The 71358-nt window shown below is 43.5% G+C and overlaps 3 protein-coding genes across 6 annotated transcripts; 1 reads left to right on the top strand and 2 right to left on the bottom strand.

Moving 5' to 3' along the window:
- Window positions 1–11716: 11716 nt before the first annotated feature.
- Window positions 11717–24858, bottom strand: LOC135547518 (guanylate-binding protein 1-like). 2 transcript variants are annotated; one of them, XM_064976593.1, is made up of 11 exons: window positions 24751–24858; window positions 18929–19144; window positions 15375–15502; window positions 14673–14782; window positions 14303–14493; window positions 13856–14098; window positions 13290–13570; window positions 12787–12999; window positions 12557–12659; window positions 12221–12414; window positions 11717–12086 (listed from the first exon to the last, which is right to left on the bottom strand). In XM_064976593.1, exons 2-11 carry the CDS (start codon window positions 19122–19124, stop codon window positions 11865–11867), a joined length of 1881 nt encoding a protein of 626 aa, XP_064832665.1. In that variant the 5' UTR covers window positions 19125–19144; window positions 24751–24858; the 3' UTR covers window positions 11717–11864. The 2 variants fall into 2 exon arrangements, with proteins under 2 accessions (XP_064832665.1, XP_064832666.1); XM_064976594.1 differs by lacking the exon at window positions 11717–12086 and having other exon boundaries at window positions 12243–12414; window positions 12519–12659.
- A 113-nt stretch (window positions 24859–24971) lies between these two features.
- On the top strand, window positions 24972–34153 carry LOC135546845 (guanylate-binding protein 4-like). The gene is made up of 7 exons (XM_064975416.1): window positions 24972–25350; window positions 25597–25817; window positions 25985–26137; window positions 29005–29119; window positions 31042–31290; window positions 33402–33487; window positions 33801–34153. Exons 2-7 carry the CDS (start codon window positions 25646–25648, stop codon window positions 34082–34084), a joined length of 1059 nt encoding a protein of 352 aa, XP_064831488.1. The 5' UTR covers window positions 24972–25350; window positions 25597–25645; the 3' UTR covers window positions 34085–34153.
- On the bottom strand, window positions 28857–69766 carry LOC135547520 (WD repeat and FYVE domain-containing protein 2). 3 transcript variants are annotated; one of them, XM_064976598.1, is made up of 13 exons: window positions 69492–69766; window positions 66789–66856; window positions 60592–60665; window positions 59972–60026; window positions 59499–59649; window positions 57746–57858; window positions 56859–56985; window positions 56140–56245; window positions 55271–55372; window positions 54517–54647; window positions 54290–54398; window positions 53928–54002; window positions 28857–31237 (listed from the first exon to the last, which is right to left on the bottom strand). In XM_064976598.1, exons 1-12 carry the CDS (start codon window positions 69626–69628, stop codon window positions 53973–53975), a joined length of 1203 nt encoding a protein of 400 aa, XP_064832670.1. In that variant the 5' UTR covers window positions 69629–69766; the 3' UTR covers window positions 28857–31237; window positions 53928–53972. The 3 variants fall into 3 exon arrangements, with proteins under 3 accessions (XP_064832670.1, XP_064832669.1, XP_064832671.1); XM_064976597.1 differs by lacking the exon at window positions 28857–31237 and having other exon boundaries at window positions 51062–54002; XM_064976599.1 differs by lacking the exons at window positions 28857–31237; window positions 69492–69766 and adding an exon at window positions 68226–68271 and having other exon boundaries at window positions 51062–54002.
- Window positions 69767–71358: the final 1592 nt, after the last annotated feature.

Genomic DNA, 71358 nt, shown 5'->3' with positions numbered 1-71358 from the left:
TAAATAAATACTAAACTAAGATTGGTGTGGTACGAACTCATTGGTGAGACCAGGGTCCGTGCAGATTCCCGGATTATGCGATGTTCAGAACGAGACTGTAGAGGTAAACGATTAATTAGCGGCTGTTGTAAAAATCGATATTCTTTGAGTTAATTTGGGAAATAGAAACTCAATAGAACTAATTTCCCATGGTGCCCCAGGTTAATGAGTTAATTATTGCTTGATTCAGTTAATCACGCAATTAGAAACCTTTAATCATTCGATGAGCAACAGTCGTCACATTAACTAATACAACGTCACAACATATTGGCACCCCCTGGTGAGGAATCTAATATAGGACTAGGACACGCTGTTGGATTAATTTCATACCAATTGTGATGCAAGATACATATATACCATTAATATCTATAGGCAGGACTAGTGCGGGAGAGAAGCGTATGTGTGTGACGTTCAATTTCACCCAGATACTGGTCGGGAGAGAACCACCCCTGTGGTATTTCTGACGAAAGCCAAGGGGGGGGGGGGTCTACTGAATGCTACGAGCTAGGGCATAGGTACCAGCCAATGCAGGCATTCTGAGAATAATACTAGTTGGGCCCAACTTAGTGTTATTTCTGTCGATCGCTTTCAGGAGCGACCTGACTCGGTCATAAGCAATTCCTAGAGCAGAGGACATATGAGCCAGCCATTACGGAAATTGGAGTAGATATATTCGTTCGTTTGACCGAAGCGAGGTCATTGCCTCTCTACCTCTCGCGTTAGGTAACGTGAAGAGTATAAGGGTTGAACGTGAGACGTCACCAAGCAAACCCGTTCCTTTGTTGGAGGGAACTTGGAGGGAACTTCCCTTGTGCGGCGAGGTGGAAACCCCGCGCAAGAAAGCATTGCGCCGGATGCTAAGCTAACAAAGGGGAGCAGCCATTTTTGTTTTTCCCTTTGTTCTTAGTGAATTCCCTTGCCAGGCGGGAATACTGTGAGATCTCAGCTTGCGCTATCAGTAACCTCTGGCGACAAATCGCCAGTCATTTTTCGTGAAATAATTCAGGTTACGCTGTAGGATATCAAACCAGTCTCAGCTGGTCTTTCAATTTTATACATACATTAAATTGATACACTACCTTTCCAGGTTGGTTATTGGAATAATACACAAACTAATGTATTCTAACCAATGAGACATGGTTAAACTGTTCCACATTAACTTAGAGAGAGCAACTCTTTCAGGTGAATTAAAGCTAATTCCTGGAGCCTATACGGGGTTGACTAATCATTCAAATTGATTAATATATTAAATCTGTTTTACCAGCTTAATGGTGTTTAGGGAGACCTTTTAACGGCATTGTGAAATTCTACCTTCACTGCTACCTGGTCGATTTTAGCTTATGTTAACAGTGACCTCCGGTGTTGAAGAATCACCAGTAATTATTTTTTAAATAATTCAGGTTATGCTGTACGATACAGTGCCTTGCGAAAGTATTCGGCCCCCTTGAACTTTGCGACCTTTTGCCACATTTCAGGCTTCAAACATAAAGATATAAAACTGCATTTTTTTGTGAAGAATCAACAACAAGTGGGACACAATCATGAAGTGGAACGACATTTATTGGATATTTCAAAATTTAACAAATCAAAAACGGAAAAATTGGGCGTGCAAAATTATTCAGCCCCCTTAAGTTAATACTTTGTAGCGCCACCTTTTGCTGTGATTACAGCTGTAAGTCGCTTGGGGTATGCCTCTATCAGTTTTGCACATCGAGAGACTGACATTTTTTCCCATTCCTCCTTGCCAAACAGCTCGAGCTCAGTGAGGTTGGATGGAGAGCATTTGTGAGCAGCAGTTTTCAGTTCTTTCCACAGATTCTCGATTGGATTCAGGTCTGGACTTTGACTTGGCCATTCTAACACCTGGATATGTTTATTTTAGGGGCGGCAGGGTAGCCTAGTGGTTAGAGCATTGGACTTGTAACCGAAAGGTTGCAAGTTCAAATCCCCGAGCTGACAAGGTACAAATCTGTCGTTCTGCCCCTGAACAGGCAGTTAACCCACTGTTCCTAGGCCGTCATTGAAAATAAGAATTTGTTCTTAACTGACTTGCATAGTAAAATAAAGGTCAAAAAACATTCCATTGTAGATTTTGCTTGTTTTGGATCATTGTCTTGTTAGAAGACAAATCTCCGTCCCAGTCTCAGGTCTTATGCAGACGCCATCAGGTTCTCTCCCAGAATGGTCCTGTATTTGGCTCCATCCATCTTCCCATCAATTTTAACCATCTTCCCTGTCCCTGCTGAAGAAAAGCAGGCCCAAACCATGATGCAGCCACCACCATGTTTGACAGTGGGTATGGTGTGTTCAGGGTGATGAGCTGTGTTGCTTTTACACCAAACATAATGTTTTGCATTGTTGCCAAAAAGTTCAATTTTGTTTTCATCTGACCAGAGCACCTTCTACCACATGTTTGGTGTGTCTCCTAGGTGGCTTGTGGCAAACTTTAAACAACACTTTTTATGCATATCTTTAAGAAATGGCTTTCTTCTTGCCACTCTTCCATAAAGGCCAGATTTCTGCAATATACGACTGATTGTTGTCCTATGGACAGAGTCTCCCACCTCAGCTGTAGATCTCTGCAGTTCATCCAGAGTGATCATGGGCCTCTTGGCTGCATCTCTGATCAGTCTTCTCCTTGTATGAGCTGAAAGTTTAGAGGGACGGCCAGGTCTTGGTAGATTTGCAGTGGTCTGATACTCCTTCCATTTCAATATTATCGTAGTGCTCCTTGGGATGTTTAAAGCTTGGGAAATCTTTTTGTATCCAAATCCGGCTTTAAACTTCTTCACAACAGTATCTCGGACCTGCCTGGTGTGTTCCTTGTTCTTCATGATGCTCTCTGCGCTTTTAACGGACCTCTGAGACTATCACAGTGCAGGTGCATTTATACGGAGACTTGATTACACACAGGTGGATTGTATTTATCATCATTAGTCATTTAGGTCAACATTGGATCATTCAGAGATCCTCACTGAACTTCTGGAGAGAGTTTGCTGCACTGAAAGTAAAGGGTCTGAATAATTTTGCACGCCCAATTTTTCAGTTTTTGATTTGTTAAAAAAGTTTGAAATATCCAATAAATGTCGTTCCACTTCATGATTGTGTCCCACTTGTTGTTGATTCTTCACAAAAAAATACAGTTTTATATCTTTATGTTTGAAGCCTGAAATGTGGCAAAAGGTCGCAAAGTTTAAGGGGGCCGAATACTTTCGCAAGGCACTGTATCTAACCAGTCTCAAATGATGGGATATCATTGGCTCATTCAATTTAATACATACATTAAATTGCTACACTACATTTCCAGGTTGATTATTGGAATAATACGCAAACTAATGTGTTCTAACCAATGAGACATAGTTAAACTTTTCAACGTTAACTTAGAGATAGCAACTCTTTCAGGTGAATTAAGGTTAAAATTCCCAAATAGCCTATGCAGGTTAGATTTATCATTAAAATCAATTAAATCTGTTTTGGTAAGTTCAGTAATAACCAACTCACATTACTGACCCAGTCCTGATGATTCAATGACATTTACAAACTGAGTTAAATCGTGTTACCAGCCTCCAACTCAAAAACCCAAACATGACATAAATTGAAATAACTGATAATCATAACAATGAGCAATCCATCAAATGGGTTTCCACCCATTTCCCCTCTAATCAGTGGACCTTCACCCACGGAAAGATTGATCGCTGACCTAAGCATCGATGCAAATCCTATCTATGCCGAGGGGCTGGAAATGTTAGATTTCAGTGCCATAAGCGAGAAAAATGCAGACATTGCAACAGATGCTCTTCAAAATAGACCATCAGGCGGAAGCCTGGTAAAGGTTCTCTCCAGTTTAGATCTCAACTATGCCCACCAGCAGAGATGGACAGTGCACCAGTACCTCAGTGCCCAGCAGAGGCACGAGCAGGAAGCTGGGAAGTTCAAGGCACAGGTGGAGAGAACCAGGAAGCTGGTGTCGAAAGCCGAAAAGGATAAGCTACTGCTAGCCGAGGAACTGTGTGTGAGGACAGATAAATTGGAAGAACTGTCTAAAACTTATAACAAAGAACGCGAACAAACTCTTGACCAAGTCCGTATTCTAAAGGAACAACTCGTTTTAGCCAAAACTAAATACGATGAAGTCCACGCAAAACTAGATGAATCTGACGAGCTAGCTAGAAACCGGGGCAAGCAACTTGATGCCCTGCAAATGGTTGTGAATGAAACCACTCAAAGCAATAATGCTCTATTCCAAAAGCTGCAGACCAAAGACGAATAAGTTGGAGGACAAAACAGCAGAACTCATTGAAGTCACTGATTTAATGAAGGATGAGAAAGACCAGGTGAGAAAGTTGGAAAAGGTGACCTCTAAACAAAAGGAGGACATCGCATCACTGGATCTCTCACTCTACACTCGAGACCTCTCACTGCAAACCATGACAGATAAGTATGAGGCCGAGCGGAGCAAGGGCGACACCTACGTGTCTAAAATAAACACCCTCAACTCCCAGGTGGACTCTGCGATGCAGCAGAACACCACCCTTAGGTATCATCTGGAGGAACTCCTGAACAGTCACGCGCTATCGCGGGACAAACAAACCAAGCAACCTAGCTCACATCCGGAGCTCAGAGACCGAAGGAATGTAGGAGATTTCAGCCTCTTTCTCTTGGCCATTTGGCCCACAGTGAATTGGGGCCTCCTCGCCAACACAACCACAGCCTGACTTTTCCTCTTGGCCTTTCGGCCTACAATTCCCCACGGGAGAGTGCAGATGCTCCCCGCGCACTTGGCGGGGATCGCCTTGACAAAATCGTCCAAAACTTCTGCTTCTTTGACCCCGTTCCAGGAAAGCCAAACGACACAGACATTCTTAGCAGGCATAGAGGACGCCTTGGATGGCTACCCAAATGCTACGAATGCAGACAGGCTCTACCTTTTGAAGCGAACGTCCAACAGACACGTGACAATTTTCATCCGTCTACAAGAGCAACACGTGCAAAACGACAATGCTAAACTTGCCACGGTTTTGAAAATAGAATTCAGTGGTTCTGCGACTCACAAACACGATAGCTCGTTGGCTAACAATATCAGACAAGCTCGAAATTAACATCCACAAGCCTACTATCACCGGCTTCGTTCAGCTTACTTTGGCATGCTCACTGAAACCGGAATGGAAGATCTATTACCATTTAAACAACTGTTCCTGTCAAACATGTCTCCCAACTTCATTAACTACTTGGGCCCTACTGCCCACGTTGGGTTGCCAATCTCGACACTCCGAGAATTTGCAAGCACCGCTTTCGAAGCATCAAAAGCAAGCCAGGCTAAGATCCCGGACACCTCGACTTTCGAGCTTAGGCGGGAAGCATCACTCGAATTAGAAGGTGCTGCATCGGGGACATGTGCGGTAAAAGATGACGATCAACGGGCGTGGCTACCAAGTAACCACCACCCCGACAACCACCGCCGTAACAATAGCTACGATGAACGTCCCCAATCTAACAGGTCTCGTAGAGATCAACCTAGCCAATATGTCCCTGCACAAAGGGTCAGGACCTAAGGGTAACAAGTGTAACAAGGGAAACAAAGTGTTCAACAATGATCTAAACGCTAACCGAAATGATCTAGAGGCTCTGATAAGAGATGTACTGCATCGTAACAAATCTGAGAAAGAGGACAAGCATAAGTCACCAGGACTAGGCGTAATATCGTTGGAAACCAAGTCCTCCGAAACTCATGCAATTCGAGAAGACGCAAACATTTCCATTACCCCCGCCCCCACTCAAATCCCTGTCCAGGAACCGCTTGTTCTGGACACAAGCCCGCAGGTTTTGTCTACAGACTTGGATACGTATGTGGAGATGCACAAGATAAGCAGCTTTGCAACAGATGATTCCTCTCCCATTCCGATAGAGGACCCACTGGATCACGTAGGTGACTTATCTGTCTTGGAAATCGACACAGATTACAAACCGCTCCGTTTTCCCAACCCACTCCGGTTTGTTGGGGATATGACGAGAAAAAACAACTCGAACAGGCCATACCTTAGAACAGTCCTGGAGGACTGTTTGACCTGTCACAATCTGATAGATTCGGGTTCGACAATTTCCCTCATATCCGAAACCTTGCTGGATGAACTAAAAAGGGCAGTGGACCCTGCAAAACGTTGGTTGAAAACGGAACAGTGCGATACGAATCTTCGAGGCATCACTCAAGCTACCTCGCCCCTAACCAAACGTCTCCTACTTAAACTCAACTTCGAAAGCGTGTCACTGATCCACCCCGTGTATGTGACTAGCATCGAAATTGAACGGATGCTGATTGGGATCGATTTAATTGACCGTTTGGTACCACTAATGGATTGGAAAACCAATCAAATCTGGTCACATACCTATGCCAACTCCGTTGACTTCACCGCATTGTGCAACGACGTGGGTTCGACGTCAGCATCTGACACAAACCCGGTCAACTGGGCCATGAGCACGCCATTGGTGGCAAATGTCAAGGTGAGTTCAACTCGGAACTTAACCGAACATGAGGTTTTCCTGTGTGGCTTGGGTGACTCACCAGCCGACACTTACCGCCCTCCTCTGGTAAGGGCCGTGTGCCTAAACGGCACTATGGTTGAGGATGCCAGACTGGCAACCTGGTCAGAAAATCCGCAATCAGTTTGGAAATGTTCAACGAAATTTCGAAAATGGCTAACTGCCACCCCCTTGTCCCGAAAACGTTTAGATTTCCACTGGGAACGACTCCCCAGACGACGCTCACCGCAATAGGGGTGTGTGCGCTATCGATCCGCATTGGAACCAAGGAAGTATCTCACTACCTACTGGTTGTCGCGGACCTCCCACATACAGTCAATGTGGGATTGGACATTTTGGTAATATTGGGTGTTAAACTCGACACCATACACTAAGTTCTTTGGTCTTTGGCGTGGCCAAACCAACATGCCTCGTCTTTCGACCTGGTGCGAATGGCATCCAAATCACCTGGTGGTCAAAACCAACCCAGCAGGCGTAATCACGAACGGACCCCCTACGGGAATCGTTCTCCGCCCCGACCCAGGACTCCTCATAACCAACTGCAGAGTACACACGCTGAGGGTGTATGTCCGCCTAGATGCAGAGAATGTGTACCGCCAACACATTCCACCTGCGGCGCATTTGATTTGGACCGGGGCTGACTGGACCAGCCAGGCAATTAAGCACACCCAGCTAGACACTGCCCATATGTTGGCTCAACTCCAAAAGTTCACAGTAACCCAGTCAGAACTAGCCGAGCCCAGGCGAGATTAACGATTTGTCGGCGCTACTATCGATAGGGGCAGCTGTAGGGTGACTATTTGCCCTAGGTACCACTGCCGTCAACGCAGTCAGTCTAGCCACAGTCAAGAGGAATGTTAGGGAGATTACTGAAGAGATGCCACTTATCCAGCAGCAGATTAAGGCACAGGCCCTCAGGTTGCAACATGTGGGAAAGTCTCTCCAGGACACTATTCTGGTGGTCAACACACACGCTACTCTCCTGAACAAAACTATCCTGTCTGTAGGAAAGCTAGCAGAGGTCATGAACCATGACTATGCCCATGTCCAATTGGTTTGATTGTTACTGGAGGATTTTCTCCGTGAAGTTAGCTCTTCTATGGACTACTTGGCCATGAATAGAATCCCCTCATATCTAGTGCCCCTCTCAATGGTGCACAACATATTGACCTCAGCTACTTCAACCACGATAAGGCCATTACAGTCACATTTGGTCTGGAGTCCGGCCATCCCAATACACGTTGATCTTGATCGTAATGAAGTGGGATTTCTACTGACGCTGCCGGTTGTTGAACTGGAGAATATCTATAGATTGAAAACAGTTCTCAATGCTGGATTTTGGCGCGATAGTACCCATGTAAAGATTGCCACGCCCCCAGTTGTAGCTTACCAGGAAAACAACCCAGATTTCTCTCTCACCCCTAACCTGTTAATGTGTACTCTAACCAAAGATGTCCACTACCTCTGTCCTAGCAAACCGTTTGTCAGGGATCTTTGTGGTATTAAAGCTATCACCAGCGAAGAACGCTATAGAGCCAAACTAACAGCCAGGGATGGGGCCACCACCACACAAGTGGAGGTGGTAGGGAACCGATGGTTGGTCAACACCGTTCACGTCCGCCACTATGACTTACGAATGCCATGACTCCATCACCCAATTGAACCTCCCCAACCAGACTGTTTTTGTTAAGGTACCAGAGAGGGCGATTATTCACAGACTACCTCGCTCTATACCAACGTCCCGACGACAGGATAGACACAGAGATTGAAATGCCGGACGCTTTTGCTAAACGTTCCCTTGAGTTACCACAAGCCATTCAAAACCAAATCCAGTACGAGGGACCCATGACTGTTGATCTTAGCGTACTGGATGGGGCACTTTTAGTTGACCCGACTGACTACAGACCAAAAGATTGGTCTGTCGCCCGCTCTTGGACGGTGCCGGACAGTATTGACTGTTACCATGATCCTTGGTCTTATTTCCCTTGGCGTGTGCACCTACAACGTACACAGGCGCACACGTGCAATGGAAGACCTAATGAGGTCTTATACAAGGATCACCCGTGGGAAGGAAGCGATCCTGATTTTTGGAAAGTTGGCAATAGATCCTGAAAGCCCCTTAGGGGGCCCAGTCCCAGCCTCCTCTCCCGAACTCGCTAGGTCGATCCAGTAATGTGCCCAATGTAAGCTTTGGCCTTCAGGGGCCAAGTTTTTCCAAGTGCCTTAACTACCCACCTGCAAGTAGGATCACCCTAGACATGACATTAGAGACAATGCCATGATAGAGTCATTTAGCCAAGACCTTTTACATACAGTGGGGAGAACAAGTATTTGACACACTGCTGATTTTGCAGGCTTTCCTACTTACAAAGCATGTAGAGGTCTGTAATTTATCATAGGTACACTTCAACTGTGAGAGATGGAATCAAGTCAGTTGTCTAAAATTGGATTTGAGTAAAATCTAGACCTTGCTTTTTAACTTGGTACGTCCAGAGAATTGCCCTAAAGGCGGTTACGCCCACTTCTGACCCGAGGGTATAAAACCTGTGAGTGAAGAATTTATAGATAAGACTGTCGTGTCTTTGGCTATGCCAGATTAAGTGATATGACATGCTATTCTATAAAATAATTACTCCGTAATTAATATTACCTGATTGAGCTAATCATGTAAATGTAATTAACTAGAGAGTCAGGGCACCACAAAATAATATTTATAGAGCTGTTATCTTCTGAATAAACTCTTAAAGACCTAGTAATATTTTACATCAATAGCAGTCAATATTAATTGTCATCTTAATTCAGTCTCATCTGAAAGTTATACATTCTTGGTTATCTGCACGAACCCTGGCTAACAAGTTGAATCAGCAATACAAAATTGGGTTTAATTATTTATTTACTAAATACCTAACTAATCACACAGAATTACACATACACATGATTACAAATTATGTCATAAAGGAAAACATCCCTAGCGGGCGGAACAGATATGACAGCAGGTTACACAAAAGAAAAGGGGCTGGGTTTGAGTGAAAGAGCGGGAAGACTGAGGGACACAGGGAGAAGCTGTGCTATCATAAATACATTATTTTATGCATTCTAAATTACCGCCCATTTGGAAAAGGAAAATGCAATAAATATTTACTCTGAGCTGCGCTTCGGTAGGTTGGTGGTAGATGGAAGGCCATGTTGCCCAACCGAGTCCTTTGAAGAATGTCTCTGCTAGTAAATTGAATACGTTGTAACGTCGTGTGGTAGACGGGATACTCAGTCTGTTCCTTCCTAACCTGCGTTTGCAGCTGCTGTTGCTAATTCAACGGCTAGGAGGTATCACTTCTGTAGTGAATAAGAGTTCAAAGTTCATACCATTCACAACCAAAGCTCATGCTGATGTTGGCTTAGTTCTGTAGTTATTATCTGAACCATTCTGACATCGGACCGTCGTCCTCACATCCTCGGAACAGGGGGTTATATTGTCGTCAAGTCTTTCTATATAAAGGGAGAGGAGGGCGTGCTTGACAAGTTTAGCCCATGTTCCTTCGCAGGGGCGGGTCACTGATTGAGCAGAGCCCTAACCTTATGAAAACCCAAATCTCACATTTTAGAAGCTAAAATCACATTTCATCCCATCACAAATAATTTCATATTCAAACATTTAAATTGAACAACAATTCCATGTGAATCCGATAACTCTGATGTAATCTTATCATTGATGAGAATGTGTCAGATGACAACCGAACTGACATCATATTCATTAAGTACCATCGCATATGTTCAATTGGTCAGATTACCAGAATATAGTTAATTTCCCCCCACCTTCTGATGTTCCCAGAATCTATGTTAACCAAGGGTTTTGCAAATGTAACATCAGTAGGGTAGAGAGAGCAAAAAGGGGGGGGGAAGAGGTATTTATGACTGTCATAAACCTACCCCCAGGCCAACATCATGACAAGACTAAGTGACCCAAGCTGCAGCCGAGGTCTAAAAAGTCAACGAACCCAAAACGCAACACAAGTTTGAAGACAAAGAAATATTTTTCTACCCAAGCTACGGATGAGTAGCTGTGTCTAAGCGGGTGAATTCAAGTCGAACCACCTAGCCTCCACTCCCCATCGAATCGTGGTATCTACACTGTTTCATTCCTACGCTGTGAGCTCTGAGCTACAGAGCTGTCTGTCCTCAGAAGAGCCCTTCCAGAGCAAGGGCGAGGGAACAGACTCCTAAGCCAAAAGGACACTGACATCGTGAGGAACACCAAAGAGTTGCGCCGGAGAAGTGCGTCATTGAGCAGCCTGAACAGTCCAGAGACCGTGAATCCACAGAGACGTTCCCCACTTAATTACATCATTATATTCTGACCCATAAGAACGGCAGTTTGGGGCAAGGCTCGGGTTAGAATAAGCATAGCTGACAAATTCACCCAAATGTATATTTCTCTCGTGTACTTTCTCTTTTAAATCCCCATTTTGGGTAACACGCGCCATAGTGTGTTGGCCCATTATACTAAGTTCTAATCAATAGCCTAGAATGTGTTTTTGTGTATGTATATCTTTTATCATCATTTTAGCTTTCTAGTAAATAAATACTAAACTAAGATTGGTGTGGTACGAACTCATTGGTGAGACCAGGGTCCGTGCAGATTGGTGTGGTACGAACTCATTGGTGAGACCAGGGTCCGTGCAGATTGGTGTGGTACGAACTCATTGGTGAGACCAGGGTCCGTGCAGATTCCCGGATTATGCGACATTCAGAACGAGACTGTAGAGGTAACCAATTAATTAGCGGCTGTTGTAAAATCGATATTCTGATATTCTTTGAGTTAATTTGGGAAATAGAAACTCAATAAAACAAATTTTCCCATGGTGCCCCAGGTTAATAATTACTTGATTCAGTTCATCACGCAATTAGAAACCTTTAATCATTCAATGAGCAAGATTTTTCGGGTTATTGTAAATGGGATATGACGTTTATATGAGTCAACTCAAGAATAGAATACTTGAGTATCCCGAATAATAACGGGATATTGGTGTGCATATAAACATCAGTGTTAAAAATTAGGCCTATTTGGTAATAGTAACATTAAAAAAACACCTGTGCAAAACCATTTTTAAGTGTGTTTTCTAAAAGCATTAGTTTATCATAATTAGGCATTCAAAATATTTATTAAAAAACAAACTAAAACCTTAACTGAGTGCTAAACCTAAATCCATGAATCAACTATCAATAAATACAGATTCAATCAATCCACGTCTATAAGAATAATAGCTCATCATCCTCCTCGGGAACCTACATCAGAACAACTTAGACAGCCATTTCACAACCATTCCTCCTACTTTGGGAATTATTCCTGGAAGGAACAAGGCAGCTGCAGTCCCAACAGTATCCAGAGCTGTGCTCATAAATGAGGGTTTTTTCTCTTCCTCTTGTGCCTTCGCACCCTTAAGGGCATCTATCTCTCTTTGCATTTGGTGTGCTCTGTCATCAAACCCTTGCCGGAGAAGGTCATTCTGCTCCTGAAATTACAAGGTTTGTTTTTACACATCACGGACTGTGTCATTAAAACAAAACACATACACACAGTTAATCTTACCGCTAGAGTTACTGTAGTTTTAAAGTGTACTTCAATGTTTTTGTTTTTTATTCCTACCTTGAGTCTGGCCTGCAGAACTCTATCGTGCTCTGCTATGGCATTTCTACTGTCTCTCTCCATCCTCTCCATCAGCTGGTTCACATTCTCCTCATATGTCCTTTGCTGGTCCGCTCTCAACCTCTCCTGGACAACCAGCTGCTCCTCCATGGCTCGATTCTCCCGCTCAGATGCCTCCCTTTTTGCTTGCTCCGCTGCAGAGAAAGGTAGACAGGGTATGTGTGAGAGAGTGAGTGAGATAAATATCAAAGAGAACGAGAGGTAAGCCTCCATTTGGAAGTCATTAGAATGTTGTTACCAGGTCATGGAGAGCATATTCATGGTGACCTATATCACCTTCTGCTCTCTGCTCAGCTTCAGTGAGGGACTGGTCTGCTGACAGGATGGCCTCACCAATGCTGGCCTTCCTTCCCAAGTACTCCTTCAGTACCTCTTCAGCCTGGAACCACCACACAAAATATTTAACTTCCAACATCACATCAGTGTATTCATAACTCTTTTGACCAGCATCCACAAAACATGATAATTACATAATATCCTAAAATAGCACCACCTCCCCAACATACCTTCACTCCTCTGCCTCCCTCAGATCTGTATTCGCTGGTGGCCAGTTTCAGGTCATTGCAGTACTCTTTGTATCCTCCAGGGGTCATGTAGGAGCCATCCCTTATTTTCTCCTCCAGGGGGGCAAAGATGCATTGGATTTTGGACTCGCATGCCTTCTGGGACTCCTTGTAGTTCCTCTCACAGATCTTCTCATACTCCTCTTGAACCACTTTCTATAGGAAGAGGTTGGTTCAGAATGTACCAGAACAAACCAGAATGTTTTGGTTCAGTTGAGGTAATAAATGGTGAATAATCTGTCAATGTGCCCTTGAGTAAGGCACTTACCCCTAATTGCTGCTGTAAGTTGCTCTGGATAAGTGAGTCTGCTAAAGGACTAAAATGTACATGCAAATGTAGCATAAAGGGGTAGCTTACCCAAATGACAGATTATCCTCATCTTGTAAATCCATACATCACTGAATTGAATATTGACTCATTGAATATCGAATCTACATTCTCATACCATGAGCTCCAACTGGTACTTCTGGTCCTCGTCTTTGAAGGAGTTGTTGATGAATATGGCCACAGCCTCCTTCTCCATGACTGCATGCACTTCAGACAGCTCCTCTTGGGTCTCTGTGGGGAAGGCCACCCAGTCAGCCATGCCCTTCTGGTATTTGGCCCTGGCCCTCTCGATGGCACCGGAGTTCTCAATTTGGGCCAGCGCCAACACAGCATTGTCCAGGCAGGGGATCTGCCCACTCCGGATGGCAGACACATACGTCTCTGCCAGGTTCCCCAGCACTGCAGGAGAGGGCAGGAAATCAGCATATCTGGTAGATGTGGTAGTGATGGTGGAAGTACTGTGGTGGTCAGTGGTGCTTGTATAGAAGTAAAGTAAGTAGTAGAATTAGTAGTAATTTAAGTACTAATGGTGTTGTTAGTTGTACTGGTCATGGTACTTGAAGTAATTATAATAATAGAGGAAGTGGTAATAGTAGCAGCAGTAGTTTAGTTGTAACATCAAACATCATGACCCACTTTCATAACTGCTTTCCCCATCCTCAATATCAGTGTTGTAATACTCACGTCTGCCGGTAACTTTCAGGCCCTGTTTCAGGGTCTTGGTCTTGGCCTCATTGAAGACGTGGTCACAGAACTCCTTGGCTTGCTCCACAAAGGCAGGCTCCAGGTCAGCGTCGGTCAGCTCCTCCATACGTCTCATTTTGTCTCCGCTGGCTGGCCTCTCAAACACAAAGCACCAGCGAGGAGAGAAATAGTTCCGCAGGCAGCTACGTGGCAGATTATATGCCTGATCTTTCTTACTATGACCTTTGTAAATGAAAGGAAAAGTACATCAATCATTAATTAACTAATTAAATGTTTAACTGTGACATTTTTTGTGGAAGAAAAGCATTTCATATTTTTATATCCAATGTGTCTTTTGTAAAAGTATTGCCAACATTGGTAAATTCAATCTAACCATGGTTTATATTCAGAGATTAAGTTAGCTGTGCTAGCTGGTGTTCTCTTCACCTGTTCTCAGTTTAAGAGCGTTCTCCAGGTACTCATTGGCTGTGATGGGTCTCCCATCAACCTCCAGGGTCAGGGTGAAATCTCTGACTGTCCACACAAAGGAAGGAAAGTAACGCAGGTACTCTGAAGATTCCTCCCCGTCTCGCTGGTTGGACTTCACCTTGATGTGCTCTGTCAGTTCTGTCACATAGCTGTAGGGGTGGGGGTTGAGGACAAAATGAACCCAGATAAACAACACTACACAGTAAACTGCTGGTTGGTTCAAAGAGTAAGAAAGGATTGATTTTTACTCTGATTGTTTTTGTAGATTTCCTCTAACCAAATTAGACTACATCAATCTATATTTCTTTATAGGCCTGCTGAAGGATACTGTAGTTTCTCCAGGGCGTTGTTGTCGATGGTTCCCGTGCTGTTGTACACCAGAGTACTGCTGAGCAGGACAGCCAGGGAAAAGATCCAGTTGTCATTCTTCTCATCACCCTGCAGACACAACAGAAGGAACACATTGGTACTCTGTTCATACCAGAGTGAAATTAAGTCAGTAACTAAATGTCTACTCCATACGCCATTTTATGGGCTCCCTACCTAAATAAAGGTCAAAGCTGGAATCCTTAATTGAAACAATGACAAAGCTGCACCCTAACTCGGTTTTGGTAAAAAAATACAAATAAATTAGGAATGGGCCTGGAGAAATGTAACCACTCAAATTCATAGAGCTATGGGTGCAATGACTCACCATCCGTGACATCATAATTGAAGTTAACCATGATGCTACAGTGTTTAATTACATTTACAAACATTGGAGTAAAACAAACTTATATGTTGGGTTCTGATGGGGTATGACAGTTGAATTAAGCTCATGGGTCATTATTTATTTGTTATACCCTTTAGAATCAATTGGTATACATCATACATTTATAAGTCAGACATTACATACAGATGATGACATCAGCTATCAGTACTAGGCACAGTTCATTGAGATAACATGGGATTTTACCCATAGCAATGTTATATTCTGTCATCTAAACAGCCATAAAAGGTTTTTGACAGAGAGTGAACTTTGACCTCCCACCTTCTCCACATCCCCCAGCCCCTCTGTATCCAGCAGCACCAGGGTGTGGTCTCTTTTTTCAGGGTGAGGCACACACCACATCCAGATGCCCTTAGTTTTGGACTGGATGGTGGCTCCCAGGGCAAAACCTTGAGGACAGAGAATAAAAACGGTTCTTAGGATGGATTCTGTAAAGAGGCAGCAGGATGTAAAGTGTTAACTCAAGGCTGCTGGTTTTCAGATGAACCTGTTTGTCTAGTTACACTGCATACCATACTGACAGACTGAAAGTGAAACTAACAGCCAGTGCAAAACGGCACCCTGATCTACACAACCCACCCAGAACAAATGTGGTCGGAACAAGATGTTTGCTCTGCTGTCTGGTTGTATGTTATGGTGTAAAACAAAGAGAACCTGTAGTTTCCACAATGCAATAACAGTGTCGAATTTCCAATTTTGGAGAGAAAAAAAACATCAAGGCATAATGTGTTTAGAACAGGACAAATCTGTACTTTGGTGCAGCAATCTGTCTCTAACTCTGAATGACAAATGCAGTACATAAGTTAACACTTTCTGTTTCACATTTCTATTACCCTATCTTTATGAGAAATAATTATCTTATACATAATCATTGCTTATCCATATAACAGTGTTGAGGTCATGCATATTGTTATGTACATTGAACAAAAATACATGAAACAATTTCAAAGATTTTACTGAGTTACAGTCCAAAGATGGAAATCAGAAAATTGAAATAAACTATGCCCTAATCTATGGATTTCATATGTATATGTAAGTCACCAATAGCTTTAAAAAAAGTAGGGGCGTAGATCAGAAAACCAGTCAGTATCTGGTGTGACCATCATTTGCCTCATGCAGCGCAACACATCTCCTTCACACAGAGTTCATCAGGCTGTAGACTGTGGCCTGTGGAATGTTGTCCCACTCCTCTTCAATGGCTGTGCAAAGTCGCTGGATATTGGTGGGAACTGGAACACGCTGTAGTACACAGTGATCCAGAGCATCCCAAAAATGCCCAATGAGTGACAAGTCTGGTGACTATGCAGGCCATGAAAGAACTGGGACATTTTCAGCTTCCAGGAATTGTGTACAGATCCTTGCAACATGGGGCCGTGCATTATCATGCTGAAACATGAGGTGATGGCGGTGGATGAATGGCCTGACAAAGGACCTTTGGATCCCGTCACAGTATCACTGTGCATTAAAATTGCCATAGATAAAATGCAATTGTGTTCGTTGTCAGTAGCTTATGTCTGCCCATACCATGACCCCATCAAAGGTGAGAATTTGCCCACTGAAGACTTAAGACGTCGAACTGCAGTCAGGTCAAGACCATGGTGAGGACGATGAGCACGCAGATGAGCTTCCTTGAGATGGTTTCTGACAGTTTGTGCAGAAATTCTTTGGTTGAGTAAACGCATAGTGTCACCTGCTGTCCCGGTGGCTGGTCTCAGATGATCCCGCAGGTGAAGAAGCCGGTTATATAGGTCCTGGCCTGGATTGGTTACGCGTGGTCTGCGTTGTGAGGTCGGTTGGACGTACGGCCAAAATGATGTTGGAGGCGGCTTATGGTAGAGAAGTGAACATTCAATTCTCTGGCAACAGCTCGGGTGGACATTCCCGAAGTCAGCATGCAAATTTTACAGTCCCTCAAGACATCTGTGGCATTGTGTTGTATAACAACTGCACATTTTAAAGTGGCCTTTTATTGTCCCAAGGACAAGGTACAGTTGAAGTCGGAAGTTTACATACACTTAGGTTGGAGTCATTAAAACTTGTTTTTCAACCACCAATTTCTTGTTAACAAACTATAATTTTGTTAAGTTGGTTAGAACATCTACTTTGTGCATGACACAAGTAATTTTTCCTACAATTGTTGACAGACAGATTATTTCACTTATAATTCACTGATTACAATTCCAGTGGGTCAGAAGTTTACATGCACTAAGTTGACTGTGCCTTTAAAAAGCTTGGAAAATTCCAGAAAATTATGTCATGCCTTTAGAAGCTTCTGATAGGCTAATTGACATCACTTGAGTCAACTGAAGGTGTACCTGTGGATGTATTTCAGGGACTACCTTCAAACTCAGTGCCTCTTTGCTTGACATCATGGGAAAATCTAAATAAATTAGCCAAGACCTCAGAAAAACAATGTAGACCTCCACAAGTCTGATTCATACTTGGGAGCAATTTCCAAACGCCTGAAGGTACCACGTTCATCTGTACAAACAATAGTATGCAAGTATAAACACCATGGGACCAAGCAGCCGTCATACCGCTCAGGAAGGAGACTGTTCTGTCTCCTAGAGATGAGCGTACTTTTGTGTGAAAATGCAAATAAATCTCAGAACAAGAGCAAAGGACCTTGAGAAGATGCTGGAGGAAACAGGTACAAAAGTATCCATATCCACAGTAAAATGAGTCCTATATCGACATAACCTGAAAGGCCGCTCAGCAAGGAAGAAGCCACTGCTCCAAAACCACCATCAAAAAGCCAGACTACGGTTTGCAACTGCACATGGGGACAAAGATTGTACTTTTTGGAGAAATGTCCTCTGGTCTGATGAAACAAATATAGAACTGTTTGGCCATAATGACCATTGTTATGTTTGGAGGAAAAAGGGGGAGGCTTGCAATCTGAAGAACAACATCCCAACCGTGAAGCACGGGGGTGGCAGCATCATGTTGTGCGGGTGCTTTGATGCAGGACGGACTGGTGCACTTCACAAAATAGATGGCACCATGAGGAGGGAATATTATGTGGATATATTGAAGCAACATCTCAAGACATCAGTTAAAGCTTGGACGCAAATGGGTCTTCCAAATGGACAATGACCCCAAGCATACTTCCAAATTTGTGGCAAAACGACTTAAGGACAACAAAGTCAAGGTATTGGAGTGGCCATCACAAAGCCCTGACGTCAATCCCATAGAAAATTTGTGGGCAGAACTGAAAAAGCGCATGTGAACAAGGAGGTCTACAAACCTGACTCAGTTACGCCAGCTCTGTCAGGAGGAATGGGCCAAAATTCACCCAACTTATTGTGGGAAGCTTGTGGAAGGCTACCCTAAACGTTTGACCCAAGTTAAATAATTTAAAGGCAATGCTAACAAATACTAATTGAGTGTATGTACACTTCTGACCCACTGGGTATGTGATGAAAGAAATAAAAGCTGAAATAAATCATTCTCTCTACTATTATTCTGACAATTCACATTCTTAAAATAAAGTGGTAATCCTAACTGACCCAATACAGGGAATTTTTACTAGGATTAAATGTCAGGAATTGTGAAAAACTGAGTTTAAATGTATTTGGCTTAGGTGTATGTAAACTTCAGACTTCAACTGTACATTTAATCAGCTTCTTGATATGCCACACCTGTCAAGCAAATTCAAGCACAGCATTTCAGAGAAATAAGCTTTTTGTCTATATGGAAAATTTCAGGGATCTTTTATTTAGGCTCATGAAATATGGGACCAACACTTTACATAGTCTTTATATTTTAGTTTGGACTGGTCGGACCATAGATCAAAAATGCTTGGATGTACTCACCTTTTTTCTTGCCAGCCAGCTTGTTCATGAGGTAGGACTTGCCGGTGCGGTACAGCCCGACCACCGACACCACTACCACATGCTGGTCAATCTGGTCCAGGATGCCCAGTGCACTGCGGACCACACGCAGCTTCCCATCATTGTCGTTCTCTATCAGACATGCTGGTTCCTTCATGGATACTGTCTGGCCTGCCATGATGCTGTCCTATAGAAACACTGGCAAGGACACACATAAGAACTTTTGATTGTGTGTGTGTGTGTGTCAGTCATAAAAGTCCCTCAACTTTTTTTGTGCAATTAAACTTAGTGATAAAAGGTGCCACAGGGGCTGGTGATATGGAGTGAATAAAAGCTTATCATAACAGATTGGGTTTACAGTGACACAAAATAATTATTTCATCTTAAAAAGGTGCATATTTTAAATTGTTACTTGGTTTCATTCAACACATTAGACAAGCCTATATCACATTTTCTAGTTTACAAGAAACGGACAAAAATTGCTCTATGAATTGTCTAAATAGGTGTCGCCCATCTTCCCCATTATCCAAGTGTAAATATACCTGTGTTCCCTGTTTGTCTGTTGCCAGTTTGTTTTGTTTCGTCAAGCCTACCAGCATTTTACCCATGCTCCTGTCTTTCTCTAGTTCCTGTTTTCTAGTATTCCTGACTCTGAGCCTACCTGCCATTCTGTACTTTTTCACACCACCCTGGATTACTGACCTCTGCCTGCCCTTGACCTGTTGGCCTGCCCCCTTGCTTTTGAAATAAACTGTTGTTACTTCGAAACTGTCTACATCTTGGTCATCTCCTGAGTCTTGACAGTACAAACTGGCCATGATGGACCCAGCAGACTCAGACCAGCGCCACAACACCGTCTCCTCCCAAGGAGCCACCATTGGAAGGTACAAGGAGTTTCTTCGTGGGTTCCATACCGTAGCCGAATGCCATGATGGTGCGTTGAACACACTGCTGGAGCAATTTCACAGGTTGTCTGTCAGGCAGCCTACCACAACGGTAACCTCCCAGCCCCTCAGTAACCCGGCTGTTAGCAACGCGGCCTCCCTGGCCACTCCGGTTTCCCAACAACCCCCTTACCTCCCCCGGAATACTTTGTTGGAGAGTCGGGAACCTGTCGGGTATTTCTCGCACAGTGTTCTCTTATCATCAAGCTGCAGGCCTCCTCCTTCGCCTTCTCCCACTCGAAGATAGCATTCCTCATCACGCTGATGTCCGGGAGGGCTCTCGCCTGGGCTACGTCCATGTGGGAACAACAGTCGGCCATATGCTTCAGTCTGGAGGAGTTTGTGGCGGAGGTTTTCAATTCTCAATTGTCCAGGAGAAAGGCTGCCCGTAAGTTACTCCAGCTTTGGCAAGACTCCCGCAGTTTGGCAGACTATGCAGTGGATTTCTGTACATTGGCAGCTGAGAGTGCCTGGAACCGGGAAACACTGTTCGACGCATTCCTGCATGGATTATCGGAGGAAGTGAAGGACGAGGTAGCAGCCTGGGAACTACCGACCGATCGCAACTCGCTCATTCCCTTGACAATCCGGATCGATGGACGGCTACGGGAATGTAGGAAGGAGAGGAGTTCCGATTCCACTCGCTTGCCCAAGGATTCCACTTCGCCTCCGAGTCATCCCGGAAATCCATTACGTGTCCGTGGCCGAGAGGACCCGAGGCTACCCGAAATCCCCCTTGAGTCTCCGAAATCTGCTGATTCACCTTTTCCCGAGCCGATGCAACTAGACGAAGCTAGGCTGTCCCCAGCAGAACATCCCGGTTTCACACGAAGAATTGCCTGTATTGCGGGACTACTGGTCATTTTGTGTCCTCTTGTCCACTGAAAGACCAGGCTCACCGTAAGGGGCGAGTACTCTGGTGGACCATACCGAGAACTTTTCCTCTCCCCTTACTTGCACTCCTTTTCATGCCATCCTGCTGTGGCGGAACCAGTCAAAATCTCTCGGGTGTCTGGAGTAAATCCTTCCCTTCAGACTCGTTGAAGAAGAAGAATTCCTCCAGTACGGCGTGAGTAATCGCTGCCCTGATATCAAGAAGCTATTTTTGGTCATGGTGGCAGAAACATGATGTACAAAATAAGTTACAAATAACGCAACATACACATTATCACAATTGGTTTAAGGGATCGTAAAACGGCGGCCATGTCCTTTGGCGCCATTATCACCAATCACACACCCACTCCACTGAATAGCAGGCTAGAGATTACTTTGCAACGCTTGCAGTCAGCCACTGATTCCTTCCATTCTTGAATTTGCGATTTCAAACTTGTTGTGTAATGTTTATGTCCAATGGCTGATGTGCACCGATACGTTTTATCCATGATTTCTCTTCATATGAAAAGGATTTGCCAGTAGATTAGAAACTGCACACGGCACCGTCGCTCGGAGAAACAGGCGACATCTTCAGGCTTTTCCAGAGTCACCTACTCCAGAGAGACAGCAGCAGAACAACAAAGGAGTCACCCAGTCTACCAGTGAGGACAGCACACAACTGTGAGCCAGCCAACTCCCATCCCCTCACTCAGATCACCACCTCAGCCAGCCTCACCACAACTAGTGAGAATAACCTCGAAGTCAAGAGGTAAAACTACCACTGAGGTTCAGAGACACTTGGAAAAAAAGAAACATGCTCTTCCTTTCTGAAAAGAGCGACAAAATCCTTTTTTGTTTTATTCAGAAAGAGGTATAGGAACAGCAACCGTTTCGGGGCAGAATAATGTTGCTGTGGTCAAAGGGCTGTCTACCCCGATGTCCTAGTTGACAAAGTTAAGTGTGTTGTCGATGTTAAAGAAAAACTAAACTTATGTTACAATTTGTTTTACTGACATTTAAATCAGGCAATTAACATGCAGTCCACAGAGCTATTATCTGCTAGTCGTCATTGCTTGGTTAGTCATATTCGGTTATGACGATGACACGCATAGCCAATCAATTTGGGACAAATCTATTAGACATCACTACATCTCCCCTTTTCTGAGAAAAGACACACTATGTCAACAATAGCCGAATGTAACCGAAGCACGTTTCCTCGCAGTCAGCTGTGGTTCGGTTAGGCTCGGCCATATTGTACAAGTTTTTGTCATGTACAGTGCCTCGCAAAAGTACTCATCCCCCTTGGCGTTTTTCCTATTTTGTTGCATTACAACCTGTAATTTAAATGGATTTGAATTTCATGTAATGGACATAGAAAAAAAAGTCTACATTTGTGAAGTGAAATGAAAAAAATAACTTGTTAAAAAAAGATATATAAAGTTAAAAACGGAAAGTGGTGCGTGCATATGTATTCACCCCCTTTGCTATGAAGCCCCTAAATAAGATCTGGTGCAACCAATTACCCTCAGTCACAATTAGTTAAATAAAATCCACCTGTGTGCAATCTAAGTGTCACATGATCTGTCACATGATCTCAGTATATAAATACACCTGTTCTGAAAGGCCCCAGAGTCTGCAACACCACTAAGCAAGGGGCACCGCGACACGAAGCAAGCGGCACAATGAAGACCAAGGAGCTCTCCAAACAGGTCAGGGACAAAGTTGTGGAGCTGTACAGATCAGGGTTGGGTTATAAAAAAATATCAGAAACTTTGAACATCCCACAGAGCACCGTTAAATCAAAAAAGATTTAATGGAAAGAATATGGCACCACAACAAACCTGCCAAGAGTGGGCCGCCTACCAAAACTCACAGACCAGGTTTGGAAGAAAATGGACATATATGCAGGAGCATAAATAATAAAAGAGATACACTTAGAGTGCATTTGCCATTCTGGTAAAATGCATTGTCTATTGTATAGGAGAGAAGACCAGAGGAGGCCATGAAAGTATGGGACAGCTGAGAACACTAAAAACAGACCACATGAAGAGAAGGACACATAGGTGACAGAATAGCTGGACATACCAAGGCCAGAGGGATATACAAAGGAGGGGGTCAGTCAAATGACTAACTGATGACCAATAGACATAGTTTGCATATTTTTAGGACGTAGAGATGCAGAAGGAATGACAGAGAAGGCACAGTCTGTTGCTCTGAGATAAAGACACACATACAAAGGAACATATTGAGCTAAGTGCAGAGCCAAAGCATAGGGCTGTAAAATAGAGGAATGTATAGTATTTTTAGTATAGCTGGACACGCTAGAAACTGAGGAGACACATAGTCTGCTGATCCTAGATAGTACACAAACAAAAGAATGCATTTAGCTAAGTGCAGGAAAAAGCAAGTGTCTTGTCATCATTATAATCTGACGGAAAGCAGGTATGGGCGTTATTGAGCTGAACAAGCAGGATGCACGGATTGGAATGTAACTTAATTTGCATGTGGGATGGACTCAGATGTTGTATGAGTATAAATCAGAGCGAATGCTCTGAAAAAGGGCTGTGTTCCGCGGGGCACTCCGGCTTGCTATACTTTTGTATTAAAGCCTGATTGATTTCACAAGTTCTGGTATGCGTTGTATTTGATCCGATTTTCCACGACACAGGCAAAGAGGGCATTAATCAGAGGCAACAAAGAGACCAAAGATAACCCTGAAGGAGCTGTTAAACTCCACAGCGGAAATTGGAGTATCTGTCCATAGGACCACTTTAAGCCTTACACTCCACAGAGCTGTGGTTTACGGAAGAGTGGCTAGAAAAAAGACATTGCTTAAAGAAAAACATAAGCAAACACGTTTGGGGTTCACTAAAAGGCATGTGGGAGACTCCCCAAACATATTGAACTAGGTACTCTGGTAAGATGGGACTAAAATTTAGCTTTTTGGCCATCAAGGAAAACGCTATGTATGGCGCAAACCCAAAACCTCTCATCACCCCGAGAATCCCATGGTGGTGGCAGCATCATGCTGTGAGGATGTTTTTCATCGGCAGGGACTGGGAAGCTGGTCAGAATTGAAGGAATGATGGATGGCGCAAAATACAGGGAAATTCTTGAGGGAAACCTGTTTCAGTCTTCCAGAGATTTGAGACTGGGTATGAGGTTCAACTTCAAGCAGGACAATGACCCTAAGCATACTGCTAAAGCAACACTTGAGTAGTTTAAGGGGAAACATTTACATGTCTTGGAATGGCCTTGTCAAAGCCCAGACCTCAATCCAACTGAGAATCTGTGGTATGACTTAGATATTGCTGTACACTAGCAGAACCCATCCAACTTGAATGAGCTGGAGCAGTTTTGCCTTGAATGGGCAAAAATCCCAGTGGCTAGATTGCCAAATTAATAGAGACATACACCAAGAGACTTGCAGCTGTAATTGCTGCAAAAGATGGCTCTACAAAGTATTGACTTTGGGGGGTGGGGGGTGAATAGTTATGCATGCTCAAGTTCTATTTGTCTTATTTCTTGTTTGTTTCACAATAAAACATATATTGCATCTCCAAAGTGATAGTAGACAGATTGAGTAAATCAAATGATACAACCCCCCAAATTATATTTTAATTCCAGGTTCTAAGAACATTTGGAAAAATGCCAAGGGGGTGAATACTTTCGCAAGCCAATGACTACTAATTGCACCAGTGTTGAAAATAAAAACAGAAAAACCAACCATATAGGCCTACAGACCAGCATGCTTAAATCGAGCTAATAAAACATCCTTGTGGATATTGTTTCAGATGACCACTTACATAAGGACAAAACCAGCAGACAACAGGTAAAGTACGTTCAAATAAAGTTAATTCAACAGTCGACGTGTGATGGCTGGTGTTTCACCAGCTTACATTACAACCAGTCAACTTGCAAATCAATACCTATATATCATATAGTAAAAAAGCTAACATTTTGCAGCGCAAGAGAGTTTAGGCTTACCTCTGCGACGTTGTACAGTACGGTTGTTGTTCAGTCTGTAAATGAGATCAGTGATTATATTGAAACTGAAAGTGATTATCTAATGTTTAAAAATCAGGTTTCTGGGAAGGCACGATTTATAAAACAAAATAACCTAGTTATGCCGCGTTCATGTGCTGGTAGATAATAGGAACTCTGACATGAACGACTTACTTATGGCTTAAACGGTCATGTTTCACTGAAGCTGAGTATGGATTTATTTTTTAATAAATGTCGTCCTTTAACCAATTAGCAAGTCCAAATAGCACCTTTATTTAACTAGGCAAGTCAGTTAAGAACAAATTCTTATTTTCAATGACGGCCTAGGAACAATGCCTGTTCAGGGGCAGAACAACCTTGTCAGCTCGGGGATTTGAACTTGCAACCTTCCGGTTACTAGTCCAACGCACTACGCAACACAAACATTTCTAAAAACCTGTTTTTGCTTTGTCATTATTGGGTATTGTATGTAGATTGATGAGAATAAAAGTCAAGGGATCTGACTACTTTCCGAATGCACTGTTGGTATTCTAGTGTGTCATCCACCTGCCATTTTACAGCTGGTTTGGAGAAGTCAATTATGTGAGTAGGCTAGAATCGACAAATGCTTTTCCATAGCAGGAAAACAATTTCATTTTTGAAGACAAATTTCGTAATGAAATTGAAGCTAACATTGGACAATATGTTAACTTCACTTTTAATTGTATATGCATATGGCTAGGCTCAGCTGCTTTAATTATGCATATTTTTTTTTTACATAGCCGATGCAGTAGTTCTAGGCTATATCATATTCACCTGAACTATACTTAATTAATAATTGTATTATAGATTGAATAGTTCTGGGAGCTGTAGGCTAATCATCCTGTGAAGTCACACCATGGATTTCCCAATATGCCTGGTCAAAAACGCAGACGGCGAGCTTCATGTAATTCCTGGGGCCATCAAGTACCTGATGGGACTGAACCAGCAAGTCGTAGTGGTGGCGGTTGTCGGGCTGTACCGCACCGGCAAGTCTTACCTCATGAACAAGCTGTCTGGAAAGAGAAAAGGTGAGAGAGACTGACTGATGCTGAGAGACATATCTAAATTCACAAAGTGGTTTGGGCATCATCTGTGCCTCAATAGTCAATTAATTGAAAATATTTTTTGCATCAGTACATTTGTTTAAAACCTTTTTATTTTTCTTCTTAAAATGGTCTTTGAAATATTGATTTAGGTTTTGCCCTGGGAGCCACTATCCAATCCAAGACTAAAGGAATCTGGATATGGTGTGTGTCTCACCCTGAAAAGAGAGACCACATTCTGGTGCTGCTGGATACAGAGGGGATGGGAGAAGGTGAGAGGTCAAAGTTCAGTCTCTACAATTCACATTACTAATCAGCACAGTGAACAAATATCTAAACACACATACACTACATGACCAAAAGTACGTGGACACCTGCTCATCAAACATCTCATTCTAAAATTATGGGCATTAATATGGAGTTGGTCCTTCCTATGCTGTAAAAACAGCCTCCACTCTTCTGGGAAGGCATTCCAATAGATGTTGGAACATCGCTCGGGGACTTGCTTCCATGCAGCCACAAGATTAGTGAGGCATTAGTGAGGTTGGGCACTGATGTTGGGCGATTAGGCATGGCTTGCAGTCGGCGGTCCATTTCATACCAAAGGTGTTCGGCATGGTTGAGGTCAGGTCTCTGTGCAGGCCAGTCAAGTTCTTCCACACTGAGCTCGACAATCCATTTCTTTATGGACCTCGCTTTGTGCATGGGGGCATTGTCATTCTGAAACAGGAAAGGGCATTTCCCAAACTGTTGCCACAAAGTTGGAAGCATAGAATTGTCAAGCATGTCATTGAATACTGTAGCATTAAGATTTCCCTTCACTGGAATTAAGGGGCCTAGCCCAAACCATGACAAACAGCCCAAGGCCATTATTCCTCCTCCACCAAACTTCACAGTTGTCACTATGCATTCAGGCAGGTAGCGTTCTCCTGGCATCTGCCAAACCCAGATTTCTCTGTCGGACTGCCAGATGGTGAAGTGTGATTCCTAACTCCAGAGAATGCGTTTCCACTGCTCCAGAGTCCAATGGCAGCAAACTTTACACCACCCCACCAGATGCTTGGCATTGCACATGGTGATCTTAGGCTTGTGTGCGGCTGCTCGGCCATGGAAACCCATTTCATGAGCCTCCTGCGAACAGTTCTTGTGCTGACGTTGCTTCCAGAGGCAGTTGGGAACTCGGTAGTGAGTGTTGCAACCGAGAACAAGCGATTTTTAAGCTCTATGCGTTTCAGCACCTGGTGGTTCTGTTCCTTGATCTTGTGTGGCCTACCACTTCACGGCTGAGCCGTTGCGCTTTTGCTCCTAGACGTTTCCACTTCTCAATAACAGCACTTATAGTTCACTGGAGCAGCTCTAGCAGGGCAGAAATTTGACGATGTGACTTGTTGGAAAGTCACTTAGCTCTTCAGTAAGGCCATTCTCAGTCTATGGCGATTGCATGGCTGTGTGCTCAATTTTGTACATGTCAGCAATGGGTGTAACAAATTGCTCAACCCAGTCATTTGAAGGGGTGTCCATATACAGTGCCTTGCGAAAGTATTCGGCCCCCTTGAACTTTGCGACCTTTTGCCACATTTCAGGCTTCAAACATAAAGATATAAAACTGTATTTTTTTGTGAAGAATCAACAACAAGTGGGACACAATCATGAAGGGGAACGACATTTATTGGATATTTCAAACTTTTTTAACAAATCAAAAACTGAAAAATTGGGCGTGCAAAATTATTCAGCCCCCTTAAGTTAATACTTTGTAGCGCCACCTTTTGCTGCGATTACAGCTGTAAGTCACTTGGGGTATGTCTCTATCAGTTTTGCACATCGAGAGACTGACATTTTTTCCCATTCCTCCTTGCAAAACAGCTCGAGCTCAGTGAGGTTGGATGGAGAGCATTTGTGAACAGCAGTTTTCAGTTCTTTCCACAGATTCTCGTTTGGATTCAGGTCTGGACTTTGACTTGGCCATTCTAACACCTGGATATGTTTATTTTTGAACCATTCCATTGTAGATTTTGCTTTATGTTTTGGATCATTGTCTTGTTGGAAGACAAATCTCCGTCCCAGTCTCAGGTCTTTTGCAGACTCCATCAGGTTTTCTTCCAGAATGGTCCTGTATTTGGCTCCATCCATCTTCCCATCAATTTTAACCATCTTCCCGGTCCCTGCTAAAGAAAAGCAGGCCCAAACCATGATGCTGCCACCACCATGTTTGACAGTGGGTATGGTGTGTTCAGGGTGATGAGCTGTGTTGCTTTTACGCCAAACATAACGTTTTGCATTGTTGCCAAAAAGTTCAATTTTGGTTTCATCTGACCAGAGCACCTTCTTCCACATGTTTGGTGTGTCTCCCAGGTGGCTTGTGGCAAACTTTAAACAACACTTTTTATGGATATCTTTAAGAAATGGCTTTCTTCTTGCCACTCTTCCATAAAGGCCAGATTTGTGCAATATACGACTGACTGTTGTCCTATGGACAGAGTCTCCCACCTCAGCTGTAGATCTCTGCAGTTCATCCAGAGTGATCATGGGCCTCTTGGCTGCATCTCTGATCAGTCTTCTCCTTGTATGAGCTGAAAGTTTAGAGGGACGGCCAGGTCTTGGTAGATTTGCAGTGGTCTGATACTCCTTCCATTTCAATATTATCGCTTGCACAGTGCTCCTTGGGATGTTTAAAGCTTGGGAAATCTTTTTGTATCCAAATCCGGCTTTAAACTTCTTCACAACAGTATCTCGGACCTGCCTGGTGTGTTCCTTGTTCTTCATGATGCTCTCTGCGCTTTTAACGGACCTCTGAGACTATCACAGTGCAGGTGCATTTATACGGAGACTAGATTACACACAGGTGGATTGTATTTATCATCATTAGTCATTTAGGTCAACATTGGATCATTCAGAGATCCTCACTGAACTTCTGGAGAGAGTTTGCTGCACTGAAAGTAAAGGGGCTGAATAATTTTGCACGCCCAATTTTTCAGTTTTTGATTTGTTAAAAAAGTTTGAAATATCCAATAAATGTCGTTCCACTTCATGATTGTGTCCCACTTGTTGTTGATTCTTCACAAAAAAAAAACAGTTTTATATCTTTATGTTTGAAGCCTGAAATGTGGCAAAAGGTCGCAAAGTTCAAGGGGGCCGAATACTTTCGCAAGGCACTGAATGTTTGTATATATAGTGTATTTTAAATTATTTAATTTAGCCAGATCACCAATAGGCATGTTGCTGTTAAGCATTACTCTGGTTTACAAAAGCCGAGGGACCATCGACAATCAAGCTGTGGAGAACCTCCAGTATCCTTAACTAATATCAATTTCCCCATGGCAATCCTCCCCCCTTTTCTCTCCTGTTGACTTTAACAGGTGTACAGGTGTACATATCACATGGATAGGAGATTAACTTGGTACGCATTCTCATATTGAAAGTGAGAGTGCTGTACGTTTGTTTATCTATTGGATGCTGAGCTGACAGCGTTAATTACGTGTTTACAGAATGTTCAACACACTGTACAGTCATGGCCAAGAGTTTTGAGAATGACACACATATTAATTTTCACAAAGTTTGCTGCTTCAGTGTCTTTAGATATTTTTTACAGATGTTACTATGGAATACTGAAGTATAATTACAAGCATTTCATAAGTGCCAAAGGCTTTAATTGACAATTACATGAAGTTGATGCAAAGAGTCAATATTTGCAGTGTTGACCCTTCTTTTTCAAGACCTCTGCAATCCACCCTGGCATGCTGTCAATTAACTTCTGGGCCACATCCTGACTGATGGAAGCCCATTCTTGCATAATCAATGCTTGGAGTTTGTCAGAATTTGTGGGTTTTTGATTGTCCACCCGCCTCTTGAGGATTGACCACAAGTTCTCAATGGGATTAAGGTCTGGGGAGTTTCCTAGCCATGGATCCCAAATATTGATGTTTTGTTCCCCGAGCCTCTTAGTTATCACTTTTGCCTTATGGCAAGGTGTTCCATCATGCTGGAAAAGGCAGTGTTCATCACCACACTGTTCCAGGATGGTTGGGAGAAGTTGCTCTCAGAGGATGTGTTGGTACCATTCTTTATTCATGGCTGTGTTCTTAGGCAAAATTGTGAGTGAGCCCACTCCCTTGGCTAAGAAGTAACCCCACACATGAATGGTCTCAGGATGCTTTACTGTTGGCATGACACAGGACTGATGGTAGAGCTCACGTCTTCTCCAGACAAGCTTTTTTTCCAGATGCCCCAATCAATCAGAAAGGGGGTTCATCAGAGAAAATGACTTTACCCCAGTCCTCAGCAGTCCAATCCCTGTACCTTTTGCAGAATATCAGTCTGTCCCTGATGTTTTTCCTGGATAGAAGTGGCTTCTTTGCTACTCTTCTTGACACCAGGTCATCCTCCAAAAGTCTTTGCCTCACTGTGCGTGCAGATGCACTCACACCTGCCTGCTGCCATTCCTGAGCAAGCTCTGTACTGGTGGTGCCCTGATACCGCAGCTGAATCAACTTTAGGAGATTGCTGGACTTTCTTGGGCACGCTGAAGCCTTCTTCACAACAATTGAACCCCTCTCCTTGAAGTTCTTGATGATCCGATAAATGGTTGATTTAGGTGCAATCTTACTGGCAGCAATATCCTTGCCTGTGAAGCCCTTTTTGTGCAAAGCAATGATAACGGCATGTGTTTCCTTGCAGGTAACCATGGTTGACAGAGGAAGAACAATGATTCCAAGCACCACCCTCCTTTTGAAGCTTCCAGTCTTGTTATTTGAACTCAATCAGCATGACAGAGTGATCTCCAGCCTTGTCCTCGTCAACACTCACACCTGTGCTAATGAGAGAATCACTGACATGTCAGCTGGTCCTTTTGTGGCAGGGCTGAAATACAGTGGAAATGTTTTGGGGGGATTTAGTTCATTTGCATGACAAAGATGGACTTTGCAATTAATTTGATCACTCTTTATAACATTCTGGATGATATACAAATTGCCATCATACAAACTTAGGCAGCAGACTTTGTGAAAATGAATGTGTGTCATTCTTAAAACTTTTGGCCACGACTGTACTTTGTTGGATCCATTCCCTTAGGGGTTACTCAGTCCATTAAAAAATAAACTGAAACTGCTCGTATGCTATAACTGTTGTATAGCAAGTCCTTATACAACTGTCACAGGCAGATGCACATTCTTTTTTAGAGCTTTTATCAGTCAATCCTCAACCGGCCCTAAAGACATGTGAGTGAGCTGACAGAGCGGATCAAGGTGAATTCATCCAGTGCAGCTTTATCCTCTCACGATGACGAGGAAGGAGGGGACATCCAGTTTGTGCAGTTCTTTCCGAATTTTGTGTGGGCCATCAGAGATTTCACTCTACTACTCGAGATCGACGGCAGAAACGTCACTGAAGATGAGTATCTGGAGCATTCCCTGAAACTCAGAAAAGATGACATTAGCACTAGCCACCACCCCAATGATCAACTGTGCACAATGTCTCTACATAGAATAGTGCACCATTAACAATTATACAGCTGGAATAATCATTATCTCAAAGAGCATAGGGGTTGTGAAACATGATGATTGATATTGGCTCTGACTGTGTCTAAATTACCTATTATAAAATCATTCCTATGAAAATATGCACTCATAAACAATCAAATCAAATGTATTTAAATAGCCCTTCGTACATCAGATGATATCTCAAAGTGCTGTACAGAAACTCAGCCTAAAACCCCAAACAGCAAGCAATGCAGGTGTAAAAGCACGGTGGCTAGGAAAAACTCCATAGAAAGGCCAAAACCTAGGAAGAAACCTAGAGAGGAACCAGGCTATGAGGGGTGGCCAGTCCTCTTCTGGCTGTGCCGGGTGGAGATTATAACAGAACATGGCCAAGATGTTCAAATGTTCATAAATGGCCAGCATGGTCAAATATTAATAATCACAGGCAGAACAGTTGAAACTGGAGCAGCAGCACAGCCAGGTGGACTGGGGACAGCAAGGAGTCATCATGCCAGGTAGTCCTGAGGCATGGTCCTAGGGCTTAGGTCCTCCGAGAGAGAGAGCATACTTAAATTCACACAGGACACCGGATAAGACAGGAGAAGTACTCCAGATATAACAAACTGACCCGAGCACCGACACAAACTACTGCAGCATAAATACTGGAGGCTGAGACAGGAGGGGTCAGGAGACACTGTGGCTCCATCCAATGATACCCCCAGACAGGGCCAACCAAGTGTCAGCATTATTTTATCCAGTTTATTGGTCATAAAGTATTCTTCTCATGCTTGTCTGTTAATGATTGTGTTTTTGGATGGTGAACTAAGGGCCAGTCTCCCAGACACAGATTTTTTTATTTATTATTATTATTTAGTATTTCACCTTTTTAACCAGGTAAGCTAGTTGAGAACAAGTTCTAATTTACAATTGCAACCTGGCCAAGATAAAGCAAAGCAGTGCGACACAACAGAGTTACACATGGAATAAACAAGTGTACAGTCAATAACACAATAGAAAGAAAAAATGTCTATACAGTGTGCGCAAATGGCGTGAGGTGGTAAGGCAATAAATAGGCCATAGTAGGGAAGTAATTACAGTTTAGCAAATTAACACTGGAGTGATAGATGAGCAGATGATGCGCAAGTAGAAATACTGGTGTGCAAAAGAGCAGAAAAGTAAATAAAAACAATATGGGGATGAGGTAGGTAGATTGGATGGGCTATTTACAGATGGGCTATGTACAGCTGCAGCGATCGGTTAGCTGCTCAGATATGATGTTTAAAGTTAATGAAGGAAATATCAGTCTCCAGCTTCAGCGATTTTCTTTTTGCAATTCGTTCCATTCATTGGCAGCAAAGAACTGGAAGGAAAGGCAGCCAAAGGTGGTGTTGGCTTTGGGTGTGACCAGTGAGATATACCTGCTGGAGCACATGCTACGGGTGGGTGTTGTTATCGTTACCAGTGAGCTGAGATAAGGTGGAGCTTTACCTAGCATAGACTTATTGATGACCTGGAGCCAGTGCGTCAGGCGACGAATATGTAGCGAGGGCCAGCCGACAATAGCATACAGGTCGCAGTGGTGGGTGGTATATGGGGCTTTGGTGACAAAACGGATGGCATGGTGATAGACTGCATCCAGTTTGCTGAGTAGAGTGTTGGAGGCTATTTTGTAAATTACATCGCCAAAGTCAAAGATCGGTAGGATAGTCAGTTTTATGAGGGTGTGTTTGGCGATGTGAGTGGAGGCTTTTTTTTTTTTTTACCTTTATTTTACTAGGCAAGTCAGTTAAGAACAAATTCTTATTTTCAATGACGGCCTAGGAACAGTGGGTTAACTGCCTGTTCAGGGGCAGAACGACAGATTTTGTACCTTGTCAGCTCGGGGATTTGAACTTGCAACCTTTTGGTTGCTAGTCTAATGCTCTAACCACTAGGCTTCACTGCCGCCTCCGCTTTGTTGCGAAATAGGAAGCCGATTCTACATTTAATTTTGGATTGGGGATTTTTAATATGAATCTGGAAGGAGAGTTTACAGTCTCGCCCGACACCTAAGGTATTTGTAGTTGTCCTCATATTCTAATTCAGAACCTTCCAGAGTAGTGATGCTAGTCGGGCGGGCGGGTATGGGCAGCGAACAGTTACTAGCGTTTAAGAGCAGTTGGAGGCCACGGAAGGAGTGTTGTATGGCATTGTTTTTTTTACACAATGTCCAAAGAAGGGCCGGATGTAAACAGAATGGTGTCGTCTGCGTAGAGGTGGATCAGGGAATCACCCGCAGCAGGAGCAACATTGTTGATATATACAGAGAAAACGGTCGGCCCGAGAATTGAACCCCGTGGTACCCCCATAGACACTGCCAGAGGTCCGGACAACAGGCCCTCTGATTTGACACACTGAACTCTTGTCTGCAAAGTAGTTGGTGAACCAGGTGAGGCAGTCATTTGAGAAACCAAGGCTGTTGAGTCTGCCGATAAGAATACGGTGATTGACTGAGTGGAAATCGAAATGGTCAATGATATGTTTATTAACTTGGCTTTCGAGGACTTTAGACAGCCAGGGCAGAATGGATATAGGCCTCTCAGACAAGATTCTCCATTGAACATGATGTACAACCTCCCACGAGAGTGTATCCGGAACTACTTCCCCTCGCGCAAGTGCTTTGTATTCCGCACCCCTACAACTCCTGCCAACATGCCCCATCTGGATTCCGTGGATGAGGCTGAACTCTGTGGAAGCTTCCGAAAGGTTGCAGACACCTTTTGCTGCTTCATTTTCTAGGAGATCCACACAAACTGTCAAAGGGGGCCACATATTTACCGGGATAAGTCAAATATCAGCAAATATTCTGCACAGATGCATTGAATGTAGCCTATGTTATTGTACCCCCAAATATAAACACTTTCCTTCCCGCCTCCATTTGATTGCAGTGCTCGGCCACTTGGTTTAACACCTACAGTTGAAGACGGAAGTTTACATACACTTAGGTTGGAGTCATTAAAACTCATTTTTCAACCACTCCACAAATTTCTTGTTAACAAACTATAGTTTTGGCAAGTCGGATACTGCATCTACTTTGTGCATGACAAGTTATTTTTCAACAATTGTTTAGAAGGGTAATTTCACTTATAATTCACTGTATCACAATTCCAATGGGTCAGAAGTTTACATACAGTGCCTTGCGAAAGTATTCGGCCCCCTTGAACTTTGCGACCTTTTGCCACATTTCAGGCTTCAAACATAAAGATATAAAACTGTATTTTTTTGTGAAGAATCAACAACAAGTGGGACACAATCATGAAGTGGAACGACATTTATTGGATATTTCAAACTTTTTAACAAATCAAAAACTGAAAAATTGGGCGTGCAAAATTATTCAGCCCCTTTACGTTCAGTGCAGCAAACTCTCCAGAAGTTCAGTGAGGATCTCTGAATGATCCAATGTTGACCTAAATGACTATTTTTTCACCTTTTATTTAACCAGGTAGGCAAGTTGAGAACAACTTCTCATTTACAATTGCGACCTGGCCAAGATAAAGCAAAGCAGTTTGACACATACAACGACACAGAGTTACACATGGAGCAAAACAAACATACAGTCAATAATACAGTATAAACAAGTCTATATACGATGTGAGCAAATGAGGTGAGATAAGGGAGGTAAAGGCAAAAAAAGGCCATGGTGGCAAAGTAAATACAATATAGCAAGTAAAACACTGGAATGGTAGATTTGCAATGGAAGAATGTGCAAAGTAGAAATAAAAATAATGGGGTGCAAATGAGCAAAATAAATAAATTTAAATACAGTAGGGAAAGAGGTAGTTGTTTGGGCTAAAGTATAGGTGGGCTATGTACAGGTGCAGTAATCTGTGAGCTGCTCTGACAGTTGGTGCTTAAAGCTAGTGAGGGAGATAAGTGTTTCCAGTTTCAGTGCTTTTTGTAGTTTGTTCCAGTCATTGGCAGCAGAGAACTGGAAGGAGAGGCGGCCAAAGAAAGAATTGGTTTTGGGGGTGACTAGAGAGATATACCTGCTGGAGCGTGTGCTACAGGTGGGAGATGCTATGGTGACCAGCGAGCTGAGATAAGGGGGGACTTTACCTAGCAGGGTCTTGTAGATGACATGGAGCCAGTGGGTTTGGCGACGAGTATGAAGCGAGGGCCAGCCAACGAGAGCGTACAGGTCGCAATGGTGGGTAGTATATGGGGCTTTGGTGACAAAACAAATTGCACTGTGATAGACTGCATCCAATTTGTTGAGTAGGGTATTGGAGGCTATTTTGTAAATGACATCGCCAAAGTCGAGGATTGGTCAGTTTTACAAGGGTATGTTTGGCAGCATGAGTGAAGGATGCTTTGTTGCGAAATAGGAAGCCAATTCTAGATTTAACTTTGGATTGGAGATATTTGATATGGGTCTGGAAGGAGAGTTTACAGTCTAAGCAGACACCTAAGTATTTGTAGTTGTCCACGTATTCTAAATCAGAGCCGGCCAGAGTAGTGATGTTGGACAGGCGGGTAGGAGCGGGTAGCGATCGGTTGAAGAGCATGCATTTAGTTTTACTTGTATTTAAGAGCATTTGGAGGCCACGGAAGGAGAGTTGTATGGCATTGAAGCTTGCCTGGAGGGTTGTTAACAGTGTCCAAAGAAGGGCCAGAAGTATTCAGAATGGTGTCGTCTGCGTAGAGGTGGATCAGAGACTCACCAGCAGCAAGAGCGACCTCATTGATGTATACAGAGAAGAGAGTCGGTCCAAGAATTGAACCCTGTGGTACCCCCATAGAGACTGCCAGAGGTCCGGACAGCAGACCCTCCGATTTGACACACTGAACTCTATCAGAGAAGTAGTTGGTGAACCAGGCGAGGCAATCATTTGAGAAACCAAGGCTGTCGAGTCTGCCGATGAGGATGTGGTGATTGACAGAGTCGAAAGCCTTGGCCAGATCAATGAACACGGCTGCACAGTAATGTTTTTTTTATCGATGGCGGTTAAGATATCGTTTAGGACCTTGAGTGTGGCTGAGGTGCACCCATGACCAGCTCTGAAACCAGATTGCATAGCAGAGAAGGTATGGTGAGATTTTAAATGGTCGGTAATCTGTTTGTTGACTTGGCTTTCGAAGACCTTAGAAAGGCATGGTAGGTTAGATATAGGTCTGTAGCAGTTTGGGTCAAGAGTGTCCCACCCCCTTTGAAGAGGGGGATGATCGCAGCTGCTTTCCAATCTTTGGGGATCTCAGACGACACGAAAGAGAGGTTGAACAGGCTAGTAATAAGGGTGGCAACAATTTCGGCAGATAATTTTAGAAAGAAAGGGTCCAGAATGTCTAGCCCGGCTGATTTGTAGGGGTTCAGATTTTGCAGCTCTTTCAGAACATCAGCTGAACGGATTTGGGAGAAGGAGAAATGGGGAAGGCTTGGGCGAGTTGCTGTGGGGGGTGCAGTGCTGTTGACCGGGGTAGGAGTAGCCAGGTGGAAAGCATGGCCAGCCGTAGAAAAATGCTTATTGAAATTCTCAATTATGGTGGATTTATCAGTGGTGACAGTGTTTCCTATCTTCAGTGCAGTGGGCAGCTGGGAGGAGGTGTTCTTATTCTCCATGGACTTTACAGTGTCCCAGAACTTTTTTGAGTTAGTGTTGCAGGAAGCAAATTTCTGCTTGAAAAAGCTAGCCTTGGCTTTTCTAACTGCCTGTGTATAATGGTTTCTAGCTTCCCTGAACAGCTGCATATCACGGGGGCTGTTCGATGCTAATGCAGAACGCCATAGGATGTTTTTGTGTTGGTTAAGGGCAGTCAGGTCTGGGGAGAACCAAGGGCTATATCTGTTCCTGGCTCTACATTTCTTGAATGGGGCATGTTTATTTAAGATGGTTTGGAAGGTATTTAAAAAAAATATCCAGGCATCCTCTACATTTACATTTACATTTAAGTCATTTAGCAGACGCTCTTATCCAGAGCGACTTACAAATTGGTGAATTCACCTTCTGACATCCAGTGGAACAGCCACTTTACAATAGTGCATCTAAATCATTAAGGGGGGGGGAGAAGGATTACTTATCCTATCCTAGGTATTCCTTGAAGAGGTGGGGTTTCAGGTGTCTCCGGAAGGTGGTGATTGACTCCGCTGTCCTGGCGTCGTGAGGGAGTTTGTTCCACCATTGGGGGGCCAGAGCAGCGAACAGTTTTGACTGGGCTGAGCGGGAACTGTACTTCCTCAATGGTAGGGAGGCGAGCAGGCCAGAGGTGGATGAACGCAGTGCCCTTGCTTGGGTGTAGGGCCTGATCAGAGCCTGGAGGTACTGCGGTGCCGTTCCCCTCACAGCTCCGTAGGCAAGCACCATGGTCTTGTAGCGGATGCGAGCTTCAACTGGAAGCCAGTGGAGAGAGCGGAGGAGCGGGGTGACGTGAGAGAACTTGGGAAGGTTGAACACCAGACGGGCTGCGGCGTTCTGGATGAGTTGTAGGGGTTTAATGGCACAGGCAGGGAGCCCAGCCAACAGCGAGTTGCAGTAATCCAGACGGGAGATGACAAGTGCCTGGATTAGGACCTGCGCCGCTTCCTGTGTGAGGCAGGGTCGTACTCTGCGGATGTTGTAGAGCATGAACCTACAGGAACGGGCCACCGCCATGATGTTGGTTGAGAACGACAGCGTGTTGTCCAGGATCACGCCAAGGTTCTTAGCGCTCTGGGAGGAGGACACAATGGAGTTGTCAACCGTGATGGCGAGATCATGGAACGGGCAGTCCTTCCCCGGGAGGAAGAGCAGCTCCGTCTTGCCGAGGTTCAGCTTGAGGTGGTGATCCGTCATCCACACTGATATGTCTGCCAGACATGCAGAGATGCGATTCGCCACCTGGTCATCAGAAGGGGGAAAGGAGAAGATTAATTGTGTGTCGTCTGCATAGCAATGATAGGAGAGACCATGTGAGGTTATGACAGAGCCAAGTGACTTGGTGTATAGCGAGAATAGGAGAGGGCCTAGAACAGAGCCCTGGGGGACACCAGTGGTGAGAGCGCGTGGCGAAGAGACAGATTCTCGCCACTTCACCTGGTAGGAGCGACCTGTCAGGTAGGACGCAATCCAAGCGTGGGCCGCGCCGGAGATGCCCAACTCGGAGAGGGTGGAGAGGAGGATCTGATGGTTCACAGTATCGAAGGCAGCCGATAGGTCTAGAAGGATGAGAGCAGAGGAGAGAGAGTTAGCTTTAGCAGTGCGGAGCGCCTCCGTGATACAGAGAAGAGCAGTCTCAGTTGAATGACTAGTCTTGAAACCTGACTGATTTGGATCAAGAAGGTCATTCTGAGAGAGATAGCGGGAGAGCTGGCCAAGGACGGCACGTTCAAGAGTTTTGGAGAGAAAAGAAAGAAGGGATACTGGTCTGTAGTTGTTGACATCGGAGGGATCGAGTGTAGGTTTTTTCAGAAGGGGTGCAACTCTCGCTCTCTTGAAGACGGAAGGGACGTAGCCAGCGGTCAGGGATGAGTTGATGAGCGAGGTGAGGTAAGGGAGAAGGTCTCCGGAAATGGTCTGTAGAAGAGAGGAGGGGATAGGGTCAAGCGGGCAGGTTGTTGGGCGGCCGGCCGTCACAAGAAGCGAGATTTCATCTGGAGAGAGAGGGGAGAAAGAGGTCAGAGCACAGGGTAGGGCAGTGTGAGCAGAACCAGCGGTGTCGTTTGACTTAGCAAACGAGGATCAAATGTCGACCTTCTTTTCAAGAAGGTGGCAAAGAGCTTCCTAGGGTTAGAGGCAGATGCTTGGAATTTAGAGTGGTAGAAAGTGGCTTTAGCAGCAGAGACAGAGGAGGAAAATGTAGAGAGGAGGGAGTGAAAGGATGCCAGGTCCGCAGGGAGGCGAGTTTTCCTCCATTTCCGCTCGGCTGCCCGGAGCTCTGTTCTGTGAGCTCGCAATGAGTCATCGAGCCACGGAGCGGGAGGGGAGGACCGAGCCGGCCTGGAGGATAGGGGACATAGAGAGTCAAAGGATGCAGAAAGGGAAGAGAGGAGGGTTGAGGAGGCAGAATCAGGAGATAGGTTGGAGAAGGTATGAGCAGAGGGAAGAGATGATAGGATGGAAGAGGAGAGAGTAGCGGGGGAGAGAGAGCGAAGGTTGGGACGGCGCGATACCATCCGAGTAGGGGCAGTGTGGGAAGTGTTGGATGAGAGCGAGAGGGAAAAGGATACAAGGTAGTGGTCGGAGACTTGGAGGGGAGTTGCAATGAGGTTAGTGGAAGAACAGCATCTAGTAAAGATGAGGTCGGCGTATTGCCTGCCTTGTGAGTAGGGGGGAAGGTGAGAGGGTGAGGTCAAAGAGGAGAGGAGTGGAAAGAAGGAGGCAGAGAGGAATGAGTCAAAGGTAGACGTGGGGAGGTTAAAGTCGCCCAGGACTGTGAGAGGTGAGCCGTCCTCAGGAAAGGAGCTTATCAAGGCATCAAGCTCATTGATGAACTCTCCGAGGGAACCTGGAGGGCGATAAATGATAAGGATGTTAAGCTTGAAAGGGCTGGTAACTGTGACAGCATGGAATTCAAAGGAGGCGATAGACAGATGGGTAAGGGGAGAGAGAGAAATGACCACTTGGGAGAGATGAGGATCCCGGTGCCACCACCCCGCTGACCAGAAGCTCTCGGGGTGTGCGAGAACACGTGGGCGGACGAAGAGAGAGCAGTAGGAGTAGCAGTGTTATCTGTGGTGATCCATGTTTCCGTCAGTGCCAAGAAGTCGAGGGACTGGAGGGAGGCATAGGCTGAGATGAACTCTGCCTTGTTGGCCGCAGATCGGCAGTTCCAGAGGGTACCGGAGACCTGGAACTCCACGTGGGTCGTGCGCGCTGGGACCACCAGATTAGGGTGGCCGCGGCCACGCGGTGTGGAGCGTTTGTATGGTCTGTGCAGAGAGGAGAGAACAGGGATAGATAGACACATAGTTGACAGGCTACAGAAGAGGCTACGCTAATGCAAAGGAGATTGGAATGACAAGTGGACTACGCGTCTCGAATGTTCAGAAAGTTAAGCTTACGTAGCAAGAATCTTATTGACTAAAATGATTGAAATGATACAGTACTGCTGGAGTAGGCTAGCTGGTAGTGGCTGCGATGTTGACACTACACTAATCAAGTCGTTCCGTCGAGTGTAATAGTTTCTACAGTGCTGCTATTCGGGGGCTAGCTGGCTAGCTAGCAGGTTGATTGCGTTACGTTACCTTAAAAGAACGACAATAGCTGGCTAGCTAACCTAGAAAATCGCTCTAGGCTACACAATTGTCTTAGATACAAAGACGGCTATGTAGCTAGCTAGCTACGATCAAACAAATCAAACCGTTGTACTGTAATAGTTTCTACAGTGCTGCTATTCGGGGGCTAGCTGGCTAGCTACGTTAAAAGAACGACAATAGCTGGCCAGCTAACCTAGAAAATCGCTCTAGACTACACAATTGTCTTAGATACAAAGACGGCTATGTAGCTGGCTATCTACGATCAAACAAATCAAACCGTTGTACTGTAATGAAGTGAAATGAAAATGTGATACTACCTGTGGAGCGACGCGGAATGTTGACCGGGTAGTTGAAGTTCAATTCAGTAGAGGTTGGCTAGCTGTTGGCTAGCTAGCTAGCAGCATCTCCTACGTTAAGGACGACAAATAGCTGGCTAGCTAACCTCGGTAAATTAAGATAATCACTCTAAGTCTACACACTCTAAACTACACAATTATCTTGGATACGAAGACAACTATGTAGTTAGCTGACACTACGCTAATCGAGTCGTTCAGTTGAGTGTAATAGTTTCTACAGTGCTGGTGGACAGTGGATGTTAGCTAGCTGCTTAGCTAGCTGCTGGGCAGATACGTTAGGACGACGAAATACGATAATTATGCAATTATCTTTGATACAAAGACGGCTATGTAGCTAGCTAAGAAGAAATTGCTAAGATTAGACAAATCAAACTGTTGTACTATAATGAAATGTAATGAAAATGTAATGAAAAGTTATACTACCTGCGGACCGAAGTGTAGATGCGACCGCTCGCTCCAACCCGGAACCGGGATGAGATCAATATCCTTCCAGGATACCCCGGCCAGGTCAATTAGAAAGGCCTGCTCGCTGAAGTGTTTCAGGGAGTGTTTTACAGTGATGAGCGGGGGTCGTTTGACCGCTGACCCATTACGGATGCAGGCAATGAGGCAGTGATCGCTGAGATCTTGGTTGAAGACAGCAGAGGTGTATTTAGAGGGCAAGTTGGTTAGGATGATATCTATGAGGGTACTGATGATGATAAATACAATCCACCTGTGTGTAATCAAGTCTCCGTATAAATGCACCTGCACTGTGATAGTCTCAGAGGTCCGTTAAAAGCGCAGAGAGCATCATGAAGAACAAGGAACACACCAGGCAGGTCCGAGATACTGTTGTGAAGAAGTTTAAAGCCGGATTTGGATACAAAAAGATTTCCCAAGCTTTAAACATCCCAAGGAGCACTGTGCAAGCGATAATATTGAAATGGAAGGAGTATCAGACCACTGCAAATCTACCAAGACCTGGCCGTCCCTCTAAACTTTCAGCTCATACAAGGAGAAGACTGATCAGAGATGCAGCCAAGAGGCCCATGATCACTCTGGATGAACTGCAGAGATCTACAGCTGAGGTGGGAGACTCTGTCCATAGGACAACAATCAGTCGTATATTGCACAAATCTGGCCTTTATGGAAGTGGCAAGAAGAAAGCCATTTCTTAAAGATATCCATAAAAAGTGTTGTTTAAAGTTTGCCACAAGCCTCCTGGGAGACACACCAAACATGTGGTTGAAGGTGCTCTGGTCAGATGAAACCAAAATTGAACTTTTTGGCAACAATGCAAAACGTTATGTTTGGCGTAAAAGCAACACAGCTCATCACCCTGAACACACCATACCCACTGTCAAACATGGTGGTGGCTGCATCATGGTTTGGGCCTGCTTTTCTTCAGCAGGGACAGGGAAGATGGTTAAAATTGATGGGAAGATGGATGGAGCCAAATACAGGACCATTCTGGGAGATGGCGTCTGCAAAAGACCTGAGACTGGGACGGAGATTTGTCTTCCAACAAGACAATGATCCAAAACAAGCAAAATCTACAATGGAATGTTTTTTGTTTTGTTTTGTTTTTTTACCTTTATTTTACTAGGCAAGTCAGTTAAGAACAAATTCTGATTTTCAATGACGGCCTAGGAACAGTGGGTTAACTGCCTGTTCAGGGGCAGAACAACAGATTTGTACCTTGTCAGCTCTGGGATTCGAACTTGCAACCTTTCGGTTACAAGTCCAATGCTCTAACCACTAGGCTACCCTGCCGCCCCTAAAATAAACATATCCAGGTGTTAGAATGGCCAAGTCAAAGTCCAGACCTGAATCCAATCGAGAATCTGTGGAAAGAACTGAAAACTGCTGTTCACAAATGCTCTCCATCCAACCTCACTGAGCTCGAGCTGTTTTGCAAGGAGGAATGGGAAAAAATTTCAGTCTCTCGATGTGCAAAACTGATAGAGACATACCCCAAGCGACTTACAGCTGTAATCGCAGCAAAAGGTGGCGCTACAAAGTATTAACTTAAGGGGGCTGAATAATTTTGCACGCCCAATTTTTCAGTTTTTGATTTGTTAAAAAAGTTTGAAATATCCAATAAATGTCGTTCCACTTCATGATTGTGTCCCACTTGTTATTGATTCTTCACAAAAAAAATACAGTTTTATATCTTTATGTTTGAAGCCTGAAATGTGGCAAAAGGTCGCAAAGTTCAAGGGGGCCGAATACTTTCGCAAGGCACTGTACACTAAGTTGACTGTTCCTTTCAACAGCTTGGAAAATTCCAGAAAATGATGTCATGGCTTTAGAAGCTTCTGATAGGCTAATTGACATTATTTGAGTTGATTGGAGGTGTACCTGTGGATGTATTTCAAGGCATACCTTCAAACTCAGTGCCTCTTTGCATGACATCACGGGAAATCTAAAGAAATCAGCCAAGACCTCAGGGAAAATAAATGTAGACCTCCACAGGTCTGGTTCATCCTTGGGAGCCTGAAGATACCACATTTATCTGTACAAACAATAGTATGCAAGTATAAACACCATGGGACCACGCAGCTGTCATTACCGCTCAGGAAGGAGACAAGTTCTGTCTCCTAGAGATGAACGTAGTTTGGTGTGGAAAGTGCAAATCAATCCCAGAACAACAGCAAAGGACCCTGTGAAGATGATGAGGAAATCGGTACAAAGGTTTCTATATCCACAGTAAAATTAGTCCTATATTGACATAACCTGAATGGCCGCTCAGCAAGGAAGAAGCCACTGCTCCAAAACCGCCATAAAAAATGCCAGACTACAGTTTGCAGCTGCACATGGGGACAAAGATCGTACTTTTTGGAGAAATGTCCTCTGGTCTGATGAAACAAAAATAGAACTGTTTGGCCATAATGACCATTGTTATGTTTGGAGGAAAAAGGGGGAGGCTTGCAAGCCGAAGAACACCATCCCAACTATTAAGCACGGGGGTGGCAGCATCATGTGGTGGTACTTTGCTGTAGGAGGGACTGGTGCACTTCACAAAATAGATGGCATCATGAGGCTGGAAAATTATGTGTATATATTGATGCAACATCTCAAGACCTCAGTCAGGAAGTTAAAGCTTGGTCGCAAATGGGTCTTCCAAATGGACATTGACCCCAAGCATACTTCCAAAGTTTTGGCAAAATGGCTTAAGGACAACAAAGTCAAGGTATTGGATTGGCCATGATAATGCCCTTACCTCAATCGAACAGATTTGTGGGCAGAACTGAAAAAGTGTGTGAAAGCAAGGAGGCCTACATCCCTGACTCAGTTACATCAGCTCCGTCAGGAGGAATGGGCCAAAATTCACCCAACTTATTGTGGAAAGCTTGTGGAAGGCTACCCGAATGTTTGACCAAAGTTATGCAATTTAAAGGCAATGCTACCAAATACTAATTGAATGTATGTAAACTTCTGACCCACTGGGAATGTGATGAAAGAAATAAAAGCTGAAATAAATCAATCATTCTCTAGTATTATTCTGACATTTCACATTCTTATAATAAAGTGGTGATCCTAACAGACCTAAGCCAGGGAATTTGTACTTGGATTAAATGTCAGGAATTTTGAAAAACTGAGCTTAAATGTATTTGGCTAAGGTGTATGTAAAACTTCTGACTTCAACTGTATGTGGAGACCATATCCAAAGGCTCTTCACCTGGTCTGCGGTTCTGGCCATGACTTAAATTGAGAACCAGGCTGCTATAGATGGGCATGGAGGTGGTAAAGGCCTTATTCCCTGTGGCGCTCATCACCTCCGCTCAGACCACTTGGCCACGCAGGCGTTCATGAACAGATCCTTCAAAGACTAATTTGAATTTCTTGAAGGTGTTGGTGGTAAGGGTTATCATTTGAGATCTGTGCCTGGTACAAACACTGACTTTGTGCTTAACTGTCAAGGAGCACTTTTTACAAACGCTTCCCTAAAAACGTCTTGACTCTTCCAGGTGGCCATGCAAAGCACTACGCTGACCTTCTCTGAGGCATCCTCGTTCTTGATGAGAAGAAGTGTGCGTTTCGCTTCTGGAGAAGCTGTCTGCTCAGATGGCCAAGAAAAGGGGATCTACGAGCTTTACTGCAATCACCATGAGAACATGCTGGCACAGGACCGGGCCAAGCCCGACAAAGGAGTTGGGGTAAGAGCTTTGAGTTGATTCCTTGCTAGAGTTGAAACATTCTTCAAAAACTCCATATTGAACACTGGAGCTGTTCTCCTCTTTCAGGCCAATCCACTTAAGTTTTGTTAGGTAATAATTATCAGAGTAAGAACTCGATGATCCCTGACGGCTAACGATAACATATCCTGACAGAATATAAACTTTATACATTCCTCTCTCTCCCTCAGTGACATAAGTAAATTTATGATTTCATAAGTCAAGAAATCAGAACAGTTTCCATGTCGTAGATGACGTGTTCTTTCTCTCAACCTCTAATGTTACTGTACTGTTATGATTTACAGTGGCTTCCATAATGTATTTTTTAGGCATCATACCAGAAACACATCCAACCGGTTTTAGATTTATCATTGTTTGATGGCAAACATGAAGCCTTTGGGGATATTTTCTGCAGGCTGAGGAGATTCTTGAGCAGTTCCGGAAGGAAAAGAGTATAGAGAATTATTCCATCCTGCAAGCTGACAAAAAAACAGACCGAAAATTAGAAAAAGTACAAAATATGGCATGGGATGTTATTTTCTGATTTAATTCAGGTTTCTGGTTGAAGTGACTTCTCAAAATACATTTTTGATAGTTCTTGCACTAAGTCAACATAGATCTGGGATGTTTAACAGTAGGTATGCAAGCTAAAGTTTAACCTAAAACTTGTGGTCTTCTCCAGAACATGGAAAATGGCAGGAGTTGTCTATTGACTCTGTATGAGAGAGAACATGAAGCTCGAGTGTTTTCCTACCATAATATCTTAATTTGTACCATTCACAGGAGAAGGAGGGATCAGCTGTGCTGGAGCAGGAGAAGAAGGCTGCTGGAGAGAAACGGTTGGAGATGGAGCGCACCATGGAGGACGATCGCAGAAGCAAAGATGAGAAGTTGAAGCAGATGGAAGATGAAGGAGGATTTGAAGCAACAGGAACGGGACTTCCACAGGGCCTTGGAGTGCAAGATAAAGGAACAGAAGGATCTGCTGGAGAAGGGCCACAAGGAGAAGGCTGACATAATGAGACAGGAGATAGGAGTTCAAGAATAGCAACAAACCTGAGAAGGAAGGATGTGGTTGCCTTGAGTCTACAGTCATGCCTGTTCTTCGATTTGGATTGGATGCTGCCAACACTTTCTTTCAATATACGCTCATGAAGGTAGCTTTTATGAAGTAGAAACATTATGTATTACCTGAGCATGTACACATTTGCTAGCTTTATCAATGTAAAGCAGAAAGTCAAGTTGATAGCCACACTTAGAATCAGTATATGCTTTATATGAAAGAGTTAATTATTTTTCTTGTGTGTTGACATATTTTGGTGAAATGCTCTCTACTAGTGTAGCACTTAAAATGTAGAGGCTTTAATTATTTTTTTTAAACATATATTTTTATGGTCTTATATTCTTTGAGAATGTTGCCTAGAGGCAGATAATTCATTTGAATATTATATAATTAGTCTTAAATCAGTTTATGAATAAATGTGTTGTTTTGAATCCACTTTGAGTCTGTTAGTGTTTATGTAAGTATTAGTAGTCGAACTGATTTACATCTGGAAACCCCATTTTGCCGTTGTGGCCTGACGTTCCTCTTACTTCAATCTTTGATAACAGGCCACAATTGTGTTCGAATAGTTTTCAGACCAAAAATCTATCAGTTTGCCTGCAAATCCATAACCATGATGTCTGTGTTGTTCCCCCTCTGTGAATCTAGGCTAAGATGGTCCAGGAGGCGAAGGAGGAGCCACAGGAGTTGGAGCGAGCACTAGATAGCAAGCTCCATGAGCAGGAAAAGCTGATGGTTAATGGCTTCACAGAGAAAGAGGCAGCCATGAATGAGGAGATAGAGCCTGAGAGAGGAGGCCAAGCACGAGGAGAAGGAAGAGCAGTCTCGTAACTTCAGAGCCATAGCACAGGGTGTCATGGAGAGTGTCAGCAATGGCTCAGGTCACTACTTTAACTTCTTCGATATAGGGGGCGCTCTTTTAATTTTTGGATAAAAAACGTTCCCGTTTTAAACAAGATATTTTGTCAAGAAAGGATGCTCGACTATGCATATAATTGACAGCTTTGGAAAGAAAACTGCAAAGATATTGTCTGTGAGTGCCACAGAACTTATGCTACAGGCGGAACCAAGATGAAATTTCATACAGGAAATGCCCCAGATTTTGAATGCCACACCCAAACTCAAAACAGGAGCAGTTGGCAACTCTAAAGACACAACTCTGCCCAAAGTCAACACAGGTACAACTGGCAAAAGCCCTGGCTGAGGTGTATAGGATTCACCAGAGATTGGTCAATGGTCCAAATCAGCAGCCACACCTTTCTCCAGTCTCAACATTAACCAGAAGAGCTACTAGGAAATAGTGCAACAGAAAGACTGCTGTGCAACAACAGTACAATGGGGCCAAACCAGCTGTCATTTCACAGAAGTCAGTTCCTCAGTTTATAACCATTAATTTATTGTTCTGATATAATTAAATATTTAAAAGGTTATTACAGACCATTCTTAGAATTGTAGTTAAGATTTGTGCTTTGTTTTGTTCTTGGATGTAGGGTAAAATAAATTAGCTTAACTTGTCTTGAAGTCAAATTTGGCTAGAATGGAACTGCTCATCTTCAATGCGCTTTTAAATTCAGGGTTGACTTATCATGTTTTGTAATTGTTGTTTAAATAAACCTTGCTTCATCTCTATTTCTGGCGCCATTCTAAAATGGCAGCAGTTTTACGGGCGCCCAACCAATTGTGCTATTATGTGGGGGGTTTTCGCGTTATTTGTAACTTATTTTGTACATAATGTTTCTGCAACCGTATCTTACGCCAGAAAATAGCTTCTGGACAGAGATCACTCACCTCGGATTAGACAAATATTTTTTCAACAACAAGCAAGACTCACATGATATTCTCCAAACATCCGGCAGGGCCGACATCCCAGTTATTCGCAAGAGGAAGCAACGCAGGTACAGAGGACGAAGAGCCGGATGCCTCGTCAGGACCCGCAGAAGGCGAGTAGGAAAGCTGCCGTTACTGTCAATATTACTCGCCAACATGCAATCATTGGACAATAAATTAGACGAGGTACGATCATGAATATCCTACCAACGGGACACCAAAAACTGTAATATCCTATGTTTCAAGGAATCGTGGCTTAATGACGACATGGATATTCAGCTAACGGGACATACGCTGCTCTGGCAGGATAGAACAGCACAAGACGGGGGATGGGGGGGGGTGGGGGCTGTGCATATTTGTAAACAACAGCTGGTGCACGAAATCTAAGGAAGTCTCTAGATTTTGCTCGCCTGAAGTAGAGTATATAGTGATAAATTGCAGGCCACACTACTTGTCTAGAGAGTTCTCAGCTATACTGTTTGTGGCTGTTTATTTACCACCACAATCAGATGTGGGCACTAAGACCACACTCAGTCAGCTGTATAAGGAAATAAGCAAACAGGAAACCACTCACCCAGAGGCGGCGCACCTAGTGGCCGGAGACTTTAATGCAGGGAAACTTAGATCAGTTCTACCAAATCAACATGTTAAATGTGCAACCCAAGGGAAAAAAAATTCTAGATCACCTGTACTCCACACACAGAGACGCGTACAAAGCCCTCCCTTTGGTAAATCCGATCACAACTCTATCCTCCTGATTCCTGCTTACAAGCAAAAATTAAAGCAGGAAGCACCAGTGACAGTGGTCAGATGAAGCAGATGCTAAACTACAGGACTGTTTTGCTATCACAGACTGGAACATGTTCCGGGATTCTTCCGATGGCATTGAGGAATACACCACATCAGTCACTGGCTTTATCAATAAGTGCATTGAGGACGTCGTCCCCAAGGTGACTGTATGTACATACCCCAACCAGAAGCCATGGATTACCGGCAACATTCGCACTGAGCTAAAGGGTAGAGCTGCTGCTTTCAAGGTGCGGGACTCTAACCCGGAAGCTTACAAGAAATCCCGCTATGGCCTGCGTCAAACCATCATACAGGCAAACCATCAATACAGGGCTAAGATTGAATCATACTACACCAGCTCCGACGCTCGTCGGATGTGGCAGGGCTTGAAAACTATTACAGACTACAAAAGGGAAGCACAGCCGCGAGCTGCCCGGTGACACGAGCCTGCCAGACGAGCTAAATCACTTCTATGCTTGCTTCCAGGCAAGCAATACTGAGTCATGCATGAGAGCATCAGCTGTTCCAGACGACCGTGTGGTCACGCTCTCCGTAGCCGACGTGAGTTAAACCTTTAAACAGGTCAACATACACAAGGCTGCGGGGAAACACGGATTACCAGTACGTGTGCTCCGGGCATGTGCTGACCAACTGACAGGTGTCTTCACTGACATTTTCAACATGTTTAAAGCAAACCACCATAGTTCCTGTGCCCAAGAACAAAGGCAACCTGCCTAAATGACTACAGAACCGTAGCACTCACGTCCGTAGCCATGAAGTGCTTTGAAATGCTGGTAATGGCCCACATCAACACCATTATCCCAGAAACCCTAAACCCACCAATTTGCATACCGCCCAAACGGACCCACAAACGATGCAATCTCTACTGCACTTTACACTGCCCTTTCCCACATGGACAAAAGAAACACCTATGCGAGAATGCTATTCATTGACTACAGCTTAGCGTTCAACACCATAGTACCCTCAAAGCTCATCACTAAGCTAAGGACCCTGGGACTAAACACCTCCCTCTGCAACTGGATCCTGGACTTCCTGACGGACTGCCCCCAGGTGGTGAGGGTTGGTTGCAACACATCTGCCACGCTGATCCTCAACACTGGAGCTCCCCAGGGGTGGGTGCTCAGTCCCCTCCTGTACTCCCTGTTCACCCACGACTGTATGGCCAGGCACATCTCCAACACCATCATTAAGTTTGCAGATGACACAACAGTGTTAGGCCTGATCACCGACAACGACGAGACAGCCTATAGGGAGGTCAGAGACCTGGCGGTGCCAGAATAACAACCGATCACTCAACGTAACCAAGACTAAGGAGATGATTGTGGACGTCAGGAGAAGGAGCACAGAGCACGCCCCCATTCTCATCGACGGGGCTGTAGTGGAGCAGGTTGAGAGCTTCAAGTTCCTTGGTGTCCACATAAACAACAAACTAGAAAAGTCCAAACACACCAAGACAGTCGTGAAGAGGGCACGACAAAGCCTATTCCCCCTCATGAAGCTAAAAAGATTTGGCATGGGTCCTGAGATCCTCAAAAGGTTCTGCAGCTGCAACATCGAGAGCATGGTGCACTGCCTGGTACGGCAATTGCTCGGCCTCCGACCACAAGGCACTACAGAAGGTAGTGGGTACGGCCCAGTAAATCACTGGGGCAAAGCTGCCTGCAATGCAGGACCTCTTTTCCAGGCGGTGTCAGAGGAAGGTCCTAAAAATTGTCAAAGATCGCAGCCACCCCAGTCATAGGCTGTTCTCTCTACTACCGCATGGCAAGCGGTACCGGAGTGCCAAGTGTAGGACAAAAAGGCTTCACAGTTTTTACTCCCAAGCCATAAGACTCCTGAACAGGTAACCAAATGGTTAACCGGACTATTTGCATTGTGTGCCACCGCCCCCCCCAACGCATTTTACGCTACTGCTACTCTCTGATCATCATATATGCATAGTCACTTTAACCATACCTACATGTACATACTACCTCAATAAGCCTGATTAACCGGTGTCTGTATACAGCCTTGCTACTGTTATTGTCAAATTTGTGTTTTTACTGTTTTTATTTCTTTACTTACCTACACACTTTTTTCACACTATTGTTTAGAGCCTTTAAGTAAGCATTTCACTGTAAGGTCTACTACACCTGTTGTTTTTGGCGTACATGACAAATAAACTTTGATTTGATAACTTTTCACATTTTCTCTGATAGGGTTAAGGATGACGCTAAACCTGTTTAAATAGAGATATTGATCAATGGGGAGAACTGATGAACTGAACACCACCAGCTGAATCTCTACATGGAAACAAAAGCACAAGCATTCACATGAAAAAGAGACACATCCTGTCTTTCAGTCACCTCATATCAATTTAATCAAATGCAAACATGAGTACATCAGCAGCAGGACAACAAGAGGAACTGTAATTATGGAATGATATGTACACATCTCTACCCACCCCCCCCCCCCCCGGAGTCACACACACACACACACACAGTACAGCCACCTGTGAGCATCACACAACACCACACAGAAGCACGAGCCTGGGAACAAGACCGTTCCTGTATTAACAACACTGTTGCCAATGACAAAACGTTGACATAAGCAGAAAAACAGACTGGTATCCAGGCAACAAAACACACCTAATAATATCATCATCAAGTTATTTCAAATCCTAGGGCAGTCATTCAGATAATGTAAATCAGTATTGCATGGAACTCACATTTTTACCGCCAACAATGATAACAGATATTGTTCTTTACTGTACAGAGGGCATTAAATGAGGACACGAATAGGGATAGTATAATTATTCAATCCAGTGATTGACTCCCTCTGTAAATAGCACTAGTGCCTGAGAGCCATTCTCCACCAGTAGATATGCATTAGCCTAGGCCCAAGATGTGTGGCTTCACAGATTATTAAAACAACATGCTAGTACTTGTGAAAAATGACAATGGGTAATTAGGTTTTATATCCCAAATATCAACATGCAGACAGATTGTTGTTTTACAATCGTGGTTCTGTCTAAAAACAAATCCAAAAGCAAATCCAGTGCATGAACTTAACTTGAACTATATTATATCCATAATAACCATCAATACAATTTGAGAATGAACTTTACACGTGTGGTGTAGTAGGCTACATGAGAGATGTCTAGCTTTGAGGCACCAGTAGCACACAGCAATAAATAAACTCATAACACAAATACATTTGACACACAGCCACTAACATATCACCAGACTGTTATACGTACGCAATAGAAAATCTAATATTTTCAGACTTCAACCATATGTCATTTGTAGATAACAACATATTGTAAGTGTATGCATTGGACAAAAAGTGCTTAGCTATGATTTTGTTCTCTTAGAAATCAAACCGTAACAACTGAAGTGCAAAGAAACTAGAGATGACACGTGGTGAATAATGTTTTGGTCCACCACCAAAGTCCAAAGAGTCATAGGTGACATTTCAATAACTCTACGATAGAGTAAAAATAAATCATAAAAAGATGATTGGAATTAACTTGTTCTTTATGATTTATCATTTCAATTGGCAAGCCTAATCAAGAAATTCAATTAGCAAATCAATATTAATTTGGAAAAAAAAATACTAAAGAAAGAAATGTCTTTCTCCACATCTCCTACATCTGTGGTCGTCAACCGTTACCCGACAGTGAGATACCACATGTAGACTTGTTCACCAGTTGTGTGTATGCATGACTACAGGAGAGCCTATAAGCTAGGTAACTGCCAAAGTAAATGGAAACAATTGAGTAAATGAGGGATACAAAGTATATTGAATGCAGGTGCTTCCACCCAGATGTGGTTCCCAAGTTAATTTGGGGTGGCAGGGTAGCCTAGTGGTTAGAGCGTTGGACTAGTAACCAAAAGTTCAAATCCCCCAGCTGACAAGGTACAAATCTGTCGTTCTGCCCCTGAACATGCAGTTAACCCACCGTTCCTAAACCATCATTGAAAATAAGAATTTAGAATAAAGGTAAAATAAAATAAATGAATAAGAAGCAATTAACATCCCATCATGCTTAGGGTCATGTACAAAAATGCTCATTTGCTCAATTATTTTGGCTAGCATGGTTAGAAGAGATCTTAGTGAATTTGAAAGGTGGGTCTCAAATGAGCATAGGAGGTTTAAACTGTGTGTCTCAGTCACCACATCTCAACCCAATTGAACACTGAAGCGGCGCCTGAGACAGCCTTTTCAACCACCATCAAGAAAACACCAGATTACAGATGTCCTGTGGAAGAATTGTGACACATCCCTCCGAAAGAGTTCCAGAGTCTTAGAATTTACGCCAAGGCGCATTGAAGCTGTTCTGGCAGCTTGTTGACCCAATGCCCTATTAAGACAATGTTGGTGGTTCCTTTATTTTGGCAGTTATCTGTAGGCTATGGACACTTCTGACACCTCAACTGAAACAGGGTCCACCCAGAAACAGGGCTATTCTACCCTCCACCTGCTGCTTCTATGTACAGCAGCTAACAAGCAAAGAGCCAATCAAAACAGGATGAGTTATAAGAGGTCAACTTTGGGACCTTCTTGAGTTGTGATTATATTAGAGTAATCCATCTTGCTACTGTACATACTCCAGGTTACATATCTCACTGATATTCATATAACCCCAGTACATTTTTTAATAATTTTATTTTAACAATTGTTTCACCTACTTTTTTCATGCTCTGTTTGCCATAGTGAGAGCTGCAATATGATATGAGGAAGGCACTTAAATATAATATTTTTATTTGCCCGACTAGCTGTATGTGTTGTTCAGCAGGTAGCCTACACGGAGTTCCTTTACTATGGACCCATTGTTTTAAATATAATAAACCAAAGAATATAGGGACTTATGTATGCACAATAACATTTTAGTTGAAGTTCCAAATGTTGTTCCAGAGTGACATACTGTAGGTAAGGGGGATCCATAACACTAACAAAACAATGCTCTTTCATAGTCCTGATACAGCACGCACACTTTCGTCCTCTTCAAGGCGTCTCTATTCCAAATCTTTCCATCCATATCGGTAGCCAGAGTACAGCTCTTCCTCAGCACATTTAGTCACCAAGAGGGACAAGGGCAGGCAAGAAAGGCCTGGTGTTTCTAGGTTCTGTGGATGTTACTATTGTTGTGGTGGTTGTTCTTGTGGACATTACCACCTCCTCTCAGGATGACGGCCACCATGATGTAAGCTCTCACCTGATAGGTGGATGGAGCTCCATGATGCTCCATCAACAATGACCTTCAGGACACCACTGGAGTCATGTCCCAGAGCTGTTGACACAAACATAAAGGTGTATAAAAAAAACAATGCCTCCTTCATATGTGGATTTGCACGGTCATTAAAAGGTCATTGTATCAATGCCTCCCATTCCTGTATTAGGCTGCAAATCCGACTGATATTTTTCTCACTAATTGGTCTTCCCTCAATCAGCTCAACTCTGAAAAAATATCTGATGTGAAAAGATCTGTGATTGGTCAAAAGACCAGTTAGTGGAAAAAAGATCAGAATTGGGCTGCCTCTCTAAATGCTGCCTTAAGAGACATCGTGTTTGTCTCACCTTGACGACCTTGTCTGCCCCAGAGGTCAGTAGCCAGCCCATGGTAGGCTCGTAGTGCATGTAAACAATGCTGTGTTTGCTGTCATGGAATGTCGCCGTGGGCGCCCGGCTGTAAGACATGGGGAGGGGGCAAAATAGTGTTATCACCATGGGAATTAAAGTATAGGATAATATGTGATGACCAGAGGATGATATTTGAGGCTTTTTTGTGCATGCATGTTACTCACTCCTCGTCCGTGATGGACTCGTGGCAGCTGTCACACACCCGCACCTCAAACTCGAAGCCCATGAGAGGGATGGTGGAGCGTTTGGCCGAGCACTTCCCACACACTGCCTGCCCACACTTCCTGCAGTGGTGCTGGGGAGAGGAGACAGGAGACACTGAGCCTTGGATTCAGCCTACAGATAAGGCCAATGTGCATATATGTCACTTGCCCTCACTCATGTAGTCACAAACAGCGGAGGCCACACCAGGTCTATGTTTCTGCATTTCACACTGCCATAGAGGGGTTCACTCTAAAGTCTACACCTGTAGTATTTGGTGCATGTGACAAATACAATTTGGTTGTTTAGCAACAAAACTGATGCGTGAAAGCAATTATGGGGCAAACAGGCAGGGTTGGCCATTTTGTCTCCAATGTTTATTGAAAACATAAATACATTTGCACAATGAGCACTTGTCTCTCACCTACATCAAATTTTGGCCATATTAGCAGACAAGAGTACATCAGTCAAAACAAGACATGGTATCAAGAACAAGATAAAACTAGCTAAAACGAGCCATGATTCCCCATGGCAGCTTCTTGTCACTGTTGCGAGCTATCTAGCCACCCAGAAAAACAACACAAACTTCTGCTCCATTGAAGAGCGAGCATTGTTTGTGATCGAGCCAGTTTATAGGAACATTTACGTTTTTCTCCTGCCCTCTTGTGGACAATATGTGAACTATATCCCACAGTGACAGTATGGTGCCCACTGTACCTGTCGCAGGCCGATTTTCTTACTGTCCCACATCTGTTTGAAGTTCCAGAAGAATGGCTGCTCACACTTCTGACACGAATCACTGTCCAGCCACTCTGGGGTCTGAGGGAACACAGACAGGTTAAGTACAGACTCTAAATACTACTCTAGTCAGCTTTTCCTTACTAAATCCTACCTTTTAACCACCAGGAGTTTTAAAAGGAAACTAACCCAGATTAAGTGGTTAGGTATAACGTAAGTGAGAGAAAGAACCAGTCAGAACCACAGGTAGTCTACACTGAACACTCATTTGCATTCAGTACATTACCATTCTGAATTTCATTCAGAGTTTGTCATTCTCTCTCTGTACGTGTTCACATTTCAGGTATTCCTCCATGGTGACAGAAACAGCCAGACAAAGCACTCTGCCATACCATGCTGTCAATGACAGAGGTGACAATGCACTCACAGAGCTGTGACTGGCCCATATCTAGGGCTAGACAGATTCTACGGAAGAAAGGTGTGCTTATGTCTGAGTGACACAACCCGGCCCTGTGCTCCAGCTAATCCTATACACAGCCCTGCCCAACACTCAGGCCTCACTGCAGATTTAGCTCCATAGCACATTCATTCTCCTTCCCTCACCCACTCTCTCCCTGAAAGTCCTATTGCATCCAAGTTGCTTAAGTCTGTGTGAACCTTCGAACCCCCCCTGGTGACAATATGTGCCAGGAACTCAACCCGTCTACTTCTCACACACACACACACACACACACACACACACACACACACACACACACACACACACACACACACACAGCCTTGAGGTTTAGTCTTCCTCCCTCCTTCTGATCCATCCCTCCATCTTTATCAGTCCATCCCTCCCTCACCTCTTGTCTGGTCACGTCCATGTTCCAGATGACGATGCCCCCATCTGAGCTGCAGGAGATCAGCTGACGTGTATGTGGCGCGTAGCATAGGCCCTGGACCTGCTCACTGCATTGTTAACACACACGTAAAGAGAATGTGGTACAGAAATAGTGTAGATTCTCCCCACCACCGGAATGACATCCTTGGGTGTGTCACTTTCAAACGCTCCCAAAAATATAACTGACCGTGAAACATCCAGGAGTTATGGATAATGAAGCGCCCTAAAGGAGACTACTAAGGACATTTCAACAGTTTCTAAGACTATCATATTGATTAAAGGCCCAGGTGCAGTCAGATGTGATTATCCTGTGGTTTTATAGAACATTTCCACACTATGAGGTTGGTATAATACTGTGAAATTGTGAAAATTATGATAAAGCCCTTTTCGTGTTAAGAGCTGTTTGAAAAGACCGCCTGAAATTTCCACCTATTTTGGTGGGATGGATTTTGGCCTGCCTGGTGACATCACATCATTAATTAATAAACTAATAAGTGTTCCAAACCCCTGTCAATTACAGCTGCTTTTCCCCTTTATACAGTCTGATATACCACAGCTGTCAGCCAATCAGAATTCAGAACTCGAAACAAGCAGTTTATAATGGGGTTTTTAAACTACAATGGAAACTACATTTGAAACTGTATTGGAGGACTCTATTGAGGTTCAGTGTGTGAATCTTACTTGTGTCCCTGAAGTTCAATAGCGGTGCCTTTGCCTCCCCCGATGTCCCACATGATGATGGAGTGATCGGCGCTGCCGGAGAACAACACTCTCTGGACCGGGTCCCAACATAGAGCTGTCACATTGCCTAAAGACAGCAGAACACAAAACACACATTCCTCAGCTCATCACTGGATCTTACACTTGACCTGGTCAAGTGGAATAAAAACAAGAAACTAAAAGGCCTCAATTATTAGAAAGTGGACAAAAGTGACTCAGAGCAAATTCAAGTTGAAATTAACTAAACTCTCAATAACTGCCAAGTCTTTTGCTTTTAATGAACCACAATTCATCCATCTTGAGCACCCTTTTGTGTCTAATTCAAAGAGAAATATGTTCCAGTGCTTTTCACCAGCAGATATTTGCATAATGACAAACATGTGTAACCCCACTGATAACAGATAGGCCTGGAATAGTGGTGCTGTCAGCAGCATTGTCAGTCACACGCTCTTCTGTCAATATAGGAAGTAGGAGATGTGAGAGTGCTAAAACAACTGACCCCAGATCAGAACAGAGAGTTTATAAATAGCTGTGAGGGTAGTCCTCTGGAGTATACAATGTCCCACACTACCTCTAGCCCTGCTGGCAGGTGGCCCGAGTGGACGGTCAGTTAGGGTGAAAACATGGAAATAAAAAGTGGGCAGTAGTCCGATTTATAAAATCTCCAAGGGTTTAAAATAGTATGTGTGCTTTCTTTCAAATATTTAGGGGCACTTTATTTTGCTTCCTCTGTGTATTGAAACCACTGGAGGAGTCCCAAATGGTGGTGTTTCAAGGCTGGGGGAGGATGGGGTACTCGGGGTGAGGGGACGAGTGTTGTTTTGCAACATGGGGTGTAGTAGTAATACCGGTGTGTCCTTTGAAGGTGGTGACCAGACTACAGCTGTCCAGCTCCAGCTTGAGGATGGTCACCTGACCAGAGTAGTCGCCCACAAAGGCGTGCCTAGTCTCCACGTCGAACCTGGGAGGGGCAGGGTCAAGGATGCCAATGATCGTTTAACTGAACTGTTTGCATCGGAGCAACTTCACGGATTTGCACACACTGTATTTATTCTATTCAATCAATGTTTCCTGGTTGAAACCTACTTGTATGTGGTTCATTCTATTCAGTGAAGGACTGACTGCCTTACACCTCTTAAATTTCCAACAAAAACAACCCACATCAGATAAAACTTACCACAGTTAACTGTTCATTAGCTACAAAATCATACGTATTTAGTCTCTGAACTCAAGAGACCTTTCAGTGAGAGGCCAAAATGATAAATAAAAGCAATCAAAAAAGAGAAAACAATAAGACATATCTTCTCAGAACACACATTTCTCCTCCTGAAAAGGGTTGCTGTACTAATCTGATCCCAGGCCAACTCGGAACCGTGGTTGTTTAGAAACATTTGCTGGATGAAATATTAAATGAACACATTCCAAGTAGTTCATTTCAAGAATTTTAAATAACATAATAAAAAATATAATACAAATTATTTCACCTTTATTTAACCAGTTAGGCCAGTTGAGAACAAGTTCTCATTTACAACTGCGACCTGGCAAAGATAAAGCAAAGCAGTGCGACAAAAACAACAGAGTTGCACATGGGATAAACAAACGGACAGTCAATAATAGAAAAATCTATGTACAGTGTGTGCAAATGTAATAATGACTTCTCTGGGTTTGTAAAAAGGTATACAAAACCAAAACAAACAAAATGGTTACCATATGAATGTCAGGAAGAAATCAGATTTTTGTTGTTGTTGTACTTAACATTGGAATTGTTTATCCCGGTCTTTGAAGTATAAGTCAGTCTCAAGACCTCACAGAGCTAGTTGATATCGAGAGCCCACCACAGCAGAGTGGACCCAGACCTTTTATCTTGCCATTATGGAAATCTCCCGGACCATTGCCTTGGGCCACATGACTGAAGGCTATCGTTAGCGTTCCCAATTAAGAAAAGCTACTGGGATGCTTACCTGGCTCCCTCTCTGGTCTACTGCATCGTAGGAGAAAGCACAAGAGGGCCACATCCTCCCATAACGCCTCAAATATATACTTGTTTGAGGTGAAGGAGACCCAGTCGAGTGCGCTGTTACCACTTGAAATGTTGTCTGTGGCTTTAGACTTCACACACAGGTAGTACTTGTTAAGATATTTGCTACATAGCAACTAGAGCTGGGAATTACCTCACGATACAATATTATCACGATACTTAGGTGCCAACACAATATGTATTGCAATTCTTATGATTTGATTTTGCGATTTAATGTCTCAAACATTTTGCTCACTATGTCTTCTGCAGAGAGACAAGACAGCATGAGAAAACTAGTTTTGATTAGTCAGGGAAGTAAAAGTACTGAAAACATGTTGGCTCAATATTTATAAAGAAGATGGAGAACAAAAGCTATAGATTGAAAAATAGCTAACGCTACCTACAGTAGCATATTATTTTAAATCTATTATTTTTTACAAATTGATACTTGGAATCAAATATCATCCCAAAATAATATTGGGATATGTAACTGTAGTGATTTGTTTTACCCAATCAGCAACAGCATGTGAATGGAATGGAATGAATAGACTAGAGGAATGTGGTTTGTAAAAGATGAAGGATACTGCAGTCCAGAGACCCAGGCGGTGGTGCGGTATAACCCCAGCTGTGTTCCACTCTCAGAGCAGTGCCAGGTGAAGTTCTTGTCCTGTCCTGTACTGAGGACCCACTCCATCTCCAAAACAAACAGCACCACTGTCACTCTGCCCTGGTGGGCTGATACAGAACACACACATTGTCATGATAATAAACAAAAAAATACTGGTCATATACTGTACAAAATAAGTAGACGGATTGGTGTTCTTTGCATCCTTTAAAATGGATAAAAACAGACAAGATGGCAGTCGTACAGTAGAGCTGTTGTCAGCAAGCTCAATATTAGTACATTGCTTTCAGAGGCCTTGGCGCTTTGGTTGGTTTTAGCTACATGAATAGAAAAAAATCCATTATTTTGCCATGTTTCATCCCTTCCTGCCATTGACCAGAGTCAGCTGAGTCACACAAAGAACACAGCCTGTGGCCACACTTCCCATCTCACCCTGATAGGTCTGTGCCGGGGTCATTTTGTTGTAGTCTTCTGACAGGATGAACTCCTGAAAAACAGAAAGTGTCACTCACTGGTTTTCCCAAGAGAAAGCACAGTATTTCTTTGATATGGGCATACTTTTAGGTCAAAATTACACAACGCTTGAAATTACCTTCTGACTCAAAAGGAAGAGCTTAGATTTAGCAAAGTATATCCGTGTTAGTTTTAGGCTATGAATCCCATAAGGAAACCCAGGTCTACACCTCCTGTAGATAGACATATTTAGTATCCATGTGTTGATTGATCCACCTAACTGCTTAGCCAATCACGCAGAAGATCAGGTCACTCAGATGCAACCCCTCTGGCAGTATTGATCAGTGCTGTTGTATGGAGAAGCAAAGACTCAGTGCAAAAGAGCGCGAGAGCAAGAGACAGTAGCTAGCTACTTAGTGACCCGCTAAATGTTAAACATGAAATCATGACTTGAACCAACACAACCAGACCCCAATCTGGCCCTGGGGTACGGGTTTTAGTATGTGTATCAGGCTTGACTGGGGGATAAGGCTGGATGCTTGGTATAAAAGTATGACTCCCAATCATGAGTATCTTAGACAACAGAAATAGTCACTTACAGAGATGGTTCCATTCTCCATCCCCATAGACAGCCTCCTGGTCTCTGGGTTAAAGGACATACAGGAGCAAGAATCTAGGAAGAGAAAGGAACTAAACTAAGAAAACGCCTGTAACTTATACAAGTGTGGGGTGTCTCCACTCTCCAGTGCCATTGCCATGTGCATTGAGGGGGAAAATCACTGACTGGGCTAGTGACTACATGATGGAAATTCAGTGATTGCACAACATGCAGAAAGAAAAAACAAGGGAAGTAGGGAACATGTCAAAATGAAGATGATTACTTGCAGTACACTTTAGGAAATGGAACTGAAGAGGGTGGTGACTTCCTGAATAATTTAATGCAGGCTTTCCAGACAGGCACATGCATAGGCTTATCTCTAGGAATCCCAATTTGGAATGCATTTAAAACTTAAGCCTGCCAGGCACAATGCACCGATTAGTCATTAAAGGCCCAGTGCAGTCAAGTGATTTTCCTGTGTTTTATACATTTCCACACTATGGAGGTTGGAATAGCCTAATACTGTGAAACTGTGAACAATATGATAATGGACAATTAGTGTAAGAGCTGTTTGAAATGTTAGCCTGTTTTGGTGAGATGGAGTTTTGGCCTAGCTGGTGACTAGAGCTAGGACAATAAACCAACAATTATTGACAATGTCCTAACTAGAAACTTCAGAAAGTATTCAGACCCCTTGACTTTCTACATTGTTAGTCTTACTCTCGAATGTATTTAATTTTTTTTTAAATCCTCAACAATCTAACCCAAATGACAAAGCGAAAACAGGTTTGTAGAAATGTTTTGCAAATGTGTATTACAAATTTAAAAAACAAATACCTTATTTAGTTAAGTATTCAGAACCTTTGCTATGCAACGCGTAATTGAGCTCAGGTGCATCCTGCTCCCATATAACATCCTTGAGATGTTTCTACAACTGGATTGGTGTCAACCTGTGGTAAATTCAATTGATTGGACATGATTTGGAAAAGCACACACACCTGTCTATATAAGGTCCCACAGTTCACAGTGCATGTCAGAGCAAACACCAAGCCATGAATGTGGTCGAAGTAATTGTCCGTAGAGCTCCGAGACAGGATTGTGTCGAGGCACAGATCTGGGGAAGGGTACCAAAACATTTCTGCAGCATTGAAGGTCCCCAAGAACATAGTGGCCTCCATTTCTGAATGGAAGAAGATCGGGGGAGAAGGGCCTTGGTCAGGGAGGTGACCAAGAATCTGTGGAGGTGGGAGAACCTTCCATCCCTACGGTGAAATATGGTGATGGCAGCATCATGCTGTGGGGATGTTTTTCAGTAGCAGGGAATGGGAGACGAGTCAAGATCGAGGGAAAGATGAACAGAGCAAAGTAGAGATCCTTGATGAAAACCTGCTCCAGAGTGCTCAAGAACTCAGACTGGGGTGAAGGTTCACCTTCCAACAGGACAATGACCCAAAGCACACTGCAAAGATAACGCAGGAGTGGCTACAGGACAAGTCTCTGAATGTCCATGAGTAGCCCAGCCAGAGCCCGGACTCGAACCCGATCAAACGTCTCTGGAGAGACCTGAAAATAGCTGTGCAGTGACCCTCCCCATCCAATCTGACAGAGCTTGAGAGGATCTGCCGAGAAGAGTGGGAGAATCTCCCCAAATACAGGTGTGCCAAGCTTGTTACATCATACCAAAGAAGAGTCGAGGCAGTAATCACTGCCAAAGGTGCTTCAACAAAGTACTGAGAAAATGGTCTGAATACTTATGTAAATGTAATTTCAGTTTAGATGCGACATTTTTTTTTTTTACTTTGTCATTATGGGGTATTGTATGTAGTTGATGACGGGGAAAAAACAATGTAATACATTTTAGAATAAGGATGTAACGTAACAAAATGTGGAAAAAGTCAAGGGGTCTGAATAGTTTCCAAATGCACTGTATCATGGACATTTTACTGATAATGTTCATTACGATAAATAACCTACAGGACCCTACTAGAGATATGTGAAGCTCGAAATGAAAGAAGTTAGCTAATATGGGTGATTGTTAATGGGACAATTGATAGCTACATCATTCAATGCAGTAGTTTAGGGTAATATAAAAAAATGTTTAAAAAAAAAACTGTTGCACATGGTATAAACTTATTGTTAAATGTATCAGTGATATTCAGTCAATTTAACTTGATATGGATTTTTGTCCATATCGCCCAGGTGACATCCCCAGGCAGTACATTAGTTAGACAATAAGAGTGTTCCAAACCTCTGTCAATAACAGCTAGTTGTGTATTGGCCACACTGACCACTCCCAGACAGCCCACTCACAGACAGCCCACTCACAGACAGCCCACTCACAGACAGCCCAGCAACATTTTTTGGATGAGAAGCTGTATTTTGACTATTTTAATTGAATTAAAGGTACTTAAATGTTACTCAAAAATTATTATTTTTAAAATATTTTTTAACCCCTTTTTTCCCCCAATTTCATGGTATCCAATTGTTAGTAATTACTATCTTGTCTCGTTGCAACGGACCTCCCGGTCGCGGCCGACTGCGACAGAGCCTGGGCGCGAACCCAGAGTCTCTGGTGGCGCAGCTAGACCACTGCGCCACCCGGGAGGCCCTTACTCAGAAATGATTTGATAGAGATACAAATGGCTGCATTGGACCTTTAAAACATTGGGTCAAACTGAAATAGACTAAATGGTTGTTTAACTCATTCAAACTGGAACAGACGTTAAAACCACAGGCAGAAGAGCTGTTGACAAAATGAGGCCAATGGAATAGCTAGGCCGAGGCGCCTAACTCAGTTATAAGCATTTTGCTAAACCAGCGATAACATCTGCAAAATATGTGTACGCGACCAATCATTTTTTATAGTAGGGCAAATCCATGCCAGAGTAACCCTAAGATATTTTGGTATCTCAGATTGTTCTAGCAATTATCACAAACTTCACTGGTAGGAAGTATGATTAACATGGTTTTTACATTTGTAGCACAAACCATTTTTGAGAAAATCGTGATAAAAGTGGCCATAGAGAACCACAGTGCGAGGCATAATACTCATAACCTGGGAACGGTTCCAATTGTTTTTCCACCACTCATTTTTCCCCATAGAGGATTTATTTTATTTTTTTCTATTGTAGGTCCTATTTAGACCAATACATGCCTACTGTAAAACCCTATGAGCCGTGATTGGTTCATGATACAGACAACATCCTGGTGTCATTATACTCCTTATAGTGTGCTCTGAAATTCAGAGGTCTAGATTCTGAAATACATATTTTCACATTAATTTCCTGAACATTAAAAATAATGTAAATATCTCAACTATCCTTTTTGATTTGGCTTATTTTCTGACAAATGGTTTGTAACAATATACTGTAATGGGAATTTGAATGTTTGTGCTTTTCTTATAACTAATGTAGGTGTTCTATTCATGTGCTGTTCTCTAAACCAATTTCTGTGTTCATGCAAGTGGCTGAGTTTACAAATCCTCACTTATCAGTAGCTGCAATTTGGCAGTACGCCCAGGCGTTCAATTTCTCAGCTTAGAGAGAAGCATTGTGAGGTGTTGATAGGTCACATGAATGAAACAAAATGGTAATGATTAATGAATTATGCAAATATAACTTGTCTGTGTATAGCCGTATATCAGACAACTGCTGGGTCTACCCAAGGGGGAGCTCCTGATTGACATGTGTACTTTGGTGCATTGAGTTGGTTGGAACCTCTCCTGCGCACTGACAATGAACAATGACTCATTCAAGATTGCAATTGAGTGTCCCTATGTGTAAGAATTTTTCCACATAAATTCTCTTCAAACATCAAATTTCCAGTGGGTTCTCTGTTACTTTACATTTCATACATAGAAATTGACCATAGGTCATTAACCAATCACAATCCTCTTTTAGGATTGCACATTCAGCAGAGGGTTCTCTTTGAAACCATTTATTGTTGGTGGTGCTTATAAACTTCAGAATTAGCAGAGAGCCCACTCTGGAAATGTTATGCACTTATATTGTATATTGTTCCAAACAATACGTCTTAAAATGAACTAAATCACAAAGGGTACTTTTGAGATATTCATGTTATGTTTAATAAATTAATGTGAAGATGAATTTCGAAATCTAGACTAGAGGTCGATCGATTATGATTTTTCAACGCCAATACCGATTATTGGAGGACCAAAAAAAGCCAATACCGATTATTGGAGGACCAAAAAAAGCCAATACCGATTATTGGAGGACCAAAAAAAGCCAATACCGATTAAGTCAGCCGATTTTTAAAATTTGTAATAATGACAATTACAACAATACTGAATGAACACTTATTTTAACTTAATATAATACATCAATAAATTCAATTTAGCCTCAAATAAATAATGAAACATGTTCAATTTGGTTTAAATTGTTTTTGCACTAAGTGTTGCAGAAGAAAGTAAAAGTGCAATATGTGCCATGTAAGAAAGCTAATGTTTCAGTCCCTTGCTCAGAACATGAGAACATATGAAAGTCTTCAACATTCCCAGGTAAGACGTTTTAGGTTGTAGTTATTATAGGAATTATAGGACTATTTCCCCCTATACCATTTGTATTTCATTAACCTTTTGACTATTGGATGTTCTTATAGGCACTTTAGTATTGCCAGTGTAACAGTATAGCTTCCTTCCTTTTCCTCGCTCCTACCTGGGCTCGAACCAGGAACACATCAACAACAGCCTCCCTCGAAGCAGCGTTACCCATGCAGAGCAAGGGGAACAACCACTCCAAGTCTCAGAGCGAGTGACGTTTGAAACACTACTAGCGCGCACCCCGCCAAGTAGCTAGAAATTTCACATCGGTTACACCAGCCTAATCTCGGGAGTTGATAGGCTTGAAGTCATAAACAGCTGCTGGCAAACGCACGAAAGTGCTGTTTGAATGAATGCTTACAAGCCTGCTGCTGCCTACCATCGCTCAGTCAGACTGCTCTATCAAATCATAGACTTAGTTATAACATGATAACACACAGAAATACGAGCCTTAGGTCATTAATATGGCCGAATCCGGAAACTATCATCTCGAAAACAAGACGTTTATTCTTTCAGTGAAATACGGAACCGTTCCGTATTTTATCTAACGGGTGGCATCCGTAAGTCTAAATATTCCTGTTACATTACACAACCTTCAATGTTATGTCATAATTATGTAAAATTCTGGCAAATTAGGCGGCCCAAACTGTTGCATATACACTGAACCTGCGTGTAATGAACGCAAGAGAAGTGACACAATTTCACCTGGTTAATATTGCCTGCTAACCTGGATTTATTTTAGCTAAATATGCAGGTTTAAAAATATATACTTCTGTGTATTGATTTTAAGAAAGGCATTGATGTTTATGGTTAGGTACACATTGGAGCAATGATACGCACCGCATCGATTATATGCAACGCAGGACACGCTAGATAAACTAGTAATATCAACCATGTGTAGTTAGTGATTAAGATTGATTGATTGTTTTTTATAAGATAAGTTTAATGCCAGCTAGCAACTTACCTTGGCTTACTGCATTCGCGTAACAGGCAGTCTCCTCGTGGAGTGCAATGTAATCAGGTGGTTAGAGCATTGGACTAGTTAACTGTAAGGTTGCAAGATTGTCAGCTCGGGGGATTCAAGGTAAAAATCTATTGTTCTGCTCCTGAACGAGGCAGTTAACCCACCATTCCTAGGCAGTCATTGCAAATAAGAATGTGTTCTTAACTGATTTGCCTAGTTAAATAAAGATTAAATAAAAGGTGTCAAAAAAATAAAAAATAATAATAATTTAAAAATCGGCCAAATTGGTGTCCAAAAATACAGATTTACGATTGTTATGAAAACTTGAAATCGGCCCTAATTAATAGGCCATTCCGATTAATCGGTCGACCTCTAATCTAGACATACTCCATGTGTTAGAGCACATTATAAAAGGAGTATAACGACACAAAGATGTTGCACAGTTCACGGATCATAAAGTCTTACAGGAGGCATGTATAGGTCAAAATAGGACCTAAAATGGCAAAATGTCATCATGATTTTCCCAAAAAATTGTTTCCAATACAAATGTAAAAAACATATGAAACATTCTTCCTCCCATTGAAGTTCTAACGTGAGAATTGCCAGAACAATCAGAGATACCAAACATTTCCACTCCTGCTGTCGTGGAATCGCCCAGTAAGAGGTGATGACTCACCTGGCATTGTGTGGTAAATGCTGGGCCAGTACTGGCCACTGTCTCTCTTCAGCCATATCCGGATCGTCCTGCGGGAAACATAAAGCCATTCTGGTTATGTATTGGTCGCGACTATCAAACTGCCGTAGGCACCACCATGTCAGTAGCATATAATAAACTCAGCAAAAAAAAAAGAAACTTTCCTTTTTCAGGTCCCTGCTTTCAAAGATAATTCGTAAAAATCCAAATAACTTCACAGATCTTCATTGTAAAGGGTTTAAACACTGTTTCCCATGCTTGTTCAATGGACCATAAAAATTAATGAACATGCACCTGTGGAACAGTCATTAAGACACTAACAGCTTACAGACAGTAAGAAATTAAGGTCACAGTTAGGGCACTAAAGAGGCATTTCAACTGACTCTGAAAAACACCAAAACTAAGATGCCCTGGGTCCCTGCTCATCTGCGTGAACATGCAGCAAGGAGGCATGAGGACTACAGATGTGGCCAGGGCAATAAATGGCAATGTCCGTACTTTGAGACACAAAAGACAGCGCAACAAGGAGACAAGACGGACAGCTGATCGTCCTCGCAGTGGCAGACCACGTGGAACAACACACAGGATCGGTACATCCAAACATCACACCTGCGGGACAGGTACAGGATGGCAACAACAACTGCCCGAGTTAGACCAGGAAAGCACAATCCCTCAATCAGTGCTCAGACTGTCCGCAATAGGCTGAGAGAGGCTGGACTGAGGGCTGTTGTAAGGCAGGTCCTCACCAGATATCACTGGCAACAACGTCGCCTATGGGCACAAACCCACCGTCACTGGACCAGACAGAGCTGGCAAAAAGTGCTCGTCGCTGATGAGTTGCGGTTTTGTCTCACCTGGGGTGATGGTTGGATTCGAGTTTATCGTCAAAGGAATGAGCGTGGAGAATCCATCATGGTCTGGGGCGGTGTGTCACTGAGTCATCAGACTGAGCTCGTTGTCATTGCAGGCAATCTCAATGCTGTGCGTTGCCTCCTCCTTCATGTGGTACCCTTCCTGCAGGCTCATCCTGACAAGACCCTCCAGCATGACAATGCCACCAGCCATACTGCTCGTTCTGTGCATGATTTACTGCAAGACAGGAATGTCAGTGTTCTGCCATGGCCAGCGATGAGCCCGGATCTCAATCCCATTGAGCACGCCTGGGAGCTGTTGGATCGGAGGGTGAAGGCGAGGGCTATTCCCCCCAGAATTGCCCAAGAACTTGCAGGTGCCTTGGTGGAAGAGTGGGGTAACATCTCAAAGCAAGAACTGGCAAATCTGGTGCAGTCCATGAGGAGATGCACTGCAGTATTTAACACAGCTGGTGGCCACACCAGATACGAACTGTTACTTTTGATTTTGACACCCCCCTCCACCCTTTGTGTTCAGGGACACATTCTATTTCTGTCAGCCACATACCTTTGGAACTTGTCCAGTTCCATGTCTCAGTTGTTGAATCTTGTTATGTTCCTACAAATATATACAAGTTAAGTTTGCTGAAAATAAACACAATTGACAGTGAGAGGTTGTTTCATTTTTTGCTGAGTTTTAATCTCTGCGTCTTTTAGTTAAGAAAACTATTTTCAAACCACTTCGTTACCGAAATGACTTTTTCATAACAGGTTATGAGAACTTATGCAGCAGGTTGGAAGAGAGCGGAGGAACGCTCAACTCCGTTCGCTTATATCGAGGCGGAGTTGACTATCGATAACTGGTTGTGCTAGGAACAACATTGAGTCACCACCTGTCGATACTTGTAAAAATGTCAAATCTGAAAATGATGGTACCTATGCTTGTCCTTGTACTACTGTGGGTTTCATACTTTTAGCGAATAAAACCACCGACCTTTTCCTCATAAGTCGGTGGATATATTTGAAAAAAAAGTAATGACAAATAATAATTTCAGAACCCCGCGGAAAGACTCAGAATTTACATTTTTACAAGCATTGACTGATGGTGACGCATTGTTATTGCTAGCAAATGGCGCAACCAGTTATCAATACTCAACTCCGTCTCGAAGTAAGAACGGAGTTGCGCGTTCCTCAGTTAGGATACCGAGGTTATAGTTTGGTTTAGGGCTAGAGAAAATGCTCTCCTAACCTGCTACAAAAATGACTTCGTATCTTGGTGGCGTGAAAAGATGGTAATTTGTCTCCGTTTTAACGCCGACCATGATGACGGTAACGAGTAGCGATAGGGAGCTTATAGTGCCAGTACATGTTTGCGTTGCTATAAATAGTGCACAATCTGTAATATTATATTTTACCTACTGTGGTCACATATTTGACATGGTCTCAAACAGTTTAACTTAAAGACCCTTGCGCCCTTCGGTCTCAACGTAGACTTTGATCTGAAGCCATTCTTGTGATTGTGACTTTGCCATTGTAATTGTTTGTAAACTCGTTTAGTTAAATTAATCTAATCCATTTGTTGTTTGTATGCTGTTCTTTGTATGACATTTTAATATTTGATTATTAACCAATGATATTAGGCCACTCTTGGCCATGATTACAGACACCTGTGTCTTTTGACACTATATAAACGAGTCATCTCGCAGTCCTTGCGATTATACCCTGATGAAGACAGCTTGGCTGTCGAAACGTTGGTATTACATTTTTGCATCTGAGCTCCTAGAGTGTGCGGCTCTCTTTTATTTTCAAATGGTCTCAAACAGTATCCTCCTACCTGTCCTCTGAGACGCTGATCACCCCGTCCTCCTTTGGAATTATGACCGCTGTGTTCACAACATCTTGGGAAGCTTCGATTTTGTTCAGCAGGACAGGAGTCCGAGTCTGCGGTTTGGGTTGTATTTCTGCCGCCATTCCGGAGGTATAGGCCTAGCTGCTTTGCTGGTTTTGGCTATCCGTAACATAACGCCCTAGTCGAGCCGCAAAAGTGTTTTGTAGCAGCACTTTGAACACAGCATACCGTGTGTTGTGACAGCCAAAGACGCTGCTAGTCAGCTGACCACGGAGTTCTTCTTTGGGATTGGGTTGGCAGATTGAATCCAACGTTAAGGTGCAAACACCGCCACCTACTGTACTGGAGTGTAATCCCAGTCATGGCCAACCTACATTAAATGATCTTCATTATTCCTCTTACTCTAAGTGAAAGAGCCCTAGACACCACCTCTTCCTTTGCTGACCAGTGCAAGCAATACAATTGCCTCCCCTTAATACTAGCAGCCCACTCTCTTTGCCAAAGATTGAGCCCTTTTCCCCGGATCAAAGGACTTGACTTCCTGCGACCAAGCGGGACCCGAATATCTACCCCTCTCCTCACAGCACTCTTAGCCACCGCATTGGCCTTCTCATTACCCTCCACACCCACATAGGCGGGAACCCAGCAAACGCTTACCACCACTCCCATCCTCTTCAATCCCATCAACAGCACCACCATCTCCACAAACAAGTCTCCCCTAAACAACCTGCTCGTCTATACACTACTCGACACTGCAGCCTAATCAGAGCAGATCACCACTCTTGAGCGGCCATGAACTCGGCCACATACATTGACACAATTAGTTATCCGCTTACATTTCTTGAACATTCAAATCTGGGATATACACCCCTGCCCCCACCCCACCACTGACTGAATCCTTTGAACCATCTGTATATATCCTTAAAAACAAATCTCCATATACACAAAGGTATGTGAACATCCCTTCAAATGAGTTGATTCAGCTATTTAATCCACACCCGTTGCTGACTGGTGTATAAAAATCGAGCACACAGCTATGCAATCTCCCTTGACAAACATTGTCAGTAGAATGGCCTTACTGAAGAGCTCAGTGGCACAGTCTGTTTGTAAAGTTTCTGCCCTCCTAGAGCTGCCCCGGTGAACTGTAAGTGCTGTTATTGTGAAGTGGAAACAACTAGGAGCAACAAAGTTGTAGGCCACACAAGCTCACAGAACGGGACCGCCGAGTGCTGAAGCATGTAAAAATCATCTGTTCTCTGGAAACAATGTCAGCACAAGAACTGTTCATCGAGAGCTTCATGAAATGGGTTTCCATGGTCAAGCAGACGAACACAAGCCTAAGATCACCATGCGCAATGCCAAGCATCGGCTGGAGTGGTACAACTTGCCCCCCTTGGACTCTGAAGCAGTGGAAACAGTCTCTGGAGTGATGAATCATGCTTCACCATCTGGCAGTCTGACAGATTAATCTGGGTTTGGTGGAGGAGGAATAATGTTTTGGGGCTGTTTTTCATGGTTTGGGCTAGGCCCCTTAATTCCAGTGAAGGGAAATCTTAACACGACAACATACAAATGACATTCTAGACAATTCTGTGCCTCCAACTTTGTTGCAACAGTTTGGGGAAGGCCCTTTCCTGTTTCAGCATGACAATGCCCCGTGCACAAAGTGAAGTCCATACTTGTTGAGATCTGTGTGGAAGAACTTGACTGGCCTGCACAGAACCGTGACGTCAACCCCATCGAACACCTTTGGGATGAATTGGAACGCCAACTGAGTCAGGTCTAAATCGCTCAACATCAGTGCCTGACCTCACTAACGCTTGTGGCAGAATGGAAGCAAGCCCCCGCAGCA

Source organism: Oncorhynchus masou, chromosome 10, assembly GCF_036934945.1.
Source record: "Oncorhynchus masou masou isolate Uvic2021 chromosome 10, UVic_Omas_1.1, whole genome shotgun sequence".
Lineage (NCBI taxonomy): Eukaryota > Metazoa > Chordata > Actinopteri > Salmoniformes > Salmonidae > Oncorhynchus > Oncorhynchus masou.
Note: the sequence above shows the minus strand (reverse complement) of the source record. Positions and strands in the feature narration are given on the sequence as shown.

What these genes read in the sequence shown, in the direction of transcription:
- LOC135546845 (XM_064975416.1), top strand. Translation starts at nt 25,646, where the DNA reads ATGGATTTCCCAATATGCCTGGTCAAAAACGCAGACGGCGAGCTTCAT. An exon ending in GTTCAGTCTCTACAATTCAC is followed by an intron (nt 26,138 to 29,004) that starts ATTACTAATCAG and finishes TTGTATATATAG; the next exon opens with TGTATTTTAAATTATTTAAT. An exon ending in CACCACCCCAATGATCAACT is followed by an intron (nt 31,291 to 33,401) that starts GTGCACAATGTC and finishes AGAACCTTCCAG; the next exon opens with AGTAGTGATGCTAGTCGGGC.
- LOC135547520 (XM_064976598.1), bottom strand. Translation starts at nt 69,628, where the DNA reads ATGGCGGCAGAAATACAACCCAAACCGCAGACTCGGACTCCTGTCCTG. An exon ending in CCCGGCACAGACCTATCAGG is followed by an intron (nt 59,650 to 59,971) that starts GTGAGATGGGAA and finishes GTTCTGTATCAG; the next exon opens with CCCACCAGGGCAGAGTGACA. An exon ending in GGGCAGACAAGGTCGTCAAG is followed by an intron (nt 54,003 to 54,289) that starts GTGAGACAAACA and finishes TTGTGTCAACAG; the next exon opens with CTCTGGGACATGACTCCAGT.
- LOC135547518 (XM_064976593.1), bottom strand. Translation starts at nt 19,124, where the DNA reads ATGGCAGGCCAGACAGTATCCATGAAGGAACCAGCATGTCTGATAGAG. An exon ending in CGCTCTTAAACTGAGAACAG is followed by an intron (nt 14,099 to 14,302) that starts GTGAAGAGAACA and finishes TCATTTACAAAG; the next exon opens with GTCATAGTAAGAAAGATCAG. An exon ending in CCTGAAAGTTACCGGCAGAC is followed by an intron (nt 13,571 to 13,855) that starts GTGAGTATTACA and finishes CCTCTCCTGCAG; the next exon opens with TGCTGGGGAACCTGGCAGAG.